The 72089-nt window shown below is 38.9% G+C and overlaps 1 protein-coding gene and 1 long non-coding RNA gene across 4 annotated transcripts in view; one reads left to right on the top strand and one right to left on the bottom strand.

Moving 5' to 3' along the window:
- Positions 1-34829: 34829 nt before the first annotated feature.
- Positions 34830-62985, bottom strand: HPGD (15-hydroxyprostaglandin dehydrogenase). 3 transcript variants are annotated; one of them, XM_082618341.1, is made up of 7 exons: positions 62745-62985; positions 62324-62447; positions 59079-59185; positions 51059-51155; positions 39582-39658; positions 36807-36970; positions 34830-35814 (listed from the first exon to the last, which is right to left on the bottom strand). In XM_082618341.1, exons 1-7 carry the CDS (start codon positions 62835-62837, stop codon positions 35676-35678), a joined length of 801 nt encoding a protein of 266 aa, XP_082474467.1. In that variant the 5' UTR covers positions 62838-62985; the 3' UTR covers positions 34830-35675. The 3 variants fall into 3 exon arrangements, with proteins under 3 accessions (XP_082474467.1, XP_082474468.1, XP_082474469.1); XM_082618342.1 differs by lacking the exons at positions 34830-35814; positions 36807-36970; positions 39582-39658 and adding an exon at positions 39665-41608; XM_082618343.1 differs by lacking the exons at positions 34830-35814; positions 36807-36970; positions 39582-39658 and adding an exon at positions 43540-44108.
- A 4068-nt stretch (positions 62986-67053) lies between these two features.
- The window catches only part of LOC309812898, an 11445-nt gene continuing 6409 nt past the window's right edge, over positions 67054-72089 (top strand). Inside the window, exons 1-3 of the long non-coding RNA XR_014295414.1 lie at positions 67054-67583; positions 67969-68144; positions 69026-69117. This is a non-coding gene — a long non-coding RNA (uncharacterized lncRNA). The remainder of the gene's footprint in view (positions 67584-67968; positions 68145-69025; positions 69118-72089) is intronic.

The following is a 72089-nucleotide window of genomic DNA, read 5'->3' as shown; positions in this document are numbered from 1 at the left end:
GTTCTGACACTTTCAGAATGCTCAAGTTTTGTTCCCAGCATACACAAGCTTGTTAACTAGAGCTGGAAGCCAATTGGTAGCACCTGGAAAACAATTCTGAATCTACATAATGGTTAGCTAGAGCAGAGGGCTGGCTGTCACTCTCTTATTTGTCATCTGAACCTACCTCTGGAAGTGTGCCAGAAGAACAAACAAAAGAACCTTTACTTTCCCATTTACTTCTTAATCTCTTCCTCCTCCCCCACCCTTTCTTCTGCTCCCCATTCTCTTTTTTTCCCTTCCCTCTCTCCTACTCCTACTTCTACTATTATTACTGCCACCCCCTTCTTTTTCTTCATTAATTTCAGGGTTACACTAATTTTGCAATTCCAGTCATACTCTGGGAATTACAGAAATAGACCTGTCAACTTTAGAAATGTAAAGTGGAAAGACTTAAAAAATAAAACTGAATTATTGTCATATTTTTTGCTTTGGCCACTGTTTTTCTTATCATCAGACTTTTTATTTCCCTAGAAATGTGAGAAACATGGCAGGTAGCTCTATAGCTCCCAGTCTTACCTAGACTCTTAGAAGAGCAGACAATCTTCTATAATGCTCTTGTGCTTAATAATGCTACTGAGAAATATTCCACCGTTTATGTTAGTATACTTTCATGTTGAACATGTCCATATATGTAGAATACACTTAAGAACTTTTCCTTTTAATATTGCATTATAGGACTTCCCTGGTAGCTCAGTGGTTAAGAATCTGCCTGCCAATGCAGGGGACATGGGTTCAAGCCCTGATCCGGGAAGATCCCACATGCCGTGGATCAGCTAAGCCCGTGTGCCACAACTACTGAGACTGTGCTCTAGAGCCCATGAGCCACAAATACTGAGTCCGCCTGTCAGAACTACTGAAGCCCACTCACCTAGAGCCCATGCTCTGTAACAAGAGAAGCCACCACAATGAGAAGCCCACGCACTGCAACAAAGAGTAGGCCCCACTTGCTGCAACTAGAGAAAACCTGTGCAGAGCAACGAAGACCCAATGCAGCCAAAAATAATAAATAAATAAATAGATTTTAAAAAATATATTGCATTATAATATTAGAATATTTTACTACAGAGTAAATTTATGTATTATATTAGCTCTAGAGGAAATCCAAGAAACCATGTTGTTTAACTGCATCTACAATATTACAAGGAAGAAAAACTTAAAGGCATATAACAGGCTTGCTGCAGGTAAGAGGTAGAAAGCAGTTCTGTTCTTTCCTTAGAGCCATGGCACTTCTTTTGTAATATAATTTAGTGTTTTTATGGAATATTCATTCCTTATTCCCTAAGAGAGTCCTGTGATTCTTTCACTTGACTTTTAGAGCCCTATTCCTTTACTTCACACTCTTTCATTTTTAAGAAATTTTCTCCAAAGAGGAAGAAAACCTTCCTTGGTTCTGAATGGCTTCCTGGAAGATGAGAAGTTGAGTGGACCTCAGGGGTGACTGGGGAAGAAACCTGGCTTGTTCCACAGAGAAGACTCCTGAGGATCTAGCTTTAGAATGAGATGTCTTCTCATTGTTGGTCAGCTCAAGTGTACAATCAAGGTCTCTTGGGAAGTGACCCAAGGCATTTTCACCAGGGAACAAACTTCAAGCAAGAATAGCTAAAGGACCATCTTAGCCACAAGAATTTTCAATAAAATACTCCAAGATTGTCTAATCTAGGCCATTATCATTTCAAACGAACTTCTCTAGATAATTATTGTAAAATATTTTTCCAACTAACTGCATGATGGGACTTTCCCTGTGGTTAACCATAAACCAGTAAGAATTTGAGGATTTTTATCAAGTATGTTGCTCTGGTTGTAAAAGTATTGGTCTGAAATGAGGCTTTCTGAAGCTATGTAGAAAGTGGGGCCAGCCTACAGTTTGAGAGATATGAAGCTACCTCATGTTGATGGTACTTTAGGTTCTCCATTTCTCCTAGTTCAGGCTGGTTTGGTGACAATAGCAGAGTTGCTTTCCTTAACAAAGCTAATGTAAAGGCCATGGCAGTTTAGGCAGAAGTACATAAAATAGAGTGTCTAGACGTGAAGACACCAAGGTGGGGAATTTGGAGAGATGATAACACAAAAGAAATCTCCTAAGAAATCTCTCATTGAAGAATCAAAATGATTGAGTAAAGCCTGTGAGAGAGACCTAGGAATACCATTCAGACAGAGTAAAACTAGGACAGTGAAGTAGCTTGGAATCAAGCCACTAGGGAAGAATTTACTTGAGATTCAAGAGATACCTTATATATAAGGAGGGAGAAGAGGTCGGTGAAAATGGGGTTGTTAGGACAGGTGAAGGGATTAGTTTTGAAAATGGGAGCAGGGTATTTCTTTCTTTGTGACAAAACTGAAGAAGTGTATAGGAGGAAATAAGGTAAACTTTTCAGATTAGAAAAGAGAGGAAGTCAATCAAGCTTATTAATGACTTAAACCTTTTCAGTGAAATAGCCTCTGGGTTTGGGTGTAGAAGACATACTAGGAATTTGAGGAATGTGAACATTATTTAAAGTAGACTCTAGGGAAAATAATGAAGAAAAGATTGCTAACTAATTTAAGCCTGGTTGAATTTAGTTAGCATGATTTTAAATGAGTACAATCAACCGTCATGGGTATGAGAATGATGGAAACCATAGGATTAACCCAAGACAGGGGATTATCATTGCTGGTATAACAAAATGCCAGGGGAACAAAGGATTCTACATTGATTTTTGAGCATCTCTGAAACGACTTACCATGAAGGCTAGGCTGGGACAATAAAAAATGGGGCAGAGATACAAAAGGACTGTGGAAGGAAAATAAAAATGGAGTTGGTGTTGCTAAAAGAATCTCTAAAATGGAGCCAGGAGGCCTTTAATAATGTGTGACTTATGTATGTCTCAGCCTGGATGGACCTTTTGACCAATTACTGTCCTGCTGATGTCATCCAAAACATCTGCCAGAAACTCAAGATACTTATTGGACCCTTACTCTAAAATACCTTGGAACAGCCTACATACTTATCAGACCCCTACCCTAAAATAACTTGTGATCCTTAAGGACAAATATTTCCTGACTCACTTTGGAGACAAACACAATTCTCACCAGGCAACTTTTAACAACCTTGTGGCATTTTGTCTTTATAAGCCCCTGATTATTTCTCTTCCCTGGAACACTCTTTCAGGGTTACCTGAATCTGTGCCTTCTGAATTGCAATTATTTACACCCCAAATAAACTGTTTTCTTATTTACAGCCTCCTGCATTATTTTTTTGGTCAACAGGACATAGGAAGAGCTTAGAGGGAGTTCTCTGAGATATAGTACCTTCTTTCTATGGGGTAAAATGTTCTGGTTTATCTTGTTATGCTTTCATTTAATGTATGCACAAACCGTATAATCTTATTTCTTTAGCTAAGAATTAATATTCTTTACTTTAAAATATTCTGTTGCCATACAGAAATATTCGATCTTGCTCAAAAGCTTCAAGAAAGGTAGCCAATTACAGTAAATAGCATCCCTCTCTCCAATATTCTTTATTGTAAATGTAAATTGTAAATGTCCTTTCTTTAAAGGCTAAGCCCAACTTTTCCTTTAATGTCCTCAATGAAGAGACCTACCAGTTGTTCAATCACTATTCAGGCTTCTCTTCACCAAGATTATGTGGCTATAGTCATGTCATGTTTTTAATATTCTCCTAACAGTCTATTAGATTGAACCATATGAGACTGTCATTTTTGTAGGTCATAACTTGTTATGTATTCAAAGTTTCAATGGTTCGAGCTACTATTTCAAATTTCTTTTCTCTAACTTTGAAAATATTAGAATTAGACGTAGAGTCTTGTTGGTAGTGAGTAAAGAATTACAGTTTGCTTATGCCACAAACTATTTTAAATAGTAAACGCCCAATAATAGTACAATAATAGCACGACTGACTTTCAAAGGAAGTAGCACCAGTAGTTTCTTAAGACAATAAAAACATGGTTCATCTTCAGAGCCTTTCAGTCACACCTACTCAAAGCCTAATCCCTGTCTTTCGTTTCTATTGTTTTCTGTGTGGTTTTTTCTCCTTGGTTCTCTTATGCAACTCCTATTCCATTTTATTTCTTCCCCATCAACTTCAATGTTATACTTAAAGCACCAAATCAGCTCACAAACTTAATGAAAATGTGTCAGTATTTCATTATTCAAATAGATAAAAAACTGTATAGCCTCAGAGGCAGACCCTAATCTCTCGTTTGCTTCCTCTAACATTGACATGATGAGGACTCTCTGTTTCCCAGGGTTGTGAATTGACAAGATGCTTAAATGAACAGTTTGGCTCTCTGGGCAGTAATGGAACAAAAAGACCACAGCTAGCACCGTTCTGTAAATCAACATCCAGTGTGGCATGGCTGGGTTCTCTGTTCAGAGTATCACAAGGCTGAAATCAAGGTGCAGACTGAGTTGAGTTGTCATCTGGATTTTTCTGGGGGAAAAACCCACCTCTTAATTTCATTCTTATTGTTGGCAGAGTTCAGTTCCCATGATTGTAGGACTGAGGTCCCTGATTACTTGCTGGCTGCCAGTCAAGGATTGCTCTGTGCATCTACAAGCTGCTTGCATTCCTTGACACACCACCCGCCCATCTTCAAGCCAGAAAGGGAGCATTGGAATCTTTCTCCTGCTTGTAATCTCTGACTTCTTCTGCCCACAACCTTCTTTTTGTAAATACAAAGTATAATGGGGATTGTGAATCTGCTGCAAGCCCTATAATACATTCCAAAGTCCCGAGTAAGTCATTTGAAATTACATACGGCTTTGATTGCCCTATTACCGTGTAAATTTGTACTTTAAGTGCAGCTATTCCAATGTAATGATACTGAAGGATATAAGAAAGCATCATCTAAACTGGTATTTTCTAAAAAAAAAATAGTATACAATCTGTAGTTTGTGCATAACCCTTTGGCTGACTAAATTCAAACCCTTTGAAAAATAATGACCATCTTTTCCTTTTTGTTATATAATGTGTTTTTCTAATGTCTGTCACAGTAAGTTCTAGAGGCATCATAGAAGAAATATCCATCTTTTTTATACACACTGTTTCATCTATTTTGACTTTGTATTTATGACTCATACTTTCAGTCATTATTTATGCCATCTATGTCAGAGAGCACTTGCATTTCTCTTTGATTATTTTCTAACTAGTGTTGGCTTATGAATATGCAATTATATTTCCCCATTTCTGTTGTTCTCCTTAACCTGTTTTTTCAGAACAAATTTTTTTCATCGAGTAAAAATGCCAGGTTGAGTCAAGCTGGATCTTACTGATAACCTTGTGAGTGCTTATCTAACATATACTGTCACTTTCTACAGCAAAGATGTTAGTTGAAAGCATCAATTATAAAATTAGTAGGGTCTAACAACTTAACAATATTTTATATTTGCTTTTGCATGGATTGATAAAACAAGAAATGATGTTAACTTTTTGCTTTCATTTTAGAAAAGGGATGAATTTCTAATTTTTAACTTAGACTGTACCATCATTAGATACCTTTAAGAAATTAATTTGTATAGCTGATTTTGTCACTTTGATTTGCCATGTATATAATCCAATCATCTAGATATTGTGTGAACATCTCTGAAACTTGGCGATAGAGCATGATTTTCCATATCCGGTATATCAGCCAAGTCCCCGAGTTCGCGTTGTTTAGAGATACCTGTCCTCCTGAGACAACTCTGACTAAAATGAAACGCTTTCTGGTGAACAATTTTCCAGACTTCAGGAATCTGTGCACTCTGTTCAGTTCATCCCGAACAGTAATTCAAAGGACTTGGCGTTAGGGAAATGATTGTAAAACATCAAAATCATACATTAAAACAAATTTTTAAGCGGCCACAAAAATGATAGTATCTGTGCAAGGGAACATTGGATTTATTCCACCTGCCAAATATATGTGTTTACCTCTTGGAAAAGAGAAAAATGTATAGGTTAAATAAATTTTAAAGTATTTTTATCTTGTAATGTCATTGACCCAGCATTGGGGAGGGTTTTTCCTTCCAGGTGAAAGATGTTCTCGAGTCGTCGCTCCCTGTTTCATTGCTAGGCAACAGATCCCCCACTGGCTTTTCCTGGATTTTTATTCTTCTGTGTCTCTACCTGGATGTTTGTCCCAGTCTCAGTCTCAGAGATGGGGGATGTGTGTGAGGAGGTAGGTAAAAGTTACAGAAGCAACCTTGTTTCGCAGAATGTATCCAATTATCAAGTGCGTTAGGCTACATATCTCTGAAATGTGTGGCAAGTTACAGTTTCTCAAGAATCAAATTGATTTTATTCCACTGATTTTCTTAGGAAACAGTCATATCTTGATTGCTCAAGTTTTACATCATCATTCCCTGGAAAATTGTGCTTTCATTTTGTGGTTGAGACATAAGAAATATGCCACTTCACTTAATTAAGTCAGATAATAACTGGAGAAGTGGAGATGACTGTATGCCCAGCAGGGAATGGGGTAACCAGAGTTGAGCAGATGGAGAGCTAAAATGACTCTCCAGCTTTTCTGAGTTAGGTTTCTATGGTCTTTTTATTACTTTGTCTGAAATGCAAATTCCCAGAATGCCAGACACACCCGTATTCCAACACAAGCACAAAAACAGAATTGAAAGCCAACCACAGTTGAGTTTATTGCCTGTCACTTTGATTGGTCTTGTTCCCTCCCCCCTGCTTCTCACCCCAACTGACTTGGGTAATCAAAAGCTGTCTCTGTTTAATGGGGAAAACACATATATTAAGAGGGTTAATATATGGGGCTTTCCTGTGTACGTAGATACTCAACAGATCAGAGCCCTCTCTTCTTGCTGACTCTGAACACTGCCAGGTATTGTTGATATGGTTTTTTTTTTGGAGGGGGGGGCACAGCTGACCTTTACTGGGGAAGGTAACAGAGACGAACCCTTATATCCAACCCTTGTCGCTGTTGGGCTTGTTTTCTCTTCTCACACAAGATTAAGGGGTAGGCTTACTTGAGATTCTACGTTCTGGCAAGCCTTGTTGCTGAACTTGGCAGGAGCATTAAAATATCTTTATTAGAAGCCATGAATCAAGTCCCATGGCAGAATTCATAACCTTCCAAATCTGGCTGCCTTCTTTTGTCAAACTTCATAGAAAGGTGTGGCTTAAAATAAAGTTTATTTTCAGGTGCAGACATCCAGTGATAATGGTAAATCTTGTTCTATAGCAAATGTGGGAAGTTATCACTTAAATGAAAACACATCAACCTGTGATTTAAAAATCTGTCTATGGAAGTTCTGAATATAAGCCAGAGAATTTTGCCTAGGAAAAGAGTTGGGTTGTACAGGATCTCTGATGGATTTTGAAAAGCACCAATATTTTCTTTGAGCCTGATGAAAATCCATTGGCTTTTGTTCTTTAAAGATGCATGCTGGAATAGTTATAATGGGAAATTCTGTTAGTTCTTTCTTAGAGCAAACTTTTGAAATTGCATTCTCAAAATTGCCTCCAAGTTCTAGAAATCTAGCCTGAGGGAGCCTAAAATCTCAGAGATCTACAAGACTTAACCTGCCACTCAGGCGTGGGTCCAGCTATCAAGGGAAGCTATAGACAATGAAGGGATTTTTAAAATATTGGCAAGAGAGTCTAGTGTGTGACTAGGCTCTCCTATGTCACAAGTAAAAGGTGACATAAAACAGACAAATCTGCAAAATGGGTCACAGAGAATCCCAAATGCTTCTTTGATCTTAGAAATGGTGGTGGGAGTAGTGGGGAGAAGAAACTAGTCTCTTGACCAAGGTGAAAGGTGGGAAAAGATAGCCTGTCAGTCCACAGAGGTCAAGAGAAGCATCTTCAAGTTTGGTTTTGGTATGCACTATTATTCTGTATGAGTGACAGGGGTTAGACTAGAATAATCATCCTAGGTCAACTCTGAGAATCATAGAATTGTCCAGATAAATAGGGTTGAATGGCATTCTTAGAAGACTGTTAGGTACCAGATCATTGTCTGTGTATGCTACAGTTGTGGACATGAATGCTTTACAGACCCGTTGCTTCATACAAAGTCAAACTACTCTGTTTATGAAAGTACTGTTGGTGAGTGGGAGGCATTACCTTTATATTAAAAAAATGGTGCATTTTTAAGATTGGATGTGATTCTGTCATAGAGAATAATTCTATGTTAGCATAGAGAAGGAAGGGCATTGGCTATTTCAGCTCCTATGACTGATTCTTTGATACCTTGATAACTGAGCCGTGGATTTAGTGGGCTAAACGATTCATGTATATTATGTCCCTTTAAGTCTCAGAGGACCCAAGAACGCATTTTTTTTTCAATTGTGTAATAGCAGCTGTCTGAAAACACTGAAATAGGTTGATTCCTGTTACCTCCAGTGTCTGTCTGTTGCTTTTAATTGTTCAGAGCACTACGCCAGGGTGTGACCCTGTTACTTTGAGACACGTAGATTAGGAAATGGAACACCTTAGCTAAGTATGAGTGTATTTAACACGCCACCTGGCACGTCTCACAGCCACTGTGTGCTGTAAACACACCTTATTTATTAAGTCTTATAGTACAAACTTGACCGAATGGCCGAGGAAACAACACGCCATTGTTTCTCCCTCAGTTGGCATCCACTAAGAACATTTGGCTTGGAAGCTTGTCCTTCCCTTTCTATATATCTAAACCATTCTCTGTCAAAAATTAAATGGAGTTTGAGCAAACTGTCGAAGATCTGGGAGGTGTTTGATGAAACTCTGTGTTTTTTTAGTTTTCTTTAGGCAATTGCTGTGCCCTTCCTCTCTGATACAGACTGTCACAGAAATTCCCAGAAATTAAACTTCTTTCCATGAGGTGGGGAGATAAGGAAAGAACACCTCTGTTTTCATTTCCTCCATAGAATAATGCATATTTGCTTTATAACATGCGAGGCTGACAGGTTTGGACTCTGCTTCCAGATGTCCAGATGGTTTAATAAAAAAAAAAGAAGAAGAATACATGACATATTTTCTTTTTCTGATCCAGAAAGAAACAGCTTCGTGTCAGGTCAACTTGTAAGTTATAAGTTGAAGGAAACTGTTATGTAAATAAAGAAGACTGATAGGAGAAAACAGGGCAGGTGAAGGCACTCTGCCCAGAAAAAAAGAAAGGCATATAATAAAAATGACCTTTTTTTAAACAAAGACTGAAATGTTTATATGATTTAGCACAGTCTGAATTATATGTAGCTCTAGCCTCTGAGGTCATCTCAAATCCAGTATATTTGCAAACAGCTAGTGTCCTAGAGTCTTTGCTATACACTTCAATAAAACTATGTTCAAAGTTAAAACTAAAAAAAAAAAAAAAAGAAAGAAACAGTATGAATAAGCAAGTTAAGACTTTGACGGCTTACCTAAGGCAGACATTCATCAATCCAGATACATACTCTGTGGAATAAATTTATAAGCATAAAACTTTTAACTCCTAAAAATTAAAACTTTCCTTTTCAATATAAAGTTTAGTATTTTTAAAGCCTCTTGACTTTATGCAAAAGCTTGTATATGAATTTCATAGACTTGCTCTTCTGTTTTATAATATCCACCTTAAACAAGGAAGACTGAAAAAGCCCTTAGTTAAAGATTTTGCAATTCCATCTTGGCTATATCAACAATTTAAAAATAACAAACTAGTGTTTCCAGAGAAAAAATGGAATGGAAAATGTTAGATATATGTATTTTAAATGGAGAACTAAAAAGTTCAGTATCATACACTATACATAGTATGCGAAGCCATATTTAACACTGAAATATTGAAAGGAAATCCATTTAACCTTTAAAACAAATGCTTCTTTTCTTTTATAATTATCTTCTGCATGCAGTAATTTAAGCATACTCATTTTATTATTGCTGAACATTCTTAATTCTTGACAATTTAATGCATGGAGATTTCTTTCACATTTTTTTGAATATATATTACACACATATATACATATATATACATGTAATATATGACTATTCACATAATCTTCAAACACCCATATTTTGAAAATATTCTGAATATTCTGAGAATTCAATAGAAAAATTCATGAATAAGTTTTACAACAGTTTATATATATTTAGATGCAGGAACAGCCAGGCTATTCACAAATAATTTCAGCTTTGAGTAAATGTGCTAGGATGACCACAGTCATTCTGCCGAAATTTCCTAATCATTTTTGGGGAGGGGCAGGGTAGGGTAGGAGTAAAGGTCTATGCAGGCTGCACTGGGGCCCTGACAGTCCCTGACCTGGCCAGCTGGTGTTTCTGAGCTCAGTATTGGACCTGTCGGGATAAATGCTAATAAAGATAAAAATAAATGATACAAATTAAAAAATAAGAATAAAATAAAATTACTTGAGCACTCATGAAACTTACACATACATATAGGTAATATACTACATATACTATGTTATATATATACATATATATATATATGATATATGGCATATATATAATTTCTCTTTCAAATTCACAGGAATCCTGTGAGATAGTTACTATTAATTTGATTAACCCAATTTTCTATATTAAAAAAAATTAAGGTAGAAAGAAATTAGTTACTTATAGTAAATGGAAATTCTCCCATTCATTACTACCGAGACCTGGCTTCCTGGCCTGGATTGTGCTAAGGTCCTCTTGCTTATCTGTGTAGGAAGAAATGTACTAAAACGTATTTGGCAGACTCAAGGCCATGTTAGGCAAGTGATGGACTTGAAGTTAGACCCCAAGCCAACAGCTCAGACAGTTCTTTCTTTAGATAATAATTATGCAGGGAAAAGCAAGGAGCTGATTTTAAAAATCAAAATGAGCTCTGTCATGAAGGAACAGAGCTCATACCCAGAGGGAAGGAAAGTAACCTTAATTGCTGTGACCTTCTGCTGTTACTCAGAGGCCTTTGGACTCTGTCTCTCAGGTGGCTACCTTATGAATTGGCCAATATATAACCTAGTGGAATGAACTTTAGACATCCATGTGGGAGGCTGAGGTTCGAGACTTAGCTCTACCGGTGAGTCAAGTAGCTTGAAGTATGTCATGGGAACAGTGGGTAATCTATTAACAGGACAAACAAAAACAACATGCTCAAATGCTTTCAAAGAAAGACATTTTAAACACAAGATATTATCATTATTGTTTTTAGAATAAGAAAATAAAACCCATTGCTATAGTCCTAAAATATTTCCTCTGGAGCTTAGTTTTCCCACTGTTTAATGAATGTTTTGGTCCATTTCCTTGCAAATGTGTGAGAAAGCCAGAGGAGAAGTACAAGAAGGTAGGTACCTGGGTTATCCAAGAACAGCACGTTAGGAAGATACAGGAGCATTTAGATATTCAAAACCTAAAGGTTGCCGTTGAGCTACATTTATTATTTATCTGTTTTTTAGGGTTTAGAAGTTGTCTACCTATGTTTGGGTAGCTAGAAAGGTAAGAATAATAAATTATTTTTTTTAATTTAAATATATTCAGTATTTTTTCCGTATAAAATCTCATGACTTCTGTAGTTGTATTTTGTTTTCTTTTTTTCCTCTTGGAAATATGACAGTATACTGAAGGTTAGAAGTCATACTGAGGAATTACTTCTCTAAGATTTTACCAAATGTCATATTTTAAGGCTATCATTTACACAGTCATAGCTTCTATCTTTGAGGTAGACATTTTCAGAGGGAAATAAAAAATAAGTTCCTGAGTTTGCCTTATACCATTATTTCAAGTTCTTTCTGATAAATACTTCATATATTTTCTAGAAGTTGGATTCAGATTCTTTGGTTATAAGAATAAAGTATAATTATCAACTGACCACCGGGGCCATCGTGAGAATGGTGTACTAACGAACTTTATAAATATTAATTTTCAGCATCATTCTTAGAAATTTTTTTTAGAGATTTATGAACCAATTTAAATAGATCTTTCTGCTGAGTCTAGGATTCTCTGCTACCCTCTATCTGATTTAGTAACTTCAAGGTTCCCTTCTGGATTGCATTACTAATTTCTAGGGTGGGAGTGGGTGGGTGGGTGGATTGGGGAGAAATGAGGGAAAATTAAGACTCTGTGGATCCTGTGGCTTGATAAACTTTGGTATTCCACCAGAACCCCTATGGAGAACAGCCTGCTGGCAAACCAGCTACTGTGAAACCTAGAAGCCTAAACAGTGTAATTTTAAATATTTCCTGATTAAACAAAATAAAAGGTCAGAATCTCAAAAATAAGATGATATGACATTAATCTACTGGTAAATTGGTACCATGGTTCAAATGAGGCTTGAATGGTATACCTTTCTTCCTGAAAGCAAACCATAAACCAGATATATAGGACAGGAGTTTTCACTTCCAAAAATTGTACATGGCATTAGTTTTTCTTAATCTAATTTTACACACCAGAGAGTTTTGTTACTATGATCATTTTTCTATATAAAATATTAATTCAATACCAAGTGGTCAGGTTGTAGTTTTATACCTTAATATAATCTCTCTGTCTCTTTTGCTTAGAAAGAAATTAAAACATATTTTTGAAGGTCTTTTATCTGTAGGGAAAAAAAATGTTTTTCCCAAACCGATTTTATAGACATTCTTCTTTCAAGCTACTCCATAAATATTTGGAAACCTCCCTTAAATCAAATGACCTTTTATTTGATATGTTACAAAAAAGGCAGTTAAAGATGTAGTGGACAGATAACAGAATGGAAGGAAAAAGAAGGACCCCATTTCTTTTGGAAAAACAAAGTTTATTAAATGAAAGCTGAACCAGCTTTTAACTATGTCTGGTTGCAATTCTAGTAGTTAATCATTGCTTTTTGTCCAGTGAGACAAGTAGAAGTTTTTCACAAAGCTGGTTCCTTTCCAGTTTGGATGGAAAGTGCAGCAGAGAAATCATGTAAATATCTTGTAAGGACAGATTGCCAAGAAAATCATTGACTGGCAGGATCAGGTGAAGGGAGGGGGTGGGGAAAAGGGGTAGGAAGGCAAAGCCTAAGGTTTAAAACGTGGCATTGATTCAGTTTGTTTGTAGCAGGTTTTTGGTTTGAACCCTCTTCTAGTTCAAGGACATGTTCTTAGGACTTTGCCAGTTGTTGGTGTCAGGGTTCATACTCCAATGTAGACATACATAGTCCAAATATTAAGATATCATTTATCAATGTTCTCTACATAGACTGGCTCTGGAGAAAATTACAGAAAGTGAGGTTAGGTTTTTGAACACTCTTTGTCACTCTACTACTCTTTCCTCACCCCTACCCTATGATCTGGTCTCCCCTGAGACCTGCCTTCCCCTGTAGGCTCGCGAGATCCAAAACCCTCTTCCACCCCATTCCTCCACCTAATAACGTTTGTATTCCATTTCCTGAGGGTTATTTCTCTGCTGGATCTAATCTGAGAAGGTAATGCCTGCTGAGTTGTTATGTAATAAACCATCGCCCCTACTTTGCCCATCTAAGATTATCATTTCGAATAGTAAGGTCTTTCAAAGCTTTATCTTTGAAAGCATGACTAATGTTGGGTGTTTTATAGGATAGAGAAGCTGGTTAGTAGAGAGCACATATTAGATTAAGCAACCTCCTAATGGTGCACTCCCCTTTCTGGGCATAATTTTCAAACAAGACTTTCAAAGTTGGCCTCCAACATTTATTAAAAAGTACTTGAATTGATGACCACATATATATACTATCAAAGGCATGCTTGGTCCTGATAAACTTAGTTTCTTTCCATCTAATATTCTTGAATTCATGAAAGGCTGCAGTGAGTAAAAATAAACAGTAGTGATTAATTTAACCTTTGCTATATTCTAGTATTTACTCTCTGGATAAGTCCACCTTCCCAGATGATTTATGTATTAGTTGGGATGTTTCTGGTTGTAAGTAACAGACCTCCAACACAAATTAGCATAAATAACAAACCAGATTTACTGGCTCCCACGTCTGAAAAGTCCGGGCGTGTTTTGATTAAGGCGGTCTCCCAGTTTTCTGTGATTCCCTTGGCTGTGCCCTCCTCTGCATGCTGGCTTCATCCCATTCTCACTCTGGTTCCCATCACATTCTCAGAATGGCTGCCAGTAGCAACCAGGGCAACATGTTACTTGATTCACATCCAAGGGGAGAGAGATGGTCACTTCCTATAACCATTTAATAAAAGTCTTGAGATTTACTCTGATTGGGAAAATCACTGTGGCCAGGAAGAAACCAAATGCTGATTGATCTAGGTTTGGGTGAAAGCCTCTATTGATCCAACCTTTGTTTTAAGTGGGGAAAAAATAATATACCTTGGAGCTGGGATGGAGTCAATCCATCCAAAGCTCATGGCGTATGGCGTACTGAGTGAGGGACATTTCCAAAGAGAATCTGAGGGCAATTTGCCAAAGTGGAATAAATTCTAAGTATGTAACCAAATATTATTCACCAAGTTCCTTTATGTGGAGTGCATTCTTTCAGCTTTTTGACAAATGCACAGGAAAACAGAGGTATAGAGTTATTTGCTTGTCAAACAGGATAATTGTATGTGACTCATATCTAGTTCAGCAAAGAAAGCTCCTTTCTTTTTTTTTAACATCTTTATTGGAGTATAATTGCTTTACAATGTTGTGTTAGTTTCTGCTGTATAACAAAGTGAATCAGCTATACATATACATATATCCCCATATCCCCTCCCTCTTGCATCTCCCTCCCACCCTCCCTATCCCACCCCTCTAGGTGGTCACAAAGCATGGAGCTAATCTCCCTGTGCTATTCAGCTGCTTCCCACTAGCTATCTATTTTACATTTGGTAGTGTATATATGTCAGTGCTAGTCTCTCACTTCGTCCCAGCTTACCCTTCCCTGTCCCTGTGTCGTCAAGTCCATTCTATACGTCTGCATCTTTATTCCTGTCCTGCCCCTAGGTTCTTCAGAACCTTTTTTTTTTTTAGATTCCATATGTATGCGTTAACATACAGTATTTGTTTTTCTCTTTCTGACTTACTTCACTCTGTATGACAGACTCTAGGTCCATCCACCTCACTACAAATAACTCAATTTTGTTTCTTTTTATGGCTGAGTAATAGTCCATTGTATATCTGTGCCACATCTTCTTTATCCATTCATCTGTTGATGGACACTTAGATTGCTTCCATGTCCTGGCTATTGTAAATAGTGCTCCAACGAACATTGTGGTACATGACTGTTTTTGAATTATGGTTTTCTCAGGGTAGATGCCCAATAGTGGGAATGCTGGGTCATATGGTAGTTCTATTTGTAGTTTTTTAAGGAACCTCCATACTGTTCTCCATAGTGGCTGTATCAATTTACATTCCCACCCACAGTGCAAGAGGGTTCCCTTTTCCCCACATCCTCTCCATCATTTATTGTTTGTAGATTTTTTGATGATGGCCATTCTGACCGGTGTGAGGTGATATCTCATTGTAATTTTGATTTGCATTTCTCTAATGATTAGTGATGCTGAGCAACCTTTCATGTGTTTGTTGGCAATCTGTTTATCTTCTTTGGAGAAATGTCTATTTAGCTCTTCTGCCCATTTTTGGATTGGGTCGTTTGTTTTTTGATATTGAGCTGCATGAGCTGCTTGTATATTTTGGAGTTGCTTCGTTTGTCAGTTGTTTCATTTGCAAATATTTTCTCCCACTCTGAGGGTTGTCTTTTTGTCTTGTTTATGGTTTCCTTTGTTGTGCAAAAGCTTTTAAGTTTCATTAGGTCCCATTTGTTTATTTTTGTTTTTATTTCCATTTCTCTAGGAGGTGGGTCAAAAAGGATCTTGCTGTGATTTATGTCAGAGTGTTTGCCTATGTTTTCCTCTAAGAGTTTTATAGTGTGTGGCCTTACATTTAGGTCTTTAATCCATTTTGAGTTTATTTTTGTGTATGGTGTTAAGGAGTGTTCTAATTTCATTCTTTTACATGTAGCTGTCCAGTTTTCCCAGCAGCACTTATTGAAGAGGCTGTCTTTTCTCCATTGTATATTCTTGCCTCCTTTATCAAAGACAAGGTGACCATATGTGAATGGGTTTATCTCTCGGATTTCTATCCTGTCTATATTTCTATTTTTGTGCCAGTACCATACTATCTTGATTACCGTAGCTTCGTAGTATAGTCTGAAGTCAGGGAGCCTGATTCCTCCAGCTTCGTTTTTATTTCTCAAGATTGAAGAAAGCTCCATTCTACTCTAGTAACAAAATCTTTACTCTTTCTTAGAACTGGATACACATACTTAATCATGTGAGAGATTCCAAGAAGCACATGGTTAAATGACACTTCTAGCCCCCAGCTGTGAGGGTAAGTTCTGAGATGCCGCATATGATTAATTTGAGAGGAGAAGATGGTAGCCAGCCAAAGTTATGAATTCCACATAATTGGTGTAAGATTTACGTGCCCATCCTGAGACTGAATGCAGGGCATGTATGTGTCTCCTATTTATAAAAAGGTAATTCTGAGGAAAGAACCCATTCAGTGCTTAAAGAGTTGCCTAGGAATTGATTTCCTTTATTCTCATTTCTCGTCTTGATTCTATTGCTACTATGTCTTCTAAAAATCAATCATTAGAAATTTTAATTTGATATCCTTACGATAGCTCTTACTTTATTACAGTGAAGGGAAAAGAAGAAAACCCGTCTTCAACTTTCAGATTATCATGTTCAAATATTTAAGACAATCCAGGTAGCAGAAAGCAGCAAATAAGTATTTTTCTGCTTGGTATTGACAGGTAGGCCTAGAGCAGCCATGCTCCAGTCCCCAACTTTATGGCTACCAGAGTCTCTACGTCTAAAAGTACCTCTTTATCTTCCTCTAGTGCCTAGAATTCTTGCCTGTAGGATCATTCCTTGTTTGCTTTTAGACCTTATCCCAGCGAGTTACATTTCAGAATTCTTAATACAGACTACAGAGTAAAACATGCTGTTCATATGCAACTTAAATCACGTGCCAAGCTTAGAATGTAATATGGTTGGCCCTTGCCTATCTGTCCCTGGCTGTGTGTCTTTTTTCATTGGACAGGACATAACTGAACCAGATCAACTGGAATCCTTACAACAGTTTTAGAAATAGAAATGAAGTTAATATCTTTCAGGATGCCATGCATGTAGGTATAAAGCATGGGAGCTATTAGTGGCCATATTTTCTACTCTGTGGACAGGACAAGCCAGGGTGCAGTTACTACTGTGGTATTTGAGTCAAACAAAATCATGAAGGATATGCAAGCTCCAACATATATACCTAAATCTAAAAGGAAACAAAAAAACAAAAAATACAAAATCCGATTAAGTGGCGAAAAAAATGTAGCTAAAGCCTCAGGTGGCAAAATTCCACTTATCCAAATCAGATGGAAATATAAGCTAAAGGAATGTCTGAAGCCTGCTTTCAGAGGCAGGAACGGTATCAGTCTGTATGTCTGCTGTCCCAGACCTTTCATCCTGACCCCAAATCACACAGGTTAGTAGCAACCTTGACGCACTGAGATGACAATACCAGTTCTTCTCTGAATAACAAAACAATCTCCTTGAAGAGGTTTAAAGTTATATATAGACATGGTTAAGTACACACTTTGGTATTAAGGTAGGAAAAATATGCTCATATTTGGTAATTATTTATAGTTTTAATATGTGTAAATTATTTATTGATGCTATGATGGTTGATTTCATATGTCAGCTTGAGACTTAGCTCTGGTGCCCAGCTGTCTGGTCAAACACCAGTCTAGATGTTGCTGTGAAGGCATTTCTTAGATGTGATTAACATTTAAATCAGTAGACTTTGAGCAAAGCAGAGGACCCTCCATAGAGTGGATGGGCCTCAGTTGAAGGCCTTAGGAGAAAAGACTGAGGTCCTCCAAAGAGGCTGGAATTCTGCCAACCACCCCACCCTCAATGTGCTCCCTGCCAGACTGCTTTTGGACTCAAGGCTGCAGCGTGAACTCTTTTTGGAACTATCATCTGGTCAGTCTGCCCTTTGGACTAGCCAGTTCTGTCTCTCTTTCTCTCTGTGTACACATTGCACACACACACACACGCACACAAGCTATTGGCTCTGCTTTTCTGGAGAACCCTGACTAGTACATATTTATAACAAATGACTCCAAAACTTCGTGGCTTAAAGGCACAAATATTTATTATCTCACAGTTTCTGTAGATCAGGAATCAAGGTGCAGCTCTGCTGAATACCTCTGCCTCAAAGTCTCTTCAAGGCTGCAATCGAGGTGTCAGCTGGGGCTGCAGTCTCATTTGAAGGCTCAACTGAGGTCAGGGAGAGGGCGGTTCTGCTTTGAAGTTCATTCACCTGGTTGCTCACGAGATTCAATTCCTCATGGTTTGTTGATCTGATTGTCCCAGCTTCTCACTGGCTGTTGCCTGAAGGCTTCCCTCTGTTCCCTGCCACATGGGTCTTCCATAGGGAAGCTCACAACACAGCAGCTGGCTACCTCAGAGTGAGCAATCAAGAGAGGTAGGAGGTCACCAAAGACAGAAGGCAGTTTTTTCATAACCTCATTTTGGAAGTAACATAGCATCACTTCTCTTGCATTCTATCCACTAGAAGTCACTAAATGCCAGCCCTCCGAGGGGAGGGTATTGCAGAAGAATGTGAATACCAGGAGGGGAGGGTCATGGGGGGCCATCTTAAAGGTTGTTACCACACTAAGCTTGTTGGAGAATCTGACAGTCGAGGTTTTTTAGTTCTAATTTAAAATCATAATTAAAGAACTGATTTGAACTTGGGATGTATGTTGCAAAACAGGAGAGACTTTTTTTCTAAGATTGTAAGGACTACTGAGATGCTTGAGGGGACTTCAGATTTATCATATTTATGAATTTAATATATTAGGTTTACTGCAGTAGTGTAAATACTTGAGAAAGTACTTGGGGGAAACTTCACTTGTCAGGTGAGATCAGGCAACAAATGTATTAATCTTACGGATGCATCTAAAATGTTGAAGGCAATTAAATTAACTAAGTTGTGAGAAGCCTGCGTGTTTAGTGAGTTCTGTAACTTGAGTGACTCAAAGAGCAGTCAAAGACCACTTTGAAAGTTATTGTTAAATTCTACTAAATTTATAAATACAAGTATATGATGTATATACATATATATATGATTAAGGGCTTAAGGGAAACTAAGTTTTAGAATTTTTTACTTTAGTAAATTGAATATCAATTTAAGAGAATCCCAGTAGCTATAATTTGTCCTTTCTTTGAAAAAAAATTAATGCCCTCAGAGAAAATGAAATCTGACATTGATAAAAGCGAGTCTTCAGAGAGAGAAACAGAGAGAAGATTCAAATAGATGAGAAGAAATGGGCAGTGCTGATATTTTGGAGATCTTGATCCCAGGTGTTCCTGCCTGCCATCGGCTGCATTCCTGCCCTTGAGTTCTGGAAGACACCTTGGTGTCCTTATAATTTTTTTCTCTTGAAACCAAGAGCCCAAGCTCATGTTTTTCCCTATAATCTCTTCTGCAGAAATGTAGTTTGTGAAACACAAACTGGAGACACTATCATCTCTAATAATAGTAACTCTGAGAATCAGAAAACCTCTCCAGGATGGGAATGATGAGACACTGTTTCACTCTTGACCTGCCATCCTTTCTTCCCAGATCCGTCCATTTCCCTATTTATTAAAAATAAGTAGATTTGATAGTTGAGCCCTGCCTCATGTGGCTATGGAGGAAATAGTCAATTTCAAAATGTGCTAAAAAGAATGATTCTGGTTCAAGGTTGCTGATGTTACTGTTGCATTTCAGTGATGCTGATGATGCTTTTATAAACTTTGTGGTTTTTTTAAACTTTGAGTTGTCTTCCTTGTCACTACTCATTTCTCATGTGGCACTGATGATTCTGAGTCCTAACTGTGCCCCTGTCTGTGTTTACCTCTTCATCTCCATGGTTACTGCATGTACTGAAGCTTCTATCATCTCTCCTATGGAATTTTGTGATATTTTCCCACTTAGTTACCCAGAATTTCGGGTCAGCTTTTATCTATTCCATTCTGAAGCCACCCCAAGTTCATCTTCTCAAACACAAATAAGTCCATATTACTTCTTCTCAACGTCCAGGAAAGGTCCCCAACTGCCAAAGTAATGTGCAGACCTCTTAGAATGACTCACAGGATGCTTTACACCAGCTTTCAACCCAAAGTTTTATGCTGAAATCATAAGGAACTGATTTTAGTTTGTTGAACCAATTATGCACTTTCCCTTTCCTTGGAACATCTTCCTCCAAATTCTTAAAAATCTGTCAAGGTTGGGCTCAAGTGTCTCCTTTTTATGAAGTCTCTCCTTCCCTGACCCACCCAAGCAGAATTTCCATTACAATTTTCCCATCCACCTTGTACAGCAATCTGTTACAATCTTTATAGCATGGAATTGTAATTTTTTCCTCTACCTGTTTGCTTCCCAAACATGATTGTGAGCTCCTTGAAGGCAGACACATAACTTATTCATCCTTGGCTGCTTGGTTTCTAGGGCTGTGCTTGAAACAAGGAAGTTATTCAGTAAACGTATATGAACTGAAGGTAGATCTATTAATATTCTTGGAATTTACAACATTAAATGTAACTTAAATTTAAAAATTCACTCAGGAAATATCCTATTTCAGAGCTCTAAGAAAATTATTTAACTTTCCTTACAAATTTCTCTTCTATGGGTAGAAAGGACTGGTTTAGACTGTACCAGAGCACTAAATTAAAGTCAAGCAAGATTGTCTCTTGAGATAGAGGGACAGGGAAGAATAGAAAAGTACTTTATTGCTTTAGTTTTTTACATGCAGGTTGAAACGTCATTAAAGTAAGATTTATCACAAATAAGCTGAAACACAGCAGGGTTGATTGACTATATTTAAGTTAAACAAGGGGGAGTTTAAAGAAGGGCTAGTTTTCCCCTTTATTTACATTTTGTTTCCGTGTAAAGGGGGAGAACACAAGCAGGGATGGACTCAGGGAAGCTTATGACTGAGAATTACTCGGGCTGACTCAGCCTCTTCTCTTTTCTATAAAATGCTTAAGGAGCCATGAAGAGGTGCATGAAACAAGAGACTAGCATGTGCCTTAGAAACCTCTAAAAATGAGGAGCCTATTAAAAGAGAAAGTCTTAGAGTCACAGGTGTAGAAAACAAACTTACGGTTCCCAAGGGGGGAAAGGGGGAGGGAAGGATAAAATGGGAGACTGGGACTGACACATACACACGACTATATATAAAACAGATAACTAATAAGGACCTACTGTAGAGCACAGGGAACTCTACTCGATGCTCTGTGATAACCTATATGGGAAAAGAATCTAAAAAAGAGTGGATATATGTATACGTATAACTAATTCACTTTGCTGTACAGCAGAAACGAATACAACATTGTAAATCAACTAGACTCTAATAAGAATTATTTTTAAAATGAGAAAGTTGTATTGGAAATCTGCCATTTCTCTTCTTTCTGGCTTTCTACCCAATCAAGTTGTGCTTTTGCGTGTCTGTGTATGTAGAGCTCTCCAAATAGTGTTATTCTGCTTAGTTTTTTGTTGGATTTTTTTTTAAGTTTTGAATATTTTACAGCAATGACAAGAAAAGTAGGATTGCTCAGAGTTCAGCAATCCTCATTAGTCACTCACCACAACTGGTAACTAGATGAAAAAGATAATGGGAAGCAGGGACTAAGCAGGTCTCTGTCATCCTGTGTGTGAAATGATGCTGAGAGACAGAGCAACCCAGCAACACTGGTGCCTGACGTGTTTTAGACGTTTTAGAACACAAAGAAAGAAGTGTCAGGGATAAAGCCCTATGGAGGATGGGCCGATTCGGGTTATGACTGATCACCCCTCACCACTAAACAGTTCAGGTGAACCAGCAAGTAAAAAAGCACTTAACTATGTGATAAGCACTTAACCAGCGAGGTACTGGGCACCATGGAAAGGTCTGCTTTTCTGTCTTAGGTGCTGTGATTATAATAAGAAAAGCTTATTCACTGTTCAGTTGCATCTGAATCAACAATGATTACAAACATCTGTATGCAGATAATTCAGAAATCTATTCCTTATGCTTTTATACTAGGCTAAATATGAAAACCATGTTTCTCTGAAATTTATCCAATTTTTTTTCCTAGCCTCTTTACCCTAAAACTTCCATCATCCCCTCCCCCACCCCCAATTTTAATTTTCTTCCACTTGCAGGGATTCTATCCAAAGCACCCCCGGGCACATTCTCCTTCTCCTTTCAACATAGGGAAGATTTACAGATGAAGATAAAAAGGGAAGAGAATAAGCAAAAGCTGGGGTGGGGTGGGGCTGGATCTGGGGAAGCCTATAATTTGATAAGGATGAGCTCAGATAAGGCAGGAGTGGTGAGTGGTCGTCAGGTTGGGAAAGGTCTGGAATGTTCGGCTGGAGGTCTGGACTTCATGCCTCTGGAAACAGAAGGCAGAAGGTTCTGAGCCGGGGAGTGACCCAGTTAGAGCGTGTGTTAGGTTACACCAAGTCAGTATTTCGGGTTAATAGACTAGGACAGACACTGGGGACTTAAGAGCAGTTAATGAGAAAAGTAAAAATACTTTAGCACATATAAGATGTTATGAGAACTTGATTTGGGGCAGTGGAAGTGGGTCAGAGGGATGAGGAAAACAAGAGATCAAAGACTAGAAAGATCCAACTTTCTGACTCCGTTTCATATAAGGCAGCATGTGTATCCCCATAAAACCCTAGGTGTCCGCTTGTGTTGTTCCTGTAAACTTTCAACATCTCCTCACTGGTAAGACATAGCAAGTGACCAAAAAAATCATTTTTACCGTAATACTTGAGCAGCCATCAGATAAGGGTGATAAAGTTCACTTAAGAAGACGATGCTCAAGACATCCTCCTTGTCAAGAAAACCTCCCCCCTCCCATCCCCATAGGCAGGAAGAAAGGATCAGGCCATTAATCAACTGACATTTTGTGAGCCTTTTGCCATGCAATCTGGATAAAGTAGTCTTTGGATTTATCCAAGATTAGGCAGCTGCTGTGATTCATTTGAAAAGGTCCCTGCCGTAGGCTGGAAGTAGGCACCTGGCTGTACGATGGGGAAGCAGCGAAGTAGGTACACAGTTCTGGAAAGTCTCCTACCAAATACTTCATCTGTTAAATAGATAGGGGAAACCAGACATTAAAAAAGTTAGAAAGGAAGCAAAATAGTGCAGGAATACCATAATGACCTTTTGTGACTAAGGAAAGTATCAGTGTTATCATGGATGGTATTTACTTTGTATAAACTAAACTGCAGAGACCATTATATAGTGCATAGAATAGAAACAAAAGTTAAAAAGGATTTAAAGCTCTTTTGGTCCAATTTCCCACTTAGGTAGAAATGCTGTGCACAATATTCCTAATAGGTGGCTAACTGGTATCAGCCTCCATCATCTCAATGAGCAATGCATTGTCTGCTTCCAGGGCAAATGTATTTCATTTGGAGTATCCTAATTCTGATGGTACCTTATACCACATCACTTGGACCTCCACTTATTCACAGTTCTGTTCCTTGGAGAAAACTATGTCTATTCTGTCTTCCTTACAATAACTCAAATGAGAATTTTTGTCCTAACTGCGGGGGGAAACCAAGGGGGTTGTAAAGAGAAGTGTGGGATGACAAATTACGATTTGCTCACTCAAAGACCTATCTGTGTTCTATTGGGTCCACCATTATATGTACTGTTTTCTCTTCTTTCCTTTGGACTCATCAGCTAATTATTTTATTAAGATCTCTTCTCAATTAGCTTACTAGTTATACATAATTTATCTTATATATTACCATAGGCATGCTTGATTTATTGATATCTAATATCTAATATTAATTAGTGGTTTTTAACCAAATTTTAGAAGATACAGATACCTTAGAGCACCTTAACTTTATTTACTCTTAACTTTTGTGCTTTCATATATGTTAAATCCTGAAAGTCAGTAGTTTCATTGCTTAATAAAATAAATACTTATTTCTATTTCCCTTTCCTTTTCCAATATCCTTCATATCTCTCTGCATTTCTCTTCCTCCATCTGGGGATCCTTTCTGCTGCCTGAAAAACTCCTTGCTTGTATTTCTTTGAATGTGGATCTGTTGTGATAAGTTCTCCCAGTTTTTTCTTTTTTTTTCTGGAAATATCTTTATTGCACCTTCAATTTTGAAAGATTTTGTTTTTTTTCTGCATGTAGAACTCTAGGGTTTTTGTTTGTTTTGAAACTTTGAAACATTATTTCATTGTCTTCTGACTTAGGCAGTTACTGGTAAGAAGTCAGTTGCCAATTTTATTTTTGCTCCTTTGCTTCCCTCTGGCTGGTTTTAAGATTTCATCTGGTCATTGGTTTTCAGTGGGTTTTACTATCTATTTGGCAAGGCGTACTTTTCTTCTTGTCATTTGTATTGATTCTTGAATCAGAAGCTTGAATTACTTTTGGAAAATTCTTGAACATTGGCTTCAAACATTGCTCCTACCTCAATTTCTGTTTTCTTCTTTTCTAGGACTCTAATTGCACCTAAGTTAGACTGTTTTAAGGTCTATATTTCCTTTATACTGTTTTCCGTATTTCTAATCCTCCTTCCTCTTTTTGTTTCAGTCTAGACATTTTCTGCTGATCTATTTTCTTATTCACAGATCAGACTCACAAATCCTCTCTTCAGCTGTCTAATCTTTAATTTCATCTATTGTTTTCTAAATTTCCGTTATTGTATTTTCAGTTCTAGAACTCTTATTATTTCTAGTTCTTTAGCAAAATTCCCAATCTTGTCATCTAATTTTTTTTTTTTTTTTTTTTATGGCTGTGTTGGGTCTTCAGTTTCTGTGCGAGGGCTTTCTCTAGTTGTGGCAAGTGGGGGCCACTCCTCATCGCGGTGCGCGTGCCTCTCACTGTCACGGCCTCTCTTGTTGCGGAGCACAGGCTCCAGACGCGCAGGCTCAGTAATTGTGGCTCACGGGGCCAGCTGCTCCCTGGCATGTGGGATCTTCCCAGACCAGGTCTCGAACCCGTGTGTCCTGCATTGGCAGGCGGATTCTCAACCACTGCGCCACCAGGGAAGCCCCCTTGTCATCTAATTTTTAAATGTACTAATCATAATTATTTTAAAGTCCGTTTCTGATGACTGCAATGTCTGGCCCTTAGGGACTGTCTTTAAAAATACATATTATTTTATCACTATCTGTTTTTATGTATATTAATTTGTACTGGAATGCTAGAAATTGTGTATGAAAAGTTATGGAAGCTTTGGCTGATCATTTTTCTCCAGAGAAGGTTTTTAATAGCGTGTGGCAGACCAGGAGAATAATAGTGTATCAGTTAAATCTAATATGATATTAAGCTGATTTGAGTCTGGGTTTTAGTCTTCATAAGGCCTGGTCTCTATTTCTGGTTTGCCCTTACTTATAAAGTATAACCTTTTGGGGGCCTCAGATGAAAGCCTGGGCTATTTTTTATTACCTCACCACCATAATGGGAACTGGCTCTTACTTTTTTCTCCCTCACGTAGTGATACTGATGAGAGCTATGCTTAGCTTTTCACCAAGTTTGCCTGTCTCTCAAGCCAAGCTGCGAATGGCTTGGGGGGAAACTGGCTCAGATCGTTGGGCTTTCTTTTCTGTACATCCTTTCTTTCCACAATCTTTTCCTCTTAAGTCCTGGCTGTTTGGTAGTCCTAAGCTCCATTTCTCTGCGCCATGTAACTCTTTAAGTCTGTTCTGTTCTACTTCTCTGCAGTTTAGCAACGATGCTCTGCTCAGTGAAAACATCTCTGTGCTTTTACAGATTGGTGATGTCTCAACAGAAAATAGCAGAAACACCACGTTCATTTCAGTGGGTTTATCTTGTCTCCAGCATCTTGGTCCCTTAAATTCTGATTGCCTGGATAGCTTTCCTATGCCATCAGTGAGACGATTTTTTCTTTACATTCAATCAAGCTTTTTTGTTTTCTTTCTTTCTTCCCTCCATTTCCCCCTCTCCTCTTTTCTTCTTCTTCTCCTTCTTCTTCTTCTCCTTCTTTCTTTCTTTCTTGAAGCCCATCAAAGCCAGAGGCTACTTGGTAATTTTTATGCTGTTGAACATACTATATATATATTTTTTTTCTGTTTTTAGGAATTTCTCATATTTTTCTATACTCTCTTTGTTTTCAGAGCCTTCCTGCATTCGTTAGCATTTGTTGCATAACAAAGAACTCATACATTCATGGATTAAAACAACAATTTATTTATCTTGCAATTCTGGAGGTTGGTGATTTGGGCTGGGCTCAGCTGCTTTGAGTCAGGCTTGGCTAATCTTTCAGTGGGGCTCACTCATGTATCTGCTGCCGGCTGCGGGGATGGCTGGGAACTGGCTAATAGGAGGGTTTTGGTTCTTCCCTATGTGATGTCTCATCCACCAGCAGGTTAGCTTCAGGCTTGTTCATGAGGTGGCGGGATTCCATGCACAAGAGCAGAAACATGCAAAGACCTCTCCCGAAATCACACAATATCGATTCTCCTGCACTGTTGTGACAAAGGAGGTCATAAGGCCAACCCACATTCAGGGTTGGAGAAATAGACTCCACCTCTCATTGGGAGAAGCTGCAAGGAATTGTGCCCATTTTTTGGTAGTCTACAAAGCTAAAGTCATCGTTAATTCTAATAATTTCAATTTCTTAGACTTTTGCTCATTGATAGTCACATCCATTGCAAACAATGATAGTTTTATCTTTTCCTTTCCAATTTTTTACAATGCCATTTCCCTTCATTGCCTGATTGCACTGGATTGACCATTCAGTACAATTTAAAATAAAAAGAGAGAGAGTGGACATCCTTGATTTGTTCCCAATTGCGGAAGAAAAGATTTTGAAAAACTTTTCAATATTAATATGCTGTACTTTGTGGATACTTGTATTTTTCTGCATACATTAAAATTATCATATGATTTTTAAAGTTATTTTGTTAATATGATCATTTCACTGATTCAATTTGAATATTAGACCAATTTTTTTTTTTTTCGGTACGCGGGCCTCTCACTGTTGTGGCCTCTCCCATTGCAGAGCACAGGCTCCAGATGCACAGACTCAGGGGCCATGGCTCACGGGCCCAGCCGCTCCGCGGCATGTGGGATCATCCCGGACCAGGGCACGAACCTGTGTCCCCTGCATCGGCAGGCGGACTCTCAACCACTGCACCACCAGGGAAGCCCCCTAGACCAAATTTAATTACTATATTAACCAACTTGTTGATTTCTGTTATTTTTTTGATGTGGAAGAGTTATTTGCTAACTTGTTTAGAATTTTTGTATTTATGTTTATTGTGGCACAGTGTTATTGATCTACACTTTTTAAAAATTCTTTGGGGCTTCCCTGGTGGCGCAGTGGTTGAGAGTCCACCTGCCGATGCAGGGGACACGGGTTCGTGCCCCGGTCCAGGAAGATCCCACATGCCGTGGAGCGGCTGGGCCCGTGAGCCATGGCCGCTGAGCCTGCGGGTCCGGAGCCTGTGCTCTGCAACGGGAGAGGCCACAACAGTGAGAGGCCCGCGTACCGAAAAAAAAAATAATAATAATAATGTCTTTGGCAGGTTTTGGTGGAAATTAATAAAGGAAAACCTCACTAAGATGGAGTCAGGAAGCCAGAAGGGGGAGCTCTCAGGCAGTACCACCTGATGTCAATTACAGGAAGCATTGTCAATTACAGACCCCAACAGAAGAATCATCAACCGGAAAGAATCATCCATCACAGGTCCCAACAGGAAAAGATGTACATGGTGTCTCCTACAAGAAATTGACTACCCCAGCAACTCAGCCAGTGAGAAACCGTCATCACCCTGAACTCTCACTTTTCTCCGATGGACTTTTTTCAAAATAACCCCTTCCGTCTTGCTCCTTTTCTCTCTATAAAATAACATTCCTCTTGGTTGTGTGTTGGACTTGCCTATGGCTTTTGCCATAGCTTGCTTGCTTTTCCTGAATTGCTATTCCTCTGCTATTCCCGAATAAACCCATTTTTGCCGGTAAAATAACTGTTTTATTTTTAAGGTCCATATTTGAAATCAAGGTTATAAATTGGGAATTGGCTTCTTCTGTATTCTGGGAGAGTCAGCGTAACATTGGAATTGCTTCCTCCTTAAATATTTGACAGAATTAACCAGTGAAGCCATCTGGGTAAAGACTTTATGGGAAGTATCCAATTATAGATCAAATAAATTGGCTAGTTTGCAGTCTCTTTAGTAGTTATCTGACTAATCCAATTTTCTTTCTCTACTTGTGTCCATTTTAGTAAGTTGTATATTTCTAGGTATTTTCCCATTTAATGTATTTACTATTGCAATTTGTTAATAATATCCTTGTACTATCTTTTCATTTTCTACAGAACCTGTTTTTATTCCTGAAGTTGTTATTCATGAATTCTCCTTTTACTACCAATAGTGTGAGGTGTTTTACCCCAGTTTCACCTAATTTAAACTCCATCGACAGGGTGCTACTGAGTGAAAGAGTAACAGCTCTAGCTAATAGTCATTTGATAAGTTTGAGTTTATTAGTTATAGTTCTGGCAGGAGAGAAATGGCACTCTCAAACTGGGCAATTTGAAGAGAGCTGACTAAAACGTTTATTTATAAAGTTATCTGTGATGTTCAGGGAAATGGCAAGGGGGAGTGTAGGACCCTGGGATAGTAACTGCAGGAGATTATTAACCACCCAAGGGCCTGGAGAAGAGAACGGTTACCAGGCTGTATTGTGAGTAGCTATAGGGGAAGGACTCCCAGACAGATGCTGATACCAACAACTCAGGAATGAAGCCAAGGAAAAATACCCTGACCTCACTTTCCTCTGGTCCTCCAACCTCTTTCGAGAGCCTCCTGTTGACTGAACCAAATCAGGCGCTGACAGGCAAAGGAGTAGTTAGTCTTTATATATCAGCAACCTGGGAGGGCAAACACAAGATATTCAACACATTTTGGATAGCCATTTTGTTATAATTCTCAGCAGGTCATTGGCTTAGTAGGTGGGTACTTAGTGAGGCTACAAAACTGGAGGAACTTGTTAAGCAAAGATAAACATTTGACAAATATATTGTCTCCCCTGCCTATTCAGGCTGATTTCTAGATGAAGAGGTTGGAAGACAGAATGCCAGTGGTATATCTTTTGGTGTCTTCTGGTTACATTTAGCAAAAGGAATTTAACTAGGAGTTAAGCTCAGGCTGATATAGGTTAGTTGGCAGTAAAAATGGAAAGAAAAGGAGAAGAGAGAATCCAGAAATTTGGAGCCTTTTGGATTGAAAACTCAAATGGTTTTAGGCTCCAAATATGAAAAGGTAAGATTCAGAAATGTTTTCTGCATTAAAGATCCATTAAAGCAGAGTTCTGCCACAAACTTCTAGTGTAGAGTTCCCTCCAAGCTGGCTTACCTCAATGTAACTACCCTTATGTTGAAAGAAGAGAAGGAATGGGGGGAGGAGATTCAAAGAATATATCAGCCTGGAGGATTATGACTAGTAATTATGACTATTCAAGATATCTGGGTGTTTATCAGGCAAATGAAATCAACTGGAAGCAAATAGATCAGAAGTCTACTCGTTTTTTTGAATTGCTCAGCTAAAGAAATCACATGCCAGACTGAAAAAGCCGTTAACTGTTTAAGACTTAAAGTAAACCTTGGGTTTTGAAACTTACATTGACAGGATAGCGTGTGTGAAAACTGCATCACTTCCCAGAAGATCTGGTACCAAAAAAACCCCCCAAAACCCCAAAAAACAAACAAACCACAGAGGATAATACAGCAAAAATGCCAGAGTCCCCCTCCCGCTTAGGGCAAAGCCAGAGTCACCCTCCCCCTCCCCTTTCTGGCACAGTGGTGAAATCATTAATCCCAAATTGAAGACTGTAGGAAAGTCAAGAAAGTCCCCACTTCAGGGCAGAGACCTCACAATGCCTACTTGTAGGGTTGTACCATGGCTATTGACCAGTGATCCCATTCTTCCCTTTTCTAAATGAGAGATTTGATTGTAGATTTTCTCTCTGCTCATGACTATAGAGTGTGTGCTCAGGCCAGATAAATCGTCCCTTGATCATGAGAAGCCACAGTGTCCTAAAGGAGAGGGCAGTGCTGCTATTGGAGATCTGGATTTGAGTTGGGTATAGTAACTGCATGGGATTTTAGGATGCTTCCCCGGAGTGGGAGTGAATGTATTCAGTGTGAGGAACACGGGATTTATAGAGACAGTAGATGTGGCAAAGACAAAAGATGTGTTTGTCCCTTGAAAATTCATGTGCCCTTTCTATTGTGTAGAGTTGTTTCTGGGAGGCATGTATGTGTCTGCATTTCTCAGCATCTAGATAGGACTTTTAGACTAGTTCTCACCAGTGGGCTATGAGTAAAATAATGAATGTTATTTTCGGGCCGAAGTGTTTGAGAAGCAGGTATACGTTCTCCGTGTTTTCTTCTCCAGTCCACTGGCTGGAATTGAATGACTGCAAAGCTCTAGACGGTGGAGATAGAAGGCAAAGCAGCCTAAACCACCTCGTGGAAATATGCTCACTGAATACCAGCGTTGGACTCTGTGTGAGCAAAGAAAAACAACTCTATTGTGTTAAGTCATGAATTTCAAGGTTTATCTGCATCCTCTGCTACTCATACTCAATGATTCCAAAGTACACAAAGTTCTATAAATTACTTTGTGGGTCCAGGAGCAAATATATATCTATATCTATATGTTTCTCTCTACATATCACACATATAAATTTAAGGGCAAAGAAATAAAAATTTACTTAAGCTTATACATTTAGATTTTAGATAATGGTGTCTGATTAGCATGCAATTGCTTTAGGGCAACCTAAATCTAGGAATTTACCAGTTTATCCTCTTACAATTTAAACTCAGGAGGTTGAACCCAAAAATGTGATAGGATTTAATAAGACAGTCAACGTGTTTTAATATCATTGTATCCTTCACAGCATCTATACAGTGATGGAGAGACAGTATTGCTTGAGTATAAGACAAAGAAGACAAATCATCTTAAGGATTAGTGATAGGGATTAATAATAAATTCATGCATCTGTACGCCTAAATGCATAGGCTGTTACATACATGCAAGATGACTGTAAGGCCACTAGCTGTTGTGGAATTAGACCCCAGAATATTGCACCATTATATTATTATGGAGTTAGAGTGATATCTTTACTCATGACTTTTACAAGCAAGTTGGTACTAAAGCTCAAATCTATGACTGTAGCAGGGAACATACCCAATGTATGTCATGCCTGTCATTTGCCTATTTATTCTCAAATCCATTCCTTTCCACTCCACTGCTTGGCTCTGTATCACAAGGGGCTGACCCTGCAAGCTACATTTTCCTGACCCCCTTCTCAGCTGGGAGACACTGACAGGAATACTGAAGGGAAGGCAGATGGAAGATTTCCTCTTACTTTCATTTAAGGTGGCATCCCTGACAGGGCAGGTGGCATCCCTAACGCCCACAGGACAGCCCCTGCTCTGTAGTCGCAACTTTGCATGGCAGCCTCCCTGGTGGTTCCTGGTGCTGCTGATACCCTGCATCCCACCAGTTCTAGAGGTGGTGGTGCCCTCCTGCTGCTGCTGGATTACTTCATCACCCCATGTTTGTCTCCTCAGTTCTTCCAGTACCGTTGTAACTGGCTCCTCATATCAGAGTCCTTCAGACTTGAATGCTGTTCTCCAGACAGGACCCTAATCAATATATGTGTGCACTAATGGCTACGTAGAACACAATATATAACACAACTTGCATATATAAACTTACCAACAAAATAACTTTTCAGTGATTATTGGTTGAATGAGTGAATATATGTATGGAAGGGTTACTTGAAAACTGGGGGGAGGGGGAGATATTTTAATGTTTCAAAGTTAAACCTAGAACTCCCTATTTCTATTTTGTGTAACTGTTACCAAGTCCAAGCTTGTACTGCTCACAGCAGGACAGGCTGATAAATCGAGAGACAACTTGTTGGGGCAAGGAATAGTGACTTTATTTGGAAAGCCAGCAGACCGTGACGATGCTGGACTAGTGTCCCAAAGAACCATCTTAGCCCACTTAGATTTCAGGCATCTTTTGTACTAAAAGGGGGGGGTGGTTGGTTGTTGCAGACTTCTTGGTGCTGGAATCCTTTGTTCTTGCAGCTGTCCACGTAGGTCAGGTCACGATGTTCCTATAAGCCTCCAACAAGACAAATGTTATTTTCTGTTCTGCAACTTTTTATCTCTAAATGAATGGAAAAGTGTTACACCTTCAAAGGTCAGAGCCTTGAGGATGGGCTATCCTGTATATTCTTTTCTAAAAGGTGCAGAGCCAGCCTGACTAAGCACAGGCAATAGAACACAAATGTTAGAACTAACTGGAAAGACTTAATAAGGAGTCAGCTTTGCTCTTCTCTGTTACATAACTATATGCTAAGGTGGAAATTTTAGTAAGAGGTATTAGAAATGGTGCTAATAAATTTGAATGGAGCCCTAGAATTAAAATGGTAATACAGTCAGAAATTCAAAACAGAAGGAAATCTAGGGGCAAAGATTACAGCCATTATTAAAGCAAGTACCTTTTCAATCCTTTTCCACTTTGATTCACAATAAGAAATATATTTTATACTGAGAATGAGTGCAGTCATATATGCATGAGATGCTTGCTATATTTTCTATTCAGTTTCTTCTCTTTTCTTCCAGCATATCCTACCCAGTATGACACAGTTTGAAAACATGGGTCTCAGCATATTACAGGAACCGTGATCATCTTTGAAAATGTATCCAAAGGATTAAGGCATAACTCATCCTTTGCTCACTCTTTCTTTGTCTTCCTCCATAGTGGCCACCTATTGTTTTGGTTATCTCAGCATGTGTTCACTCACTTTCCTCTTGGAAACTATCCCTCTCCTTTTCTTAGTCCATAGGGTTCAGGTCAACTTCCTGCCCACCTCTCCTGTCCTCCCGACTCTCCAACTTGACCAGCTCTGGGGGAAGCATGTCATCTGGTTTTGGTCAAGCAGAGAAGCCATCTCTCTGACCACAAGGAATGTCTCAATAGTTGGCACATAAGCTAAGATAGGTCAATGAACTCTGTCACCAAAAACAGTTTCTTGTTTGGCCAGACTGGAGGCTGGTGAGAATCAGGGATGGATCCTAGGAGCCATCAGATGGATAGAGCTGCCTAATAGAGAAGCTACCAAGAGGGGAGGGATGGAGGGGCAATGACATTTGTGATCGTGGATCCAGTCATTTTTCCTGAGCACTGGTAAACTGAGTTCTGAAATTCTAATATAAGTAAAAAGCTATTTACAAATGATACTTAATTTGTGAGATGACTTAAATTAGAAATGTATACTTTCAGACTTCTTCAGTATCCCAAATTTATAAACAGATAGGGCAAAATCAGACTGAAATCATCACATAATCATTTGTATTTTAAATGGTACTGCAAATATTTAAAATTATGTTTATAAAATTGGATTGAATATTTCAATGGCATTATCCAGTCTCTTAGTCTTTTTTCAGTGCCAACATATTTTTAGTTTTGCTGCACTAGGAGCCCTACTTCATTTATTAAGAAAAATAGGTTTGAAAAAATTATTTACATTAGGGTTTTCACTGAAAAATTCAATTAAGGAAATTAAGACTCGCCCCCCTGCAAATTTAATATTTATTTTTTTCTCAGTCAGTAAATAGAGGTACCGTATTATTGTGGTCCGTGCGCAGGTTGGAAGAAGAGTTTCCAGATGCAAAGTATTTTAGATGAGAGTGAGCTTATTGAAAAGAAAGAGCAGAGTTAGTGAGGGGCGCTGCGAATCCAGGGGCCGACTTCCTGATGGACCAGGGAGAGCGGGGCCCCTTTGTGGGCTAGTAGCCAACTTCTGTAGCCTCAAGACAAAGAAAATTCCTGCTGGCGGGATGGCATTAGGTGATTGGTCAGGAAGCTACGTGGTTGCTACATGGTGAATATTTTACCTAACATGGACTTGAGGGCTGTCTGGTTTAGGTCAGGAAAGCCCATGGCAACAGTCGCTGTGGGGGCTCAGTTAATTCCAGAGATTTTTGTCCTGTGCCCTTGATATAGGGCTCCACATCTATAACATTATAGATTTATTTAAAGCTATTTCTATAAGATACATTTTAATGTAAAAATAACTTTAAAAAATATAATGCATATTGTTTTTTCAGTTCTACTCAGTATGTGGTTTTAAATGTCTGCATAGTACTGATTTAAAAACAATAATTCAAAGCACAAAGTATATTGAAGGCCGCCAGTGCAGACTTATCCGCAAATGAAAAGTTTAAGCTATAGCTTTGAACATTACAGTGGAAAAAAGAGTTGAGATAAATGATATTCCCCATACCTATATCATCGACTGGTTAGTTACTGCCACAAGGTATGAACAAGTTTGTGCCTAATTTTACAACTTCTCTTAGAGGTTCACTACTTGGTGTTTTTCAAGGACGTAACGTGGACATCTAGCCAACAGTCATTCATATTCAATGCACTCCTTAAAAGTGAAGGCAACAGTTCTCTGTGGCAGAATTAAAACAGCAAGATCTGACAACCTGCCAGTATCCTTATTAATCTCACAGGGATGGATTTTGCTCCCACCTGGGAGCTTTGGAGTTAGCAGGCAGAATGTGTTACTTCTACAATATTTCTATGAAGAAATGATTGATTTGGAAATCTTGTGCTTTCACTATTATTAGCATTAATTATTGCTTGCAAATAGTGTTACCCAAAGCAGGTGCATTTAATGATCCTACCTTAAAATAACTGACAGGGAAAATGGCAAAACATAATACCTATTTTTACCTCTTGCTATTACCACTTTGAAAACACAAAAGCATCTTCAGTTGAGGTGTTGACAGAATTGGTTTCTTCCTCTCAGTAGCTATACATAGAACACTAAGTAACTTCTGAAGATTAGGAAAAAAAGTTTTATTGAAAAGTAGGCATTTTTGAAATTGGTACATATAAACAAACAAGTAATCTGAAAAAAATTACATTTGTATTTTTTTCTTAACATGCATGTTTTAGGAGCCCTAACTATCCTTTTTGCTATAACTATTAAAAGTTTCATTCCTGAGATTTTTGTAGTCAAAATTCTTAAAGTAAGCAGAGAGGAAAGAAATGTTTTCCCCAGATGGGAGGCTGAACTGTGGATTAACATCTCAGCCAGTTAATTTCTGTCACTTTTCCATACATTAGATTTTTCATTTAGGATATATCCACACTGTAATTTATTCCTTACCTATGGGCCCCCAAAGGTGCCACATCCTCAAAGAGCTGAAATATTCGGCTGAAAGATGGTATATAAGTAAAAGTTATTGTTACTAAATATTTGCCACTGTAGGTAGCTTCCTTCTTTTAAAGTGTGAACATAGAAACAAAATGAGTTTTTCACATCTAGTTTGATATAAATAACAATTCAAGTATCTCCTTTAAAATGATGTTCTGAAAAACATTAACATTTATGAATCACAAATTTAAATATATTTTCTGCAAGGCAGAATATTCCTGGAATATCCTTTGTTTTAATCATTACTTAGACTATAAAGATCAAAACCTAGCTTTGGTCCACGTCATATTTTTGATAGTTCCTCATTTTTAAAATCTATATACTTAACTAATCATTTAGAAAAAATGAACATCACATGCATGAAAGGAAAGCTTCAAACGATAACTTTTCATTTAAAAAGCTGTATTCAAATGAAGATGTGGTCTAAGTCATTTGTGCTTATTTTCGGTTAAAGCTGACATATAAGATGTTCACTGAGCTTTCGTGTGAAATGGGGTTGCATCATAATCTTGAAAATGAATTCCCTTAGAAGTTGTGATCTTCATTATAGCCCCATTCAAAGTGTCATCTTCAATGAGTGTTATTAATCCACTGGCAATCATTGATGGGCTAAAAATAAAGGAAACATCAGGGTTTTAAAATTAAAGAATGAGGCATAATTATCACATCGTCTTGAGTTATTTTTGAAGTATCTATCACCTTTAACATGTAATAGGGAAATGTATATCATGAAGCTATTGCTACTTTCATTTTTTATTCAATTAGATAACTAAATTATAAATTTAGTGGTAGATTTCCACACCCACCCTTCTGTTATTTTATAGGAAGGATTCATAAATTTATATTTATTATTTACATTGAGTAAAGATTATTTTTCCATTTTTAACCTATCAGTAAAATTTAGACTTATCAGATAGAAATGTTTATTAGAGTAGAAATTTGAAGAATTGTAACTAACATTTATTGAACGTCTATTATTTATCTGCTACTGTTTTAAGTACCTTACATATATCAACTTATTTGTGGACTTTCCAAAGCCCCTAAGTTTGTTTTAGTATTATCCCCATTTTACATGCAAGAAAATCAAGGTAAGTAGAGGTTGATGGATAAGTTCATGGTGGGTGTGGTGGAGTCAGGATTAGATCCAGATGACTCCGTCCTGTGAGACGCCAACTGCTCTAACTCAGACATGGTTCCCCAAACATGTGTGTTGATCAGTTGTTTCTTAGGAAAGTGGTTGAAGTTAGGGGGGCATATTTAATTTCACAAAGGGTATATATGAATATTGCTTGGAATTTAGGCAGATAAGGTATCATTGCTTCCAAAGACAACTAAACATCATCTTTTAAAAAAAGTATCTGATTATGGTTGAAGGTATTAATGATGCATTCTTTATACCTAAAAGCAAAATTCATGATGTGTCAACATATTCTATTCAGAAACCCAGAAAAAGTATTTTTTTCAGAGATTTTGTCAAACCAAAACTTTGAAGCTTGCATGAGTTTCTCAAATTTAAAAGCTAATTTTTTCCTTTTGATTGCTTATGTCTAGATAGCACTTTGCTCCATTGTATAAAGGAAGATAGGTATAGTTTTACTTACTCCAAAATTCCATAGTATTTCATCATATCCTTGATATGATCCATGTATTCTATATATTGTCCCATGTTTTCTTCTTTTTCAATGGATTTGAGGATGGGTGTGTTAACAAAGCCTGGGCAAATGGCATTCAGCCTCACACCACTGTTCATGAGATTAGCAGCCATCTGCCAATTGGAAGTAGAAGGTTGCAGATTTCAGGAGTTTTGTAAATGTATAACATAGGATAAACTGATAATTAAAGGTAGTTAAAAAACTGATGTGAAAAGTACTAGACAGCTATCCTTCTAGCTATATAATGATGACAATGGTAAGGCTGACTGGTGGTAGAAACTAAAAGAATACATAACTAAAGTGCTGAACTAATTCTTGCAAGCCTCACCTAATTATCTTTTTAAAAAAATCAGTATTACTGGGCAACTCCTGAAAATACTTGATTATCTAAAGCGCTCTTATCTACTGAACACTGCAGGCAGCTCAAGGTAATAAGCTGAGGCTTAGAATTGATATCCCAAGTTTTCTTTGAAATTGGGGTTGTATTAAAGAGAATACTTACTTAAAAAATACTGTTAGTGGAAAATTTTAGGACTTTGATTGATTCTAAAGACACTCAGTAATTTGCACTATCTGGAAGACAATTTTAATTATTTTTAGACTAACCTTCTTTGGCTTTTATTTGAACTATTTATAAAACAAAATGTAAGTCAATTATTTGTGGATTCCATTTGCTTTCTTGCTAAAATTTATTCATAACCCTCCTTATCAATACTTGTGGTGCTTTCAAGGTTTTCTGTGGACAAGCACAGAGTAATAAGAAATTTGAGTTGCCCGATGTGGACTAAGGCAAATAAAATGATGCTCTACTTTCTTGTTTCAGCTCTTACACCATGAACAAGTGTCCTTTTCGTGGTACTTGCCCATGTTTTTTTCATCTTTGTGCTTGTGTTGGTGATTTTGCTATCTGAAATGTCTTCAAGGCATAGTGCTGACGTGCTGTCTAGTATTTCTAAGTGCAAGAAGGCTGCAATGTGCCTATGGATAAAATACACATGTTAGAAGAGCTTCCTTCAGGCATGAGGTGTAAATGCTGTTGGCCATGCTAATACAATGCATATTAAATAAGGTGTCTTAAAAACTAAGGTGTCTTTAAACAGAAATATTCATAAAACTAGGCCATGTGTTGATTGTTTATTCAAAATGTTGTAGCCAGAGATTCAGAGGGACTTAACCCTGAATTTCCCCTATGAGCAACAGTTTAGTACCCTCTAATTCAGTGTTTGCAAGTGAATTTATAGAACATAACTAACAAATAATGAGCATCAGCTGTACAGGTGTCCAGTCTTACAACTGTGAATGCAACAGTTCTGGTCTTTACTTTGATTTACTTTGCTTTGTAGTAGTGTTATGTGTTCATTAAAAGTTGAATTAAAGATTAAGTCTCTGCAAATTAAATTAAAATCTCCAAGCAATTTCAATTAAGAGTGTGAGAGCTGCCAGTCTTCCTTTTTGACTGAACATTTACCGTTCACCATCTGCTTTCTCTATCCCTAGCGTTTCTTGTTATCAATGATTTCCTGTTCATCTGGCCCCTCTCTCCATTTCCCCTAGACTAACCACTGTAGAGGTCTCCCAACTGCTCTTTCCTTTTCTGCACTTGTCCTCTCTCATACATTCTTTCTGAATCTCTCTTTTTATGTCTTATTTTGGGTTTTTTGGCCATGCCACGCAGCTTGCAGGATCTTAGTTCCCCAACCAGGGATTGAACCCAGGCCCTTGATAGTGACAGTCCTAACCACCGGACTGTCAGGGAATTCCCATACATTCTCTAAAGAGCAGATAAAGAGCAGGTCTTCTTCAAATGGAAATATAATCTTGTCACTCCTGTGCAGAAAAAACCCACTGACGGCTGCATTTAGAATACAATCCAAGCTCATGACCCTGACTCATAAGCTGCCTTTCGTCTCGCTTCTGCTTACATCTCCAGTCAACCACATGCTCCTTTCCCCTTGCTCATCAGGCTCCATTCAAGCTGCCCCCCCTTTTTTTTCAGTTATTATAAAAAGACACTTCATGCTATCAATGTATGTGGTCAATTAGTTCTAAAATAGATTTCTAAGCTCTGTACACTTTCACCCTAGGTCTCCATGGAGACAGCATCCTTGACAACCCTCTCAGGTAAACTCTGGCTGCACCCCTCCTTCCATTCTCCACGCTCTCACTCATTTTTACCATATCTTCAGGGACAAGTAACACCTAGAGCATACTGCATATTCTGTTTAAGGAAGTCTTAAGTTAATGATTTTTAAATTTGGAGTCAATTTCAAAAAATTAAGGAATATCTTCCCATTTTTTACCCTTAAGGATATTTTTCAGTAACCTTCATTTTAAAATTATCTATTCTAGGGACTTCCCTGGCAGTCCAGCAGTTAAGACTCTGTGCTTCCAGTGCAGGGGGCACGGGTTTGATCCCTGGTCGGGAACTAGGAACCCACATGCCGTGCGGAGAGGCCAATAAATAAATAAATAAATAAATAAATAAATGAATAAATAAAATGGCTAATTTCATGTTAAAATAAAATAAAATTATCTATTCTATATTTGGTCCTTTACATGATCTGAAGACTATTTTTAATAATAAATAGTGAAGTAGAACTTAGTTTTCTATCTTTAATCCAGATGTATTGAATTCTGACTCTGTTCCCCTCTACTTCATAGAACTCATGCGTCACATATGTACAGAAAAGAGAAAAAGAGACACTGTGGTCATTGTATCCTCACCGCTGCCGAGCGTGTAAATCCAATTATGCCATGTTTGGAAGCACAATAAACAGGCTGTTGTGCAACAGGCATCAGCCCTGAGACAAATAAAAAACAAAACCACTTTTATTAAAAAAATAAGCAGACAAACCCCAATACTTGCTATGAAAATGAATAATTTGTGCCTGTTCCATTTTCACATTAACCTAGAAAATACACTAAGGTAATCACTGGACAACTTTGCAAAACTCACTAGTCCAGGCATAGTTTATTCCTCCTATAACCTCTACTATACTGTCCAAAATTTATGGTCAGTAAGCTACTGCCTGGGGATGTAGCCAAGAGGGATACATAAGTTTTTCTGCTTCCCTGATGAAGTCAAGAGAAGTCAATGTTATCTAAAACACCAAAAGAATCATCTTGAAATCCTGTAAGTTACTATCTAATTTTCAGTTTTTATGTCTGGATTTTTAAAAAGTGTATATTCTTTATTTTTTAAGGCTTCCAAATGGCTGAAGGAGTTTAACCTGCTTATGCGGGATCTGGAGAGTATTATTTGTCTTCGTTATAAGTCGGTAAGCATTTCCCTGTCACGAATTGCACTGAACAATGCTGCTAAGTGTTTAAGAAAATTAAAAGTTAACTTCTTTTGATTCTGATCTGTAGCAGATGCCTAGATCTTCTCATCCCATGACTTAGGAAAAGAAAACCAGAAATAAAAATGTTTGATCCTATTTTATTTCCTTTCATAATTATGTACTCAGCAACAGAATTCAAGCAGCTTTAGGATTGGCTTAATTTTCCATTTACACACAATAGTAACTGCTCAAAAATACAATTAAATCCATGGTGTGGAGAAAAAGTGGTACTGCAGCAGGTATGGCATCTTTTCTCCCCTATCTCCCAGCCCGAGGTTACCCCCTCCCCGCTATCAGAAGAAACAAAACAAGAAAAACTGATTTTTCTGTAGTTATCATCACTATCAAGCTTATTTCTCATAGTGATCAATTCTCTATCTCAATCAACAGTGAAACTTTTAACTAGAGCCATTTGTACATCTTGGCTTTTAACTCATTTCTTGAGTTAACACGTTCTGCCATTTTTAAAATTTGTGATTTCTCCAAGGAAGAGCGATCCCTGATTACTTTAATGTTATTAATGTCAAATGTCATGATACTACTAGATGATTCTGCTGAGATGTGGTCATTATCTCCACCCAGCTAACTAGTCCCAGAACCCCACCAATGGTGAGCGTGTTGTACCAAAGTGCAGTCATAAAGGCGGACCTTAACCACTCCCTGGGTGCCTGCCAGGTCTCAATATATGAAGTACATTTGCTCAAGAGCAGTTTAAATCCCTGGGAATGGAAGATGACACAGAGTGCGTCCTCACAATGATCTCAAAATATGTAACGTGGTTCTCTTTTTGTTTTGTTTTGTTTTGTTTTTTCGGTTCAGTAACATGTGTAAGTTAATTAAGTTTGTCAGTGTCCGTCCACAAGCATTCATGATGCCTCCACAGGGTGAACAGGTGTATTAGGATATCGAGATAAAGAGAATAAACAGGTGCAGCCAGGCGTTGCTGCTTCTTGTTCTTGTACGTTAGTCACTGTTCTACCTGCTCCTTCAATGTGTATGAGACCAAGGTAGTGGTTGTAGGTGGCATTCACGGACAGCAGGAAAGGCAGAGTGAACCTGAGTCAGAGATGAGCTGTGGACAGCCACAAAAAACACAAGGATGTCAAAGATGAATGGGAATGAATTTCTGTTATGTATGTGGAGGCACCGAACTTCTGAACCCAAACGGGTTCAAAGTGTCACAGCAGCAGAAGAGAGGAAATACTGTTGTGTTGGTTCTGTCTAAGAAGCCAGCTGCAAGACACATACTTTCCTTTAAAGGGAGAATTGCAGATGCAATCAGAATTTGTTTGCATTTTTCAAGTGGCACTTGGCTTTGTGACTCTCGTGGCGTTCCAGTGACATTTTCACTGCAGTCCTGCAGAATGTTTCCTCTTGCATTGCTTTCACTCTCTGGCATTAGATCAAAGGCTGCATAAATCCATTTCAGACATTCAGAAATCAAGCATCCTTTTAAGATATTTTTCCAGCTTTTTGGTATAACTGGCATACAATAAACTGCATATATTTAAAGTGTGTGGTTTGATAGGTTTTGACATAGGTCTACACCCACAAAACCATGACCACAATCAAGATATGAACACAGCCATCCCCTAAAAGTTTCCTCGTGCCCCGTCATCCTGTCCTTCTGACTTTCCCCTCCCCCTAAGCAACCACTGATCTCTTTTGTGTCACTATAGATTCGTTTGCCTTTTCTAGAAGTTTATATAAATGTAATCATACTGTGTAAACTTTTCTGTCTGACTTCTTTCACTCAGGATAATTCTTATGGGACTCATCCATGTTGTAATGTGTATCAATAGCTCATTTCTCTTTCTTCCTTTTTTTTTTTCTCTTTCTTCCTTTTTTTTTTCTGAATGGTATTACACAGTAAGGATATACCCATAAATTGCATATGCATTGCTCTTTTGATAGATATATTCAGTTTGGGGGTCTTATAAAAAGAGAGAATTCTGTTTTTCAATTATTTTATTTAGTCAAGTTGTAGTTAATTTAGTTAAGTAGAGAGTTTTTCTTTATCTCCCCAGTACATGTAGATTTTAACTGTGGCTCCTTATGTTTCAGAAAGGTAAAGATGTATGGGGTTTTGTCCCCAACTTGCCAACTGACTTTCAGTGTAGAAGTTTGCTCTCTCTCCCTCAGTTTGCTGCTTTGAAAAGGGAGGCTAAAGGGAGAGAGAAAAGGTTTTTTTTTTTTTTAAGGCTTTTTTTAAGGCTTTTCTTTTTGACAGTGATTTTAGTTGGGGTGGAAATGTTTCAGAAATCCAACATTTTCTATTGGGTTTCATGATCCATTTCTCCCTTCCAAGTATAACATTACTGCTGTTGTGGTCAACTTCAGTATCGTATTGTTTAGCCATACCTCTGTTACCAACCTTAGACCTGCAGCACCAACATATAATGTTTCCACGTGCCTCAAATAAAAACCTGTTCTGAGGCTAGTAATAAGGGTCAGCTCAGAGAATTGTTCAGGGTGTGTCTGATATGACTCTGGGGACACCACTCACGTGGTAGTTTGTGGAGGTTGTGCCCCACAGAGTTCCTGCAGTTTACAACCTGCACAGCTATACATGGCAGCCCTCCATGGTAGAGGAGGAGGATGGAGCAAGAGACTGAGAAGCATGAACCAGTGGAGGTAGGAAGAGAACAAGCTAAGCATCGTGTCACAGAAGTTAAAGATGGGACAATTTTAAGAAGCCTAGAGTGGTTGCTTTTATCATGTGCAGAATCAAAAGAGAATGGCTTTTCTTTGAGATATTAACGTCTCAAAATCACCCATCTAAAAATAATAGCCCTCTTGGCTTCACCTCCTTCTCCAGCTACCTCTCCACTGCTCCACAGCTCACCCTAACCAGGCTTTCCTCTGACCAGTCCAGTCCAACAGATCTTGTGGCGGTTGCCAATGACAGGGCATCTGCTAAGGCTAGGTCTTCATCTTGCTTGATACTTTGCTCAGTAGCAACCAAAACAGTTAATTATGCTCTCCTTGAAACACCTCCCTCCTTACACTGGCGTCCTTCCACCTCACCCTCACTAGCATCTCCTCCTCCTCGACCAGATCCACAAATAGGCCGGGGGACCCGAGAGCTGGTCCTGGTCCCCTCTGCTTTTCTTTTTTTTAGTCTTTTTTTTTTTTGCGGTATGCGGGCCTCTCACTGTTGTGGCCTCCCCCGTTGCGGAGCACAGGCTCCGGACGCGCAGGCCCAGCGGCCATGGCTCACGGGCCCAGCCGCTCCGCGGCATATGGGATCCTCCCAGACCGGGGCACGAACCCGTATCCCCTGCATCGGCAGGCGGACTCTCAACCACTGCGCCACCAGGGAGGCCCTCCTCTGCTTTTCTATGCGCACTCTTTCCTTAGGTGACCTTATCCACTCCTGTGGATGAAATTCATTCTCTCCATGTCTCTTTCATTCTCATTCTCTCTCTCTCTCTCTCTCTCTCTCTCTCTCTCTCTCACACACACACACACACACACACACACACAACACATAATTTTCAAATTTAAATTCCAGATGTCCAGCCAAGATCTTTTACTCTGTCTTGAGATGGGAAGTTTAGTTTTCTTCCCTTAAAATACAGTGTGTGCTAATTCAAAAGGTTTTAGGAGTGAATTCATTTTAGAAATATGTGTTTAGTACCAAGTAAGTGCCAAATATAAAGAAAACATGTTTTAAATAGTTAGTTGAAATGTATAAAACCAAGGGGAGGATCACCACTTGACCAGAATGTTATTTCTTATACTACTTAACCATTTAAAAATGTCCTTTTAATTGAATTGGTCGAGACAGATTATAGCACAGTAGTTTGGATTCTGGGTGCCAGACTGGCTGATCTCAAATCCTGAATCCACCACAATGAGCTCTGTTACCTTTGGAGGGGTTACTGCTGCGGACCATGGTGATTTTCCTCTGTGAAATAGAGTAGTAATGGTAGCTATTGTGAGTCCTGAATGAGCTAATTTACATAAAATACTTAAAACTGTGCCTGACACATAATAAGCATTACTATTTGCTGTTATCTTTATATAAATGTAATCATTTTTCCTAAAGATGAAACATCTCAAGTCTTATTTATTGTTTTATTTACCTGTTTATCCACATCGTACCTTTTTATGAAAATGTATCTTTTGCACTAAAATGCCACAAATCTGGTACAGCATCCTAACTGGGTTTGGTTTCTGAACCTTGGCAAACCGTGGACTCTTGCTGATCCTAATTCAAAAGTATTACAGAAGTGCATCCATTTAAGAACTATGTATTTAGTTACTTTAAACACAAAGAATATTGACGTAGTATTTTAAATCTGCGCTATTGAGAGCCCCTGGTGCAGGGCTACAGTAGAACTTTGATATCTGACCATCCAGATCACCCCATCTGACTTCACAGGGAGCTCTGCCAGGATAGTGACTACAGGCCCAGTTGCTGGAATGAATTTGGATTTTTTAAAATCTTGCAAATTAATTCCCATATGCACAGCAAAATTATTTTGTCTTCATGTTAAAGGATTTAAGAATAACACAACAAAGGACTGAGACCATGAGAGAACAGTCTCTAAAAAAATGTCATTTTGTTTGATGTTGTGAGGAGTCCTTAATTGTGCTTAAACATGGATGCCTTATATTTAAAAAATTAAGAATAGATTTTCAATACTTATTATTCTGGGCCCAGCACTCTGCAAGTTTACTTAAAGAATTATGAAATGGCTCTCTCTCCAAAATACAGCACGTGTAATTAGTTGCAGGTTTATGTCTGTCCTAACTGTAGATTAAGAAAAGTAATATCAACAGAGGGAGAAATTCTACCCATGAAACAGAGAAATATTTTCTACAGCCACTCAGGATAATAACACCAAATGGCACCGACTGATGGGATAATTATGAAAAAAATGTTAAATACTTGAAAATGACACGTAATTATAGAACAAATAAAGAAGTCGTTTGGAAAAGTAAAATATCATTTCCCTTTCCACATTAGTTCCTCTATCTTTAATATTCTTTCTACCTGTATTTACAAAAGATAACTTTAATATCTACATTTCACAGAAGGTAAATCACTCAAAAAGTTTTTGTGCAAAAAACTGAAATCTGCTCAGACGGCAGTTGTACTGAATCCTTAAACATATTTTCTTTTAAATGGATAGAAACTATGTAAGATAGACTATACAGAAGTGCTAAAGAAATTCAACTTAGGAAAGGAGATTGAGAATCTAAGGATACCGATCTTTGCATGATAAACTTGAGTTCAGCAGCTGTGCTAAAAAGCAGGGATCGAAATTTCTCACATTTTCTTTATAATCAAAAAAGAAATGGTCTACCCATCTTTCTGTGGTTAACCAAGCACTTCTCGAATAAGGAAAAAAAAGAGAACTGGTGAGAATCCGTTTATCTATGTTTGTGCAGAAAGTGGACCAAAGTAACTGATGGACTTCCTTATTAGATGCTTTTCCACACAACAGAACACCTTATCTGATGCTGCTTTTTTTTCCCCAGTCGCATGCTTGCCATTAACAAATTATGTCTTAAAGTATGACCTGACATAAAAAGTGGCATAAACTTCCACAGAACGACTACATCTTCTGTGATAGAAATCTTTCCAGAAAGGTAACCCCAGCAGCACTTTCCAGGGATTGTTAATTCTCAGAAAGTTGTCCCTAAGGTCCCATCCCAATCCCCCTTCCTAAAAGTTCAGTTGTCCCCTACGCTGTGATCAGAGGAAACCAAGATGAGCTTTCTCGGCCACTCAGAGAATGTCCCTGTGCAAACTAGAGGCTGGTTCCTCAAACTGTGGGTCAAGGACCAGCATCAGAATTGCGGGATCCACCCCAGACTTACTGAGTCAGAATCTGCCTCTAAACAAAGCCCGTAGGTAATGTCTCTCATGTTGAATTCTAGAAGACTATTCATTTTCTTAATAGTCTTTATGGCTACGAAACCCTAAATCTTTTATCCATTCCTCAAAAGGCCAATTTATAAATATTTAGCCTTTCCTACTGATCCCTTTTAGTGTGTGTCTTCTTAATAATTTTAAGCCATAAGACAGCAAAACGGACACCACGAAGACTTTCGCTGGTACTAAGCGAGGGAGGTGGCCCACGTGCTCATAGCCGTTGGCATCTGACCAGTTAAGATCCAAATAATGCAGACTCAGCCACTGTACGATATACACTAAAACAGAGCAACATAAAATTGCTTTTATGACTACTGCTAATCCTCACCACCTTTCCCATGTTATGCAGCTTGTTTGAGATGAGTTGTTCCACTATAAATTGCAGATAATTAAACAGACTTCTGTTGTAGGGATTTGTAAAAGTTAAATGTGATATCACAGAGTCGATAGTTCATCACAGTGCCTGGAACTTGACACTTGCTAAATATGTTACTCCCTCTTTAAAGCAAACATAGTTGCAGAGGGTTGTACCACCTGATTACCTGAAATTTCTGGTCTGCTGTGACATTCCAGTCCAACTGCTCTTCAGGCCACGTGAGTTGTAAAGCCTTGTACCTCTCATCGTGCTTCTGCTTCACCTATGCCATGCTAACTGGTGCTGCCATGCTGACGAAACACTGACGTATAGCTCTTGGGGTAGAAACTTTGCCAGTTACTTTCATAGCCCTGTTTCCCTTCTGTTCATGTTTAACATGTTTGATTAACTTGAATGTGTTATTTAAAGTGGTAACTTTAGCTCTTCTACTGTAACACAAACTAATTACATAGTTGTTGATACAACTTAGAGCTCAAGTGAGTATGTCACTGGGCTGGGTTTAAGACATGCTAAACAAGTTCTAAGATTTTCAAGTATTTTCTTGAGACTCTAATGTTTTCAATTCAGAGCAGACACGACCTTCGGGGTGTCACTCCCCAAATGCTACCGAGTGACTTATTTTTGAGGCATAGCAAACACCAAGACCTCAGTAGCTGAGCAGGTGGGAGCAGGGTTGGTGGGCAGACTCCTCTTCCCGTGATGACTACTCTTCCTTTCCCACTAAGTATGGAAGCAGCATGATCGACTCCTGTGGGATGCCTCATGGGAGCAGAGTTGTGTATCTGCTTTAAACCAGACTTCACTCTTCTCTCTTGTTCAACTTTTTCATGTTTGACAGTTAAGGATGGATGTGGTAAAATGAGTGCAGTTTTATATATTATGTTTATAGACAAAAACTCGTACCGAAGAATCTATGTGGTTAACACAGCTTGGGACAACTTCCAGGGCTTCCAGGGACAAGCACACCCTTCCCTCAATACACTGAGGAATGACTCTCCACTGTAACTGCTCCTCTGTTTGTTAAACTTATTAATTGCATCTGATACTCGGTCTGCGTCAGCGGTCATTACTCATTAACCTCTCTGCCGAAACCAGTGTGTCAACTTGAGGTTTTACTATGACACTAAATGATTCCACTGGATCTGTGCAAGAGATCATGGGATGGACTCTGGTTGGGTTGACTATTACCCACCATTCCTTCAACAGAGTGAGCAGTAGGGGGAAAAGAGGGAAAAGTGAGGAAGGAATATTTGGAAAACACAGAGGAAGCAAGCATTAGAACTACTCTTCCTACAGATTTGTCAGTTATACCTCATATAAGCTGAGGAGTCAAAAAAAAAAAAGAATTACTTTGACTCCAGTAACCCCTCAAAGACTTTTTTGGTCATCTGGCGTCTGCCGACATGCTCCAACTTCAAGGGAATAAAATTGTTGATATTATTTCTGAGGAAAGTATGAGGATGTGAGGCGTCTACGTTTATCTTCTGCTACTATTACAAAATCCTGTATTTTTTATCGAACTGATCTCATTAGGGGAAGAACAGAAGCTCCTGGTGAGTGGATAAAATTCAAGACAATACATTTTAATACTCTTTCTGAGATGAGGACACCTCAGTGACAAAGCCCAGGGTCAGAGGAGGGGTAGCAGGGGCTGTCTGGATTGGCCAGAGGCAACAAGGAAATGGTGTAGATGCCACAAGTATGGAGGACAAGCATTATGAAGGTACCCAATCAAGTATAATGGACAGAGATGAACTATTGAACCATGATCAACAGAGTTACCCTGCCTGTGGGGAGGAATATCAGAGGGAGAACCACTTTGCTTTTTTTGTTTGTTTTTTTAAAAATAACTTTTTTGGAGTATAATTGCTTTACAATGTTGTGTTAGTTTCTGCTGTATAACAAAGTGAATCAGCTATCCGTATATTTATATCCCCCTATCCCCTCCCTCCTGCGTCTCCCTCCCACCCTCCCTATCCCACCCCTCTAGGTGGTCACTCAGCACCGAGCTGATCTCCCTGTGCTATGCGGCTGCTTCCCACTAGCCATCCATTTTGCATTTGGTAGTGTGTATATGTCAGTGCTACTCCACTTTAGACTGCTCTGCTATTCACTAGACTGTAAGAGTGTCAGAAAGGTAATTCAAAGCCAAAGTGGTCTCCTCGTTGAATTCATATCCATTCATTGTTTTATCTGCACGATTAGAGAAGGATCCACACAGGGTTCCCAATACTGGCTCTGAGATAGGTAAGAAGAACATTCACACCCAGGATGGGTGCTGTGACAAAGCAAGCTCTTAGCCAAGAAAGCCAAGTGGACATCTAATTGTAATCCCTGAATTACTCTTCTCTGTGGCATGTTGGGACTTGTGATGTTGGTAAGCTCCCCAGATGGTTCCAGGGCTTTACTCTCTGTGTGTCAAATGGGGCAAAAGCTTAAGCTTTCGCTGAAGGTTTAATAAATAGTCCTGAGATTAAAGTAGTGCCCAGGAGGCCTGAAGGTACTAGCAAATCGCACTGGCTTAATCAAGTTATAGGTTTCTCTTTCTTTATAATTAGGCTAAGATAGACACAGAAAGAGAGAGAGACTGACAGACTCATAGAGAGAAGAGAGAGAAAATCAAGTGGTTAAGAGTAGGGGATCTCGTATCCGGCTGCTAGCATGAGAACTGCAGCTCCCCCGCTTCCCTGCATGGAGGCTTGTGCAAGAAACCTAAACTCCCCAGGCTAGGTTCCCTTATCTGCAAGATGAAGATGATAGAATCTACTTCACTGTGCTGTTGAGAGTGTTAAATGAGAGAACACATAAGCAGTGTTTAAAAGAGCATCATGCAAACGGTGAGCGCTCAGTGAAAGTTAATTGTTATATATATTTAAATATCTTTATTGGATAAAAGGCAGTACCACCCTGCATTTCTCTATTCATGCTCTTTGGGGCAAGTAAGCCTCTTCCAGTACAGAGGCTCTCCCAGAGAGTCCTATATTGATTCAACTCTGAGGCCTTCTCTCTTTCCTGAGATTGAAATCAGTGCCTCCAGTGATACAAAGTCAAGAGTCTCCTGGTATGGTGTTCATGGTTCTCCAAGTGTCACCAGCCCCCTTAACTTTAAGAGAGAATTCATGGAACTATGTCTTAATCACCACCTTAGGTTCTTTTGTACATTTATATTTGTATTAAACTGTTAAATATTTCTTCTTAATTCTCCAATCATTTATATATTTTTCTTACGATTTCATTTCAAAATAGTGTAGATTTAGCCATGACAATTTGCCTTTTGGGTTCCAGCCTCTGAGAATCTAAACTTCAGCCCTCTCTGGGGCTGAATATCTCTTTTAAGTATTGCCCATGCTTTCACCTTTTAATGTACTCTTGGACTTGAAATGTTATAATTTATAAGTAGATGACATGTTAGGAAAAATAACCAGATTACCCTGAACAATTTATAGACCTAGGGCTATAATAACTCTAGGGATGGCATTTTTGTCTTGAAGCAACTCAGAAAATGAGATGCGGGTTTATTTTTGAGAACTTCTGAAGAGGGAGATGTCTAAGTTTCCACTCGTGCTAAGTTCACAGTGGTTTAAAGACCATCTGACAATGATTCCTGGAGGAATGAGAAAAACGCTGAGCCTCAGACACTAGTGTGGTCACAGGTACCTCCAAACCTGACTCCCCCACTGCTACTGCAGCTGGGAGGTGGAGGACAGGATGGGGGTGGGGCGAGGCTGTCACACGGGCATAAGGGTGAATTTGAGCGAAAAGCACTTGTAAAACAGCAGGTGCAAGGGAGCACTTTAATCTCCCTTTTCTTCCTGAAAGCAGGACACGTAAAAGATGCTGTCCCCATACCAGGAGAAAAGAAACGTTATCGCTGGAGATTGGAGTCAAGGCCAAGAGACATCTGTACAGAGGTTGTTAAAATAACTTTATCTTTCTTTAGTCTCCCCATAGATTTTAGTTACTTTCCCACAATCGCCTTGCTTTGTTCAACCTAGTTTTAAACACCAAGGCCTTGCCATTTCTTTGGGTCTTCGTTTTCCTCTGGGGGCTCTCATGGATGTGTGAAAACCTGCATGCTTTGTTCTTGTTGATCTATCTTATGTCAATTTCATTCTCAGGCTGGGCCAGAGAGGCTGAGAAAGTAGAGATCAAGTCTGGCTTCCCCTACAGTATATCCCAACTAACTATATATGCCATATTTTAAAATTAGACACGCTTACTAAAATCACACAGGAGTAGAGATACCTTAACTTTGTTTTAGTCCTTTTTAGTCTATCAAAAGTGCTTTTACATGTTTTACTGCTTAGGAATCTCACAATAACCTTTGACAAATAGCAACTCTGGGAAACTATCTATACTTTTTTAAAAATAGTACTGCAGAAATATAAAGTCACAATTTAAGATAATAGGAATAAACTTAGACTTTGAACTTCTGATATTATACAACAGAAAATTCCATAGAACCAGTAAAAAAAAAAAAAAAGTAAACCAAGTTTCAATTTCAAACCTGAGTTGATAATAAATACACTTTGAAGAGTTACTTTTGTGGTCCCAATTACCAGTAAGAAATCATTATTAACACGATAATTGTCCTTACCTGCTAAAGAGGACATATTAATAATGACGCCACCTTCACCTCCATTTTGCTTGCTCATGTAATCCAAACCCAGGTAGGTTCCACTGATGACAGAAACCTAGTCCAGGGGCAGAAATGGGAAAAGCAACAGAGCTATTATACTCTGTTAAAGAGTATAGCTCTGATAAAGAGCTATTATACTTTATCATACTTTATCATATGGTCACACACCAAAGGTTTTATTGCTATCCCAGACACCGAGGGAGACTCCTGCACATGTTATCAGTGAAAGGTTTTGAAGTGGCTGTGTTTTTTAAATGCATTGACTGGATTCTCTTTTATTTGCCTAAACTTGTAGAGCTCATCACAGCTCTGCAAAACTTCACTTAGTTGCCTGATCTGAGATTTTATGATAAAGGTTATATTCCAAGTGTCTTGTTACTTTCACTAATCCTCAGCATCTTCAAGAATTCTATATATTCTTTTTCTTTTCTAAATACTGGATACAAAATGTATTCACCCTTCTTAGCACATGGTTCTCTTGCCCAACTATTCCACATCCATCTGCTCTGTTTCATTCTCTTGGATCTTGGAATATGTAATAGTGGATACCCTTGATTTCCTACACAGTTTTCATTTCCTTCTTCTATTTTGCATTTGTATCTCCTTCTTCTGCATGTAATACAGAGGAAGGTGATCTCCCCTGTTTTAGTGCAGACAGTGATTAATCTATTTCAATCACAGAAATCCCATTCCCCTTGCCCGTGACTGGTTTAGGAGCCAAATGTGACCATTTCTGGCGAGACCTGAGAAGCAGTCCTCTGGAGGTGGGGTCTGGGTTGGGGAGGGTGATGGAAGAGGACTCTGCGGAGAAAATTGTCATCGCTCTTAAGAAAACCAGGAAGAAATGATTGCGTTATTTCTCATTGCTTCCTACGGGGGCGATGGCTGGAATGAGGTTATATTGATAGCATGTTTAAGAGGAAACCACCATGATGGCTGGCAGATGGGAATGAGATCTGGGAGCTGTGGCGTCAAGCCATCCTGAACTCTGTGTCGTATGAGATCACATAGCTGTTGTACCCAGTCTGAGCAAGGGATTTCTGTTCCTTGGACATACGGTCTTCAGTAACGAAATCACTTAATTTTGTTCATCACGCCTGCAGCTGTCCTTTTGAAAGCTTACTCTGCTTTGCTACTCACATCCATGTATAGGCACCTTTTCGGTTTTATCCTAACATTTAAAAATTAACCACTGTCGGGCTTCCCTGCTGGCGCAGTGGTTGAGAGTCCACCTGCCAATGCAGGGGACGCGGATTCGTGCCCCGGTCCGGGAGGATCCCACATGCCGCGGAGCAGCTGGGCCCGTGAGCCATGGCCGCTGAGCCTGCGCGTCCGGAGCCTGTGCTCCGCGATGGGAGCGGCCACAACAGTGAGAGGCCCGCGTACCACAAAAGAAAAAAAAAAAGAATTAACCACTGTCAAAATCAACTTGTGACATGGAACATATTTGAAACCTTACATTCCCTTTTAGGTTTAAGAACTCCTCGCCCTTCCAACTCAGACTTTTGAAAGGTGAAAATTTGCTTTCCATATCTTCATTCCTACGTCTCTCATGCTTTACAGCACTGCAAAGAAAATGATACAACAGATAATGAGGTAACGAGTCTGAACCTGAGGTTATATATTGGTGGTTTTTTTTTTTTTTTTTTTTTTTTTTTTTCGGTACGCGGGCTTCTCACTGTTGTGGCCTCTCCCGTTGCGGCGCACAGGCTCCGAACGCGCAGGCCCAGCGGCCATGGCTCACGGGCCCAGCCGCTCCGCGGCATGTGGGATCTTCCCGGACCGGGGCACGAACCCGTGTCCCCTGCTTCGGCAGGCGGACTCTCAACCACTTGCGCCACCAGGGAAGCCCCCTTTTGGAGTTTTTTGACGAGGATCCAGAGTTGCCTCTCTACCTAACGGTAGCTCTAGCACACAAACCAGTAAGCTGAAGAGTCTATTCACTGAAGCCATGCATCAGTTTGGTATTAGGTAGGCTTAGGGAGAATGAGTGAAACCTGCACGTGATTCCCTTTACAAAGGAAAAACAAAACATTAATGGTTCATAGAAGAAGGAAAAGAATGTAGATGGCTGAAATTACTCAAGTCAGTTAGATTCTGTGTGTTTCTGCCCAAGTCTCCAGCATGTCTGAACAGAATTTCTGTTTATGTGTACTGGCGCTACGCTTTTATTCTCAGGTATTTACAGCTTTGCTGACACCTGCTTTTGTGTTTTCAACATCTACAAGATGCAGCCAGATAGAAAATTGGGGAATGTTTTTAATGTTTTTTTAAAGCCAGATCTATTTCCTGCTTTTTGATGGAGAAGGAGGCAAAGGATCATCTTGTCATCCATTATCAGGTTAAGAACTGAGTAACTTTTCAAACGAAAGGCTTCTTAGGATAAACCAGCAAGACAAAGCCTAAGGTTCTAGCTGTACATATAAGAAAGTTTCACCTCTTTTCCTTTACCTTGACAACCTCTTCCATATCCCAGATCATAAATCAATGGAATTGTGAGAAAAACATAGAATAAAAATGTTTCCTAAATATATGTGTGGCCTTTTGGCAATGTTTATACATTGTATAGATTGGGCCATTGTAATATCAAGCACCCAGGGAAAAAAAGAAAACAAAAGTTACAGATATTTTCTCGCTACAGATACAAAAAAAGCTGGAATCTATAGTATTATTTTCGTCCATTTTGTAAAGGTAGTTAAAATTTTGTATTTGACTCTCAAACAAAAAAAGAGGAAAATCCAATGTCTACTTTTACTTAGTGAGGATAAATGAAAATTCAATTATTGACAAAGTGATATAATTAACACATGCTTACTCAACATTTTTAGTTATGAAGAGACAATTTTTATATGTAATACTGAAATTGTATAGTATTCCAAATGTTAACATACTTTTTTTTTTAAACAAGTTAAAGCATTCTATAACTTAAAACCACTCTCATAAATTCCCCTATCCTGGAAATAATTCTCTAGTAATACAGATAAATGGATAAATGAACTTGTTTAACTCCTCTTATTAGGCATAATGGCTTCCTATTATACACACATATATGTATATATGCTTCTATAACATTTGTGTGTGTGTGTGTGTGTGTGTGTGTATGTATTCACTACGGAATTTTCCTAATCTGTCATTTCCTTTATTTAATTTCCCTCCAGTCTGCAGTTGCTTTTAGTTTATTTATGGTTCTAGTGCTACACTGTAATTAAAGCAATTTTTTAAAAGATTCTGTCATCTAAATCATGAAACTCTGCCTTTCAGGTTTCTTGTTTTTTCTCCAGCCAGTTCTCAAGGGATACTAATATAGATGATCATTTTTTTCCTGAAAACTTTTCTCATCTTTTATTCTTCCATGTTCAATCTTTTAAAATTTCTGCTGATTTAGGGGGTAGATATGATTGTCTTCCCCCTTGCAGAAGGTACTTATAAAATTTAGCAAGATTTCCCTAACTATAACATTTCAATGGGATCTTTAGATATGGCAGAGTAGCAATAACAGAAAGTAGTTACTAATTTAAGGTGTAATCAACACCCTTGGGAGCCGAGAAAACAGGAGTACACTTGATGACACGGTTTCTATCCATTTCCTCAACTCTTCATTAGAGACAGTATAGAGCAGAGGGACCACCTCGTTTAGAAATGAGATAGTGCGAATGAAGAAACTGTAGGTTTTTAGTCTCTGGACAAGAACTGCAATTTACTGAGTGATTGCTATGTAGTAGCACTGTGCTGGATGCTTCATACAAATTATGGTTTATTGACACTTAACCAACCTTAGAGGTAAGAGGATTACCTTCAACCTTTCACAAACTGGGAAATTCAAGATCAGAGACATGAAATAAAAGTTCATGAATTTTAAATTCAGGTCTGAAACAAATCTTTTTTAAAATCCCCAACAATAGCCATCTATTTTGTTTAATTTTTATTTGAATATACTAAAGGAAGTCAATATAAGTTAGTCATATGTCCAAATTAGGTTGTAAGTCCCATCTGAGTGGGAATGAATTATTTAGGTTTATTAAAGCTTCAAAAAGTAAAATAAATACATTACCAAATGGCCTTATCAATATTCAGAGTTAAGTCTACCTCAGCCCAATGGCCAGACCAAACTTTGAGAGTTATACAAAGACTCATTCTTTCCTGAACATTCCCTGTGAGCCTGAGCAGCTATAAATAAGGCAGCTGTGTCTGGTTTCAGAGTGAGGAAGCACAGAGGAGCCTAATGGAAACAAAAGACTGGGAAGAGGTTTACTGTATCTCTCGTGTGGGAAGAGCGGTGAAAGCTGGTGGCAGAAGAATAAAGAAAGGGCAAATTTGCTAAGGAGTAAAAGTGGAAGGACATATATACTGTTCGTCGTACACTGTTTGCAACACGGATGTGTTAGGAAACCATCCAAACATTGTACTGAAACACAAAAATGAATATCCACGTATGCAAAATATCATAGAATAGCAGTTTATTTTTCTAATACACTTTAATTGAACATCTATGTATGCAAAACAATTTTCTGCCTTCAAAGAACTTACAGTAGACTAGCATAAGTTATACATGTATAGAAATAGTTCTAATAAAATTTAAAAACTGAAATACCTTATAAGGATGGTATAAATTATGTTGTATAAAATTTCAGAAGAGGAAAAGATACATGGTAAGGTCCTTTAAGCCGTTACTCTCTGACATGGACAAGAACATGGAAAAACATGCAAAAGGCCACACAGGGAATTGTACAAGGAGGTAAATTACATCCAGAGCAGAGTTGAAAAAAATTATTATACAAACCACACACAAATATTTGCATTATACTGAGATAATCAAGTTATAAGGATAATGATTGGTCAGACTTTTATCTACTTTTGCAATGGGCGTTGTAAGTAGGAGGGGAAGTAACTTGTTTTTAAGTTATATATGGGTAACAAAGGTTATAGCTTGTTCTTTTTATGTAATATTAAATAAATGTCATCAGTCCCTGGAGTTAAGCTAAGGAGTGGCCTTTGTCAGCAGAGTTCAAAGGAAAATAAAGGCCAGCTCCAGGAGAGTGAGTTGTAACCAAACAGGGCAAATAAAATTCCCGTCTTGCAGAATTTTCTATTTGCAAGTAATGCAGGAACTTTCCATTGGAGCAGGTGTTTATTCACCTGTATATTTATTATATTAAAGCAAACATGCCCTCTCTGCTGGATGAAGATAGATACTTCGAATCCTATTACCTCTGAGACAATCTCTTCACTATTTTCATGTTTCATTATATTAACTCTAATCATTGCACATGTTTTCTGACAGCTGATTTCTCAGAAGAAAGGCACGGTAGGTGCCCATTATGAATGCACTGAATATAGGAACTTTATAGCCTAGGGACCTCTATCTATAAAATATCTGTAGTTTTACTGATGAAACTACAAATAGTAGTGATGTTCTAGGGAGAGAGCTGCTGTGTTATTTGTGCTTTTTCATTAGCATAGCTTGATTCAAAAAAAGTCTTGTCACGTTATGTGGTTTTGGAGAGGGGCATAAGTTTATAAAAACATGTTTTTAAAAATTCCTGCAGTTTCCAATTGATTGCATATTCCAAAAAAAATATTTTATATCTGACAACCAAAGGATTTAATGAAGTATGGTTCATAATAAGTCAGGGATAACCACCAAAGATTGTGTATAAAATGTATGGTTTTCTTACCAGCTGAAGAAAATAAAGTGATCCAATGGAATTTAAGACAAGAATGGAAAAAGAACATAAACAGAAAGAAAATTTAGTGAACATAAAGTATGAACTAAAGTGGAAGGAATAAGTCCTAATAGAAGAGTAAAAATAAATATGAGTGGCTTAAATTCACAAATTTAAAAAGCATTTGTTTCTAGATGTGATTTGAAAACTAAGATCTCACATTATACTGTTAGCAAGAGACAAAATTCACATAAAAGGTTACTTTCATTTTCAAAATAAAGAAATAGAAAAAGATATGCCTAGGTAAATGTGAATCAAAAGAAAACATAGGGTACCAATATTATTTCTGGAAATATAAAACAAATCAAAAATCACAGGTTGCAAATGGGGCTACCACTTTAAAAAATCAAAGATCAGTAAATTATAATCACCAGCCATTTATGCAGAATTCACACTGACAGAATGACTGAAAGAGGTAGGCAAGTTGACATTTGTCATTTGAGATATGACTACATGCTATTCAGAAACAGACAGATCAAGGAGATAGAAGTAAGCAAAGGAATAGCTGACAGCCAAACCGAATAGAAATATTTTAAGAAAAGAAAATTATAAGCTCTTATCATTTATAACAGAGAGACACAAATATTAAATTAAATTAGGTATTAACTGAGCAAATTCAATGGTGTCTTAGATATGGATATACCATGATAAAGTAAGATTTAGCCAAGAGATGTAAGTATGGTTCACAGTATGAAAATGTTTCATTTTATTTCACTACATTATTAGCCTAAAGTAGAAGAAAATCATAGAATTATCTCAACTCAGGAACAGCAGTTGTCATGTCTCTAAACATACACACACATACACACACACACACACACACACACCAGAAGATTTTGAGGGACACTTGACAAATAGGTTTTAAAGTTATTTTGAACTATAATGATATCCAGGAACACTTCAGACAAATTTTAGAAAGAACTGGAAGGAGAGTGTTTGTACTTTAAAATAGTACCTTTTGTTCTGGGTCAAAGGATTTTAGGCATCTGTCAAGCTTGTGCCTTATCAAAGTGGTACTCACAGATTCAGCTTTCTTGTGAGGGTAATTCTCATTACTCCTATCAGGTTATTACAGTTAAGTCATTACTCATGAGAATGTCATTTCAAGTCAAACATTTATTGACTAAGCACGATCTTCAAGATATTGTGTTGATTACTGAGAGAAGAACAAAGAAAAACATCACATGGTTCCTGTTTTTAAGGAGTTGGATGTGGTGAAGTAGGGAGCACTCCCTGTGCATTTATACACACACAGCTGCCCCTCTGTACTTTACATGTGCCTGCTTTGCAAGACTAGTAAGAAAGACCTTACCGAACACTGGGTGACCCCATGCCCCGCCCAGCTCTGACATTTGGCTTTAGCTAAAGTTTGTTACTAAACCCCAATATCTTATGTCAAGTCTGTTTATAAAATAAGATAATCAGCAAGCTTATGATACAACGAATAAAACAAATTTTATTTCCTTATTCTACATGTTTACAATTCAAGGAAGAGCTAAATAATCATCGAACATTATGGGAATTACACACACGCATGCACACACACACGCATGCACACACACACCGGCATTCAAGATAAAAATCTTAATAATTACAGAGTCCAACGGTCACTTTAGCCTTGTTTTCTGTTATAGTCCTGGAATTAAGATTTAGTTTTTAAGTACATAAGTTAAGCCAGGGGTTGGAAATTTTTTTTTCTATAAAGAGTCAGATGGTAAACATTTCAGGCATTGCACATCATAGGGCCTCTGTCACAATTATTCGATTCTACCACGGTAGCATGAAAGTAGCCAGAGACAACATGTAAATAAACGACCTTGGCTGTGTTCCAGTGAAACTTTATAGACACTGAAATTTGAATTTTGTATATTCATATATTTCTTTTTTTTCTTCTTTTTCTTATTTTTTCAACTGTTAAAACATGTAAAGCCCATTTTTAGCTTGCAGGTCACAAAAACAGGTGGCAGGCTCATTTGGCCTGAGGGCCATAGTTTGCCAACTCCTAAGTTATACAGTAAAAGATGTTTTTTTCTCATATTTCCTTTTAATATTTTAAGACAGATTTATTTTCATAATTGAAAACCTCAAATGTCTTCCTATTTGTAAAAGGAAATGCTTTTTTCCCCAGCTTTTTATAACTTGCCTTTTTCTACATTGTAGGTCACTGTATTGTTTCCATGAAAAAAAACCCTTTTTTCCTTTTAAAACATTTTATTAAGTAATTGTAGACCATGAACATGGCTAAGACAGCTTACCAAATTAATTTGCAGAGTTTTTTCCCAGTTTTTCTCATTATTCACTCCAGCATTATTCACCAAAATGTCCAGTTTTCCAAAGTGGTCTACAACTTTCCTAAAAGTATCTAATAAAACAAAAAGAAAAAAGACATCATAGATACATTCTTATTTTTGCACAGACACATTTATCACAGTCTATGCCCTGAAATGAGGTTTTAATTCATCCACGCTTCTCGTGAAAGTTATACCCTTAGACTGTGACTTCCTGCCTTGCTTCTCAAGTGTGGTTTGTGAGTCAGCAGCATCACTCAGTATTACCTGGGAACCTGCTAGAAATGCAGAAACTGTGGCCACCACAGACCTACGGAATCGGAATCTTAACCTTAATAAGATCCGCAGATGATTTGTATGCACGTTAAAGTTCTGTAAGCAGTAGTAACTCAGTGGTGTAAACTTTAGAGAACTGAGCATACTATGCTGAGAGCTCTTAGAAGTCAGTCTGGGCAGCCAGCATCTCTGTCCCTAGGAAGTTACTGAAGCTCTGTGGCTTAGACTATGACAAGCATCCCTTTAAAAATAAGCCATATTTTCTTCATAAAGTGTCATATTAAAACAGTTATGTATCCAGATCCATTATGATCATTTCAGTGCATTTGGATATCCTAGTAAGTCTATGTTTCATTCAGATGATTTTATTTGATTATTGTAACTTCGATGTTTGCCTTTTCTTTTTCTATTTTGACAGCTTTGTATTGCAAGTTTGTATAACAACCATGTTCAACTAAGGTCAAGTCTGCATAGATTCTGAGGTTTGAAGGTCCCTCATTACGTTGTCCAACCACATTTCCAGCCCTTGCAAACCCTCCTTGACCAGTTAAAATTAGGCTTTACCCCTTGGTATTGAGAAACATTATTTCTCAAAGTAGCGTTTTACATAGTTCTATTGTTTCCCTGGGCCTTTTACCACTGGTTCTAGTTCTATCACTTGAAACTATAGATAACAATTGTGGTTATTCTTCCAAACGATAGAAATGCGTTCTTGGGTCTTGGGTCCAACATATGAGTTCCTTGAAAAAAATAGAGCTGCACAAACTTTATATTGATTGAAATAAAAGTAAAGAATTATTAACAACCACCAGACATATTGAAGACGGCATGGACTAATTTGTGAAATGGATAAATTACTATGCAAGTTAACTGCCAAAAATGTTGCCAAGACTTTCTAATATGTGCCCCTTACAGTACCTTTTACTGTACTGGAATGGAAAACAACAAAATATATAAAAACTGTTCACTTTTTCAAAGAATCTTTAAAATGATTCTTAAGATCTCAAATTGATTCCAGAAGAGGTCCTCCCGTAGAAAAGATCTAAGGAATATTATTATTGTTAATTTTTGCATTTCATCTTAAATATATTCTACTCTTCAGAAATCCACATCCACCTTACAGGAAATTAGGTTGTCAAATATGGACGTCTAATTGCGTCTTTACTTTTCTTTCCTCTTTTGGTGTCCACTGTATTCCTTATACTCTGCCCTTACCGATGTATAACACACGAAATTATACAGCGGTGTATTCTTCTTTATAACACACCACTGAATTTTGGGCTCAAGCAACTTACAATCTGTTGATAACTCTTGCTGACATTTATATGCTGTGGTACTCTTTGTAATTTGCCTGAACTCTTCAGGTTGCATTTTTCATCTGTAAGTCATCTCCAAGAACTTTTTCACCTCTGTATTTTTATGATTTCAATGAAGTCTCTTTGGCCACATGTCTAAGCAGTTTTAAAAGTTGTAGGCAGCATTAAATCCTGACACTGGAAGAGCCAATGCCATGTTTTCCTAAACTGCAAATAGACGCTGATGTCCAGACAGCATGTGGATTTCTCACGACCAACATGGCTTCTGCTGGTCACTCATCCTGTGTCTGGTTTCCTCCTTCACAACCACTTATCCTTAAGGAATGTGTTTACAGTCAAGGTACTAATTTTAAATACTGGGAAGCAAAACAATTAAGGTTAAATGTCACATGTGAAACTACATAAATCCAGACAGAAATAGCTTTCAGATGATCTATAGGGAATCTGTTCCCTATTCCATCAGCACGGCTGTTGGGATGTGACATGACTTTATCCCTGATGAAAACTATCCTGTGCAATCAGCAAAACTTTATCCTCCAGCAGCTAGCACTATGTTTACAGGTCTCTTCTACTCATGCTTGTAATCCATGTTATAGGTCTTTATAACATTTTCAGATTTTAATTATATAATTTCCTTTCAAACAATTTCCCTGAACAGCAGTTGCTTTCCTTCTAACATAGAGCTCCATTTTCACTCTCTCACAGAACAGCCCAACGTTTTCGAAAAAACACACATCCACGTTAAGAACAGAAGTACCAGAGTGACTTTTATGAAGATACTTTTGGTCCCTTGACTAAAGGCGTGCCTAATAATTGACTTAGTCTTTCAAAAAAACTTTGTGAAATACAAATATTTTATTTTCCCATTTTTCCCCAGAAAAATATGTATGTTTTTCATATAGATCTATTGGGTTTCTATATGACCAAATCTGTTAATTGTCTACACCAATTCGGTCCCTGATATTTCACAACTAGATTGGTCTATTTTAAGTGAGTAGACGGAAACAGGAAAGCATTGAGGAAAGTCTGGTAGAAGCTTTTCTTCTGCAATTCTAAGACTACAGTACAGCTATTATTGTTTTTAAAGTATCATTTCATAGGGAAAACACCAGAGAGAGCATGTGGTTAAAAGCATCCAGCACGTCTGTGATGACAACCCTTGACCTTTCACTCTAGTATGTTCCAAAGAGAAACACTGCCACATTTGATTGTCATTGGGCTCTGTGTCTTCCAGCTTTCTGGGAGAAGTTGTTTGCCATACTCGCCTAGCCTACTTTGTCTTTCCCAGTTCCATCTGCAAGTTCAATCATTTAATAATTACTGTAGCAGCACCGTCTTGGAATACACCAAGGAATCTTGATTACATTATGTGCGGCCAAATCACTAAAATAAAAGGATTTCTCAAGCATGCTTGTCTTTTCTTCCCCCTTAGCTTTTAGGGCTCCTGGGACGTCAGAGGAAACGTAACAGTCCCAGCTATCACTTGCAGCTCAGAGGTACCTGCTCTTCAGGAGATAGTCGGCCGCCCGCCCCAGGCTGGATCTCTGGCCGGGGGTTGCCTTCATGTTGCTGCTTACTCAAGGCGCGCTCCGCGTGGATGGATGGATTCCCCGCCCTTACCTCTTAGCTGTTCCTGATCGGCCACATCGCACTGGATGAAGAGAGTCTTCTGAGGTTCAAACTGCTCATCCAGGGCAGCTTTACACTTTAAACCTGCTTCATGATTCCAATCGACAAGCGCTACCTACAGACAAGAGGAGAGAAATCGAGATCCTGCGCGGCTCTTGAAATAGACCAACAATAAAGAGACCCCAGGACGCTCCTCTTTTGGACCTGAGATGGGGCAGTTTATACAGTTCGGGGTCCCTCCCGGAGCGTTCGAGGTCCGCTCGAGCGCGCCAGCCTGGGCAGCTCTGGAGACTGCACGGCGGGCACCGGGAGCTCAGCCTCGGTCGCTGCCCCCAGCCCCCGGGGGCCCCGGCTGGGGGGCGGGTCTCGGGTGGGCCGGCGAGGTTCGCGCCGTGCGCCCTGCCTCGCTTACCTTGGCGCCCTTGAGCAGCAGCGCCTCGGCGAAGGCTCGGCCGATGCCCTGGGCCGCTCCGGTCACCAGCGCCACTTTGCCGTTCACGTGCATGTCGCCTCCTGCGCGCGGTGGGCGAGCTCGGCGTCTCCGCGTGGCCGCGGCTTTTAAGGACCCTGCGCGCGCGCGTGTGCTGCCCGGCCGCGCTCTCCTGCCAGTGGGCGGGGATGAAGCTGTCAAGCAGCGCCGGGCACCCACGATTGTGTCACCTGCCCCTGAGCGCTCCGGCTCCGCGATCTTTGCCTTCCTGACTCGCAGCCAAGCCCAGATCAGAGCCTCCCCCTCTGCCTGTGGCTGCCTGGCTGGCGGTGGGAGGCACCAAGCAGAAAGGGTACTCCCCAACAAGTGTTCCCTTCAGTGCTCTGAAGACCACCCCGCAAAAGAAGGGTGGAGGAGAGGCTTGAGAGCCTGGATTCCTCCTCTGCGCCCAGGTCCTCCCCTCTCCTCCCCCATCCCCCCCCCAAAGAAAAATAAAACCGAGGGAAAAAACACCCCACAAACAAACCCAGTAAAGCACAATTTTAGGGATGTTGCTTTTTTGTCTAAGTTTTTGTCTGAATTCCCATCTCCTGGACATTGGGGTGGGGATGGAGGGAGCAGAGGTCACGAACACCGTTGTGGGTTTTTTGTTTTTCTTTTTCTTTCTTAATTGTGTTTTGGACAAACCTGTATAGATATTGGAGATGAAAGGTGCACTGTGCTCGGAACAGAAACCCCTGGATCCTATCATTCCAAGGCTGGAACTCTTGAGTCTTGGAAATAGGAGTCTTATTGGCACTTAGGTTTCAGATCAGTATCAATCCTGGGTCATCCTGAGAGTGCCCGGCAAGAATTGTCGTCACTGACCACACAGGACTCCCAGACGCGCTGTCAGCCTGGTGAAGTGCTGGTTCAATGGTATGCTTGCTGGTTGAGTCATACTAGCTCTGGAGGCTCTGAGCTAAGTATAGGACAGAGGTTCCTGGTCCTCCAGGAACTTGAGCTTGAGCTGTGAACTGAGGTGCATTCCGCTGGGAATATTCAGCTGACCTAGTCTGTCTGTCTGTCTCTCTCTCTCACCTGCAGGCTTCAATTCTAATTCTGTAAGCTTAATACCTGCTTGGCATTTATTTTCATGATCAAAGAAATTTAAGCACCTGGGGAGGTGGGGGTCAGGCAGAAAGCTTACACAGCAGAATGAATTCTTTGTATACGGCAGACGAGGTGACTGGCAGGGCAGGAGTGTTTGGGGAGGTTGTGTGAAACATATGTTGTCAGTAAATCACTGAAACAGAAGTCTTCACGTTGAAAGAGAACAGCAGAGGATTTAAACAAACATAGGAAACAAAAGAAAACCCAACATCTCTAGGGGCACGCACAGAACATAGAAGGAGAAAAGGAACTGTTTTTCTTTGTCAAGAGAGAACACCTTAAGAGCCAGAGAAGGAGCCTCTGGAGTGACCCAGGGACATGTTGGGAAAGCAAAGTGTTGCAGCACATATGGGGAAAAGAGTTTCAAGAATAAAGGAGCTGTTACTAACACAAAGTACTCTGATAAGCGCAGGGAAGGAAGGATGAAGAAATACTTTGAATTTTTCCAGACAGTGATCAACGTCAGTAAATTTAGATGGCACAGAAACCAAATGGCTGAAATTTAAGGAAAAAAATGTCTGATGAGAAGATGAATATTGCAGACGCTGCAGAGGCACCAGACCAACATGATATGGAAAGCAGTAGATTGGACAGCAGTTGGGAAGATTAGTAAGCCAATAAGTTATTCTTTTAAGAAAGGAAGGAGATGGGTTCAGGTTAAAAGGCTGCCAGTCACTGAGAGAAAAACCGGAAACAGGAAGCAGTACGGGGGCGGGTGGGTGAACTGGAAGAGCATCGGCTGTGGATTCACACAAAGCTGGTTTGGATCTTGTCTCTCTGCTCCTGCCCAGCTGTGTGATCTTGGCCAAGTCGCTTCAACTCTGTGCCTCAGATTTCTTGCAACAATGAAATTACGTCTGGCACAAAATAATAACAATATTAGTTCAACTAATTACTGCTGGGTCATTAACAAATAATACACATGAGATGGAGAAAAATGTGAGAAACAGGTTTATTAGCACAAAGGAAGGACTGGAATCTACCCCCAACCCCTTTCCTTCCCATTGGTTTCCATGGCCACTGCCTTCGTTCAGACCCTTATACTTTTTCCTGTGACAACAGCAGCAGCAGTTAGTCTCCTGAATGATTTCCTTGCCCCCAAATTTCTTAGATCCAATTTGGTTTCCACACCCCCCCCCAATAAAAGTTCTAAAACACAGATCTGATCATGTTTAGACATTCTGATGTTTAAAACCCTTAAACTATCTTAACCCCAGGGCATGGCATAGGGGGCATTCCACTCCCCATATCTTTCTTGTAACCCCTCTTTACAGCCTGGGAAGCCACATCAGTTAAAACCTACCCCACTGTCCAGGCTCAGGCCTTTGCCATACAGTATCTGCTCACCTGAGTACCGTCCCCTCCTGCTTTCTTCACCTGTCTTCCCACTGAGCTGGAGAACTCTACAGTGGAAACACTTCTCACTCACATTATCGTAATTATCTTCCTGTCTCTGAGTGTCTTCAAGCTGTGTCCTGAGCACCCAGGGCAGGGTCTGTGCTTAATACATGTTGAATAAAGAAAAGAACAGATAAATATAAGATATGTGTTTGAGAGAAGATGGAAAATGGTGAAAATTCCCATATACTGTGATTACCTTTTTATATAACTTAAAAGTAAGACTGGAAAAAATACGTGGGTATGGCGGTTTGGAAGAAGAATGTTTTGATATTTTATATTAAATGTACATTTTGATTTTAAAATATGTAAAGGACATTATGTATAGTATATTTGAAAACCAAAAAAAAGCACTCTTTACCCAGTAAACAAATTCCCCATTCCTCTGTGGTTTTTTGATAAACATTTCTCATCTTCCATGCTCATAACATTATTTAATTTCATTTACATTAACTCTGTAATTCTATCCTCAATGTCATTTGTGTAATTAAAAACATAATTCTTAGCTAAAACTAGTTTAAGTCTGAAACAAACCATCATTCATATAATTTTGTGAAAGCATTCCTATTTATAGGTTATGTTTTAGTCAGTTTGTTGTACAAAGTTCTCTTAAAATGAAAACAAAAATTAATTAACAGTCAAATTAAAAGGAATTATTTTTATTATTTTTATCCCATCCCTAGAGGCATGAGATAGGGAGGGTGAGAGGGAGACGCAAGAGGGAGGGGATATGGGGATATATGTTTATGTATAGCTGATTCACTTTGTTATACAGCAGAAACTAACACAACATTGTAAAGCGATTATACTCCAATAAAGATGTTTAAAAAAAAAGGGATTATTTTTCCTTTGAAGCAATTGCAGGTGTTTGATATTTACTCAGGGGCAGTCATCCCATAAAGGCTAAAAGCACAGCCTCTGGAATCCAGCTTTACCGCCTACTGGCTGTGTGACCTTGGGCAAGTGACGTAACTTCTCTGAATCTCAGCTTCCTCATCAGGAAAATGAGGATGATGATAGTACCTATTTCATAAAGTTGTTGCGAAGACTATACCGAGTTAAATAAATACTACATATGTAATTGAATTTGTTATTCACTACCAAGCTGTGAGGTGGTTATTATTGTGGTCATTTTACAGATGAGGAAAACAGGTTTGGGGAGGTTAGGGAATTTAGCCAAGGTCACTTATCTAGAAAATAGAAGGAGCTGGCTTTGACTCCAAGTGTGGCTGACTCCTGAGTGGCACTCCTTCTTCTTCTTTTTCTTAAATTAAACTTTTTATTTTTTGAGATAATTGTAGCTGAGCAGTACTTTTCGCCATGATTGAATAGTGATTTCTTTAAGAAACACAAGTTAAAAACAGACTTAAATTCAAATCAGAATTCCTTGATCACATTATATTTCCACACACACACTATTGCTTGTAGCTCAGCCCTGACTTGTTAAGACAGGCCAGTCTCCAATTGATTTTCCTTTGTCCTGTGCCCAGGGGTGAGCACAGACATCCCAAAATGTACCTAGTCACAGGCCCCAGCTTGTGAGGGCCCCAGTCTGTCAGGTGACTGATCTACCTGTGACAGATCAGTCACCTGATAGATAAAAGCTTGTTTAATTTTTAAACGATCACATATAAAGCAACACAGAAATAGGCTTTTTCCTTATTGAAACCAAAAAGCCCTGCTGAAATAAGGCAGTTTCTGCTAACACCAGGGTCAAGGATTCTTGTCTCGGCTTTGCCTCTGCATGCTACAGCGGAGTAGCTGACCGCTTTGGGATATCTACCATGTTCTTGTTCTTCTGCATGTTATCTCCTTGAATCCTTTTTCCAATCCTGCAAAGTAAATATTACTCCCCTCGTTTTACAGATGAAGAAACTGAGGCTGATGGAAGACAAGTAATCTCTCCCAAGGTCAGACTTTGAGATTTAACAACACGCCTGGGTTCAAACCCAAGCCTCCGCTCCTTCCAGCAAACTCAGCTCTTTGACAGATGTGCGTTCAAATGTCGTCCCCGCCTTTGTGCTGATGGTATGATCTTGGGCTGGTTACTCAATGTCTATGGCCCAAAGTGCCCTGGACTGTTAGGTGCAGAGTAAACTGGCATTCTGTGAAGCACCAGTTACAGGACCTGCCACGCATACTTTGACCAATGAATCCTTGTTATTAGGTTCTTCCTTAATGTTCATATTTATTTCTGGATGTAGAGATAAAAGACAGGTAAAAATGGAAAAACAATGCTGATGAGGGTAAACTTTCGGCTCCAGAATACAGGTGAGATATTTCTAACCTTTCATAGCGTACTAGTCTGCTCCAGCTGCCATAACAAAATAGCATAGACTCTGTGGCTTAAACATCAGATATTTATTTCACTCAGCTCTGGAAGCTGGAAGTCTAAGATCAAGGTGTTGGCAGGTTTGGTTTCTTCTGAGGCCTCTCTCCTTGGCTTGCCAAATGTGGGCAAAAAATTTAAATAGGTGGTTGTATTTGAGTTTGTATATCTTTATTGCTAGTGTAGTTGGATATTTTTCATATGTTTATTGGTCACTTTTTTTTTATTCTGTGAATTGTCAGCTCCTTCACCTTATCCATTTCTGATCATAGTTTAAATATTTTTATTTTGTGTGATAGTTACAAAGATTATGAAATTATATTTTAGAAATGCACTCTGAAGAGGTTATGCATTAAGTGACAGGGTGTTTGGAATTGTAAATAAAATAACCCCGTAACGTGGTGGACACCAATGAAACAAGCATGGCCGTGAGATACAGTGAGGACTAAGGCTTCATAGCACATTCCTGGCTATCTGTATGGACGTGTGAATATCCACTCCATGTGAGTATCCTCCAAAAGGTAGGATATGTCCTTGTACCAATAATTTTATGAGTCACAAAGGATGGATTAAAAAGGCCAGAGGAGGGCCTCCCTGGTGGCGCAGTGGTTGAGAGTCCGCCTGCCGATGCAGGGGATACGGGTTCGTGCCCCGGTCTGGGAGGATCCCATATGCCGCGGAGCGGCTGGGCCCGTGAGCCATGGCTGCTGGGCCTGAGCATCCGGAGCCTGTGCTCCGCAATGGGGGAGGCCACAACAGTGAGAGGCCCGCATACCACAAAAAAAAAAAAAAAAAAAAAAAAAAAGGCCAGAGGACACCTTTGGTGTCAAAGGTTTAAGCATGTATCAAAACATCAAATTGTACGTTTAAAATTTGCAGCTTTATTTGTAATAGCCCCAAAATGGAAACAGGCCCAATGTCCATTAACAGCTGAATAGATAAACAAGTACCGGTGTATCCATACAGTGGAATACTACTCAGCAAGAAAGATAATGAACTGTTCACAAAAATAGTGTTTATGATTCTTAAAATAATTATGAAGCATGAAGGAAACCAGGATTTTTTTAAAAAGCAAACGTTATGATTCCAGTCATGTGAAATCCTAGAAAATACAAACTAATTTACTGTCAAAGAAAGTAAATCAGTGGTTTCCCTGAGGGTCAGTGAGGGCAGGGAGAGATTACTAAAGGGCACAGGGTGAATATAAGGGTGATGGAAGTGTTCATTAGAATGGTTACAACGGTTTCATGGGTTTATATGTACATCATACAAATCCAATTGTACACTTTAATTATGTGCAGTCTGTAGCATGTCAGATGTCAGTAGAACTTTTTAAAAAATGGTTCAGTAAAAGTTTGGATCTACTTCTTTTTTTTTTTTTCAGAAACCAGAAGATTTCTCAAGCTTATATTGACCTGACCTTCTGACTCTCCATGCCTTGGGGAGGGTAGCCCCCCTTAGTGGCCGGCAACATTGGTAAGCAGTAAAGATCATTTCTATCTGAGTCGACAAAACTCTGGCTGGATGATAAAAGATTATAGGATTTCCCTTTCTTCTATTTTCATTTTCTTGTCTGTGCAGGAATAGCCTTGAGGTGAACAGTTCATAGGCTACAGGAGTAAACAAACCCTTATTTGCTCTGACAATGACCTCAACTCCAGGAAAAGCCCCAGTATGATATGTACACACTCATCTCTCATAACCGTAGTCATCAAGACATCTGTGGATGCACTTTCAGAAAAGGCACTGTCTCTCTAGTTTGGTACAGTCTCCTCCAGACCCTGTGTGATTCATATCACACACAGTGTCTCTGTACCAATTATGATTTCAGCTTGGCCCCTGTAGTCTTACCACAAGTGACTCTAGCAAACCAAATTCTGGACATCAGGGTGCATGTTCCTTTGTAGTACCTGGGAACAGCTCCCCCTCTATATGCTGGGTGTTATGTGACATCTCTTGGGAAAAAGGGAGTCAATTCGTCCTTCTCCCCAAACCACTAGAGGTTGTCACGACAGCTTTCCCCTCCTCAGGGTGACTTCTGGATCCTCAAAAAACCCTGGCATCCAGGCCACAGAAGAGAACCACAAAGTGCTGTAGTGTTTCCTAGGTGGCATTTGCCAGCAATGCAAAGTAGATCAAAACTGGGAGAAGAAAAAATTCTTTGCAAGTTGCCAGCAATATCCAGACTGGGTCTTTTTTTTTAATTTTTAAATTGTATTTTATTTATTTTTTTATACAGCAGGTTCAGACTGGGTCCTCTTGGCCAAAATGGGGTCAGAGAGGAGGGAACAATGTCCCCCTAAGGTGTAGGTTATGTGTATTAAATGCATTATTGATTTATGATATTTTCAACTTAGGATGGGTTTATCAGGATGTAACAACATCATAGGTCGAGGGAGGTCTTTATATTTAGCCAGTCTTTGACAAAGGAGCAAAGGCAATATAATGGCGTAAAGATAGTCTTTTCACCAAATAGTGCTGGAACAGCTGAAAATCCACATGCAAAAATAATGAACAGTCACAGACCTTCACGGTACCCCTTCACAAAATTAACTCAAAATGGACCACAGACCTAAATATAAAGTAACAAAAATATAAAATTCCTGGAAGATAACATAGGTGCACATCTAGGCTGACCTTGAGTTTGGCAGTGACTTTGTACATCCAACACCAAAGGCATGATCCATGAAAGAAAGAATCGATAAGCTGGACTTCATGAGGCTTTCAAACTTGCACCTCTAGATCTGTGGGCATTCTCCTTCTTGCCTATCAGGCCTCTCTTGCTTTTCCCCATGCCTCATCTTTTCTAGAACCCACAACCCATTAGTGCATTACCTTCTTGCCAGTAACCTTTGCACCATTGTCCGTCTACTGGACCTATAACGGCACAACTATCCAGCTTCTCTATTTTCAAATTCAGGCAGCTAGGGTGCTATGAGGGCAAATCATAAACTCTAACAATGGGAGTGGCTGTCTTTGCTGTCCTCTCTCTCATGCCCGATGGTAATTATATAATTCAAGCGTTCGAATTCTCTTCTAACCCCTTTATCGCTATTCTTTTCCTTTCACTGTCAGGAGGAAACCTTTTACTTTCCCTGAAAGTATAAAATGGAATTTCCTCTATTATTATCAACCTACCTGTGACTTTACTTCCTTTCTCCTTGCATCCAGATCATGCTAGCAAAGTCGCTTTGGTGTAAGTCTAATCTCTCCATCTGTACTTTGAAATCTAACCCTTTCCCTCTTCATGGCAATGCTAATTCACCATTTATCTGCTTTCTTTTCCCCTTATTTTCAGTTCTTCTTTCTCTGCCAGCATCAATGCTATGCGAAAATTTTCCAGTTTCTTTTCTGTTGAATTAGAAAAAAATCTCTTGCTGTCATATTTAGTTAATGTACTTTCATACTGGTACATATTCATTATCTTAAATCCATTACTTTCTATTCATTCTTCAATCCATTAAAAATTATATATATATTTGTTATTGTCTGTCTTCCCTACCTCTGGAATGGGTACACCACAAGGGCAAAGAGTTGGGTCCATTTTGTCTTTGATATATCCCAAACCTGAAAAAGTTCACCTTTCCTTTGAAAGAACTCCATTTCTTGGGACATAATAGGCCCTTAATAAATATTTTCTGAATAAGTGAATGGATGGTGGTTAGTGAGCTGGGCACTGAGAGTGGGCAGCTGAAACAGAACCATCTTAAATTTCCATTAAGATGATGACAGTACCCACACCGCAAGGCCCGAGCACATTTCGTCTTGATCTTGTTTACTTCACTTCCCCACCTAACCCTCTTTATCACTTACCTCTTGAAACATTTTCTTGCCTTGAGTTTCCTGACCTTGCACTCTATGCTTTTTTCTAATTTTTGAGTCTTTTCAGGATTCTTTGCAAGGTCTTCTTCTGTTAACCTGTTGATGTCAACTTCTAAATGTTAACGCCTTCTCTTGTTTTCACATGTTACACAGACTCGCTGGTTATGCACATTCATTTCCTGGTTTCTCAAATCTAAAGCCCAGTTCTTGCATCTGAAATTCCATCTGCATTGATCACTCTCCCCTTCTCACCTCTAACAGGCCCCAGAATCAGGTCCTGCTCCCATGCACCATGCCTTCATCTCCCCACTTCCCCAAGTCAGAGACCATCATCATATCCTTACTATTTCTCCACCTTTTCTTTCCTTTACTAATCATTTTTCTTATCCTGTCTATTTTAACTCTGCAATATCTTTCAGACTGGCATAAAAGCAATAGGTATGTGAACAATTTTTACTCACTAAAAATCTTAAACTTATCCATTACTGTAGAAATAATTGTACTGTATTATAATTGTCTGTTCATTGGTCCCTTTCACTCAGGAAAGTGTAAATTCCTTAATGGTAGGAATGTTCTCTGTTATCTTCTCAGCTTCTCACACCTGGTCTGGAAGTTGTGTAATTTAA

Source organism: Mesoplodon mirus, assembly GCF_964341445.2.
Source record: "Mesoplodon mirus genome assembly, chromosome: 1".
NCBI classification, from domain to species: Eukaryota; Metazoa; Chordata; class Mammalia; order Artiodactyla; family Ziphiidae; genus Mesoplodon; species Mesoplodon mirus.
Note: the sequence above shows the minus strand (reverse complement) of the source record. Positions and strands in the feature narration are given on the sequence as shown.

What these genes read in the sequence shown, in the direction of transcription:
- HPGD (XM_082618341.1), bottom strand. Translation starts at nt 62,837, where the DNA reads ATGCACGTGAACGGCAAAGTGGCGCTGGTGACCGGAGCGGCCCAGGGC. An exon ending in CGATCAGGAACAGCTAAGAG is followed by an intron (nt 59,186 to 62,323) that starts GTAAGGGCGGGG and finishes TTGTTTTATTAG; the next exon opens with ATACTTTTAGGAAAGTTGTA. An exon ending in AAACTCTGCAAATTAATTTG is followed by an intron (nt 51,156 to 59,078) that starts GTAAGCTGTCTT and finishes CCCCTGGACTAG; the next exon opens with GTTTCTGTCATCAGTGGAAC.